Raw genomic sequence first — 72,089 nt, forward strand, 5'->3', positions numbered from 1 at the left:
AAGCCGAGGCGGGGATAAGAGAGAAAGCAAAAAGTACATTGTTTAGGAGGCCCACCGAAGTCAGAATTATTCCAGTAAAATGGCATGGGTGTTTGCTCCAGAATCTTTACTTCTCCTTAATTTGGGGTCCGTGTAGCTGGATAATTATGGGGTGTAAGGTGGAAATTGCCACCATGGGTGGGATATAAGAAAATAACCCCAAAATATAGACAACAACACTTTTTATTTGGACATACAGGTTAAGAAGCAGGTAAGCGATTGGGGTTGTAGAGCTGAGGAAAGGTAGCTACTGTATATCCCTAAATCTGTTTACTGCCAAGTGTCTCCATAAAGCCAGCTCTGCCACTGACCAATCCCCAGGCTACACAGATAACAAATGGGTGCATTTATATCCTGGTACTGCTGCTTTTATTTATTTGTACGGTGTTCCGGCTCCGATAATGAAAGCGTCGAATGTGACAATCTGGAGGCTACCCGCCCCACACACACATCATTTCTATTTTATGTAAGCTGAAAAAGACCCTTTCATATGATATCAAACCCACGCGCGCTGCAAATGTGTTAGAAAAATAGGGACAAATGAAAAGGGGAGTTATCTCTCTAATATATATATATAATATAATTTCCCGTAGGAAAAAAGTGGCAGCACTCTGTAGTAATCCAAAAATAGTATATTAAATATAAAAATAGTATATTAAATATAAAAAAATAGTATATTAAATATGCAGACCCAATGTTTCGGTCCTCAAAGAGGGACCTTCCTCAGGGGGTGCTTTGAGGACAGAAACATTGGGTCTGTATGTGTGCCCTTTATTTTTAATATACTATTTTTGGATTACTTCAGCGTGCTGCCTCTTTTTTCCTATGGGAAATATTTTTCTATTCTCTCTTTATGGGACAAGCACCTACACTTATTGAATTACCGGAGTGCCAACTGCTGCATCAATATATATTTATATTGTGTGTGTGTATGTATGTACTGTGTGTGTGTGTGTATATATGTATATATATATATACTGTATATATACTGTATATATATATATATATATATATATATATATTAGAGATATATATATTAGATATAGATATATATATATATATATATATATATATATACATACACCTACACTATATATCCTAGTGCCACATGTGTGCTGCTTGGGCCAATAGGAGCTCGCCACGATGTTAAATCCACTCGCCCGGGGCGAGCAAATGTATAGGTTTGTCGAACACTGTATATATATATATATATATATATCTCTGAAAGAACGGTGGACCTGTAAAGTGTTACTCAGTGAGTTTCACTCATTAGACCTCACTCTTACTCAATATTATTATACATGACTCTTCTAGGGTTAGTTATCCCAATATTGCATCCGCTAAGCCGCGGTGTGTGTGTGTGCAAGAGATATCTGCAACATATTGCTTCGCTGGCACTGAATATGTTCTAGTGTCATTTGGTCACAAATCTCATTCACTGGGCAGCTGTGATCCTGATGTGCTGCGTACAGTATGTGTCAATTCCATGGGACACCAGTGCCATGACGCCCTATAGCAGCGCTAAACCATTCCAAGAGAGGGACCCGGATTACCATGGGCTCATGTTTGAATTTAGGAACTTGATTGCCAAATTCTGCTTTGATTTCAAGGAGACTCCTGGTCTTCCCACAATTTCCTTATTATTTTTTCTGTTGTTGGAGAAAGGGGTCAGAGGCAGAAAGACAGCGACAAGGTGTGACGTGTAATATGGAAGCTGAAGTAACCCCTTGTGTCAGAGCTCCTACTTTCCCTCCGACCCCCTCTGGGACTGAAGGGGCAGCATGTTTTTCTGGGTGAAATGTTCTTGACATTCATACAAAGCTATTGTCAGATTGTCCTGCATCTCTTCACCCACTCTACATACCCCACCTCCTCTACATACCCCACCTCCTCTACATACCCCACTCTATATATCCCCTTAACACTCCTCCGCCTCTACATACCCCTCCACCCTCCTCTACATGCACCTCCCCCTCTACATACTCCTCCATCCCCCTCTACCCTCGTCGTGTGACCCCGAGGCGTCATTTGAGGATGCGTTGCCATGGCGACGCGTCGCCAGAAGCCGCTGGAGACAAGGTAGGGGAGCTTACAGAGGCCTTGCACATGCTCCCTGGCATTTAATTTAAATGCTTTGGGGAAGAGCGCGGGGCCTCCTCCGTAAGCGCTGCGCCCCCCCAGAAATCTCGCCATCCCCCCAGTTTGCGCCCCCCTGCAGCCTAGCGGGTACTCGGGGTCTTATAAAGTGAGCTCTATTGGGAGAGATACAAAGCAGATGTGCACAATAATGAAGCTAAAATAAATGTTTATGAGAAGATAATTGCCAGGGGAAACGGGAGAAAGTAAACATAGATACAATACAGAGTAGACACAGTATAGTCTTAATCTAACTACAGGAAATCATTTATCTTTAAATAAAGAAATATAGCAGAAAAAAGGTATTTCTCTCTCAGTGCCCCAGTCACTATCCAGCCCATTGTAATTATTTCATAACCATTATATGGAGATTCTTGTTAATCCTTAAGAACAAAAAAAAAAGCGTTGGGGCACAGTTACCCCAGAAACATAGTGAACCAAGTTATGCTGGGAACCTGTGAAGTCCAGCACTGCTAGCGAACGCAATGAGGTTCCCCTAACCTGAAGAGCTTACCATCTCATTGTCAGCTAAAGCACAGAGAGCTACTTCCCAACGTCACGAAGAGTTAACCCTTTCAAATGTTCCCGCAAACCAACATTCAGTTTTTTAAACTTGGCAACAGTAACATACATCTTCTATTTATTTAGCAAATTGGCATTTGAAGGGGGCTACCCACAATACGTTACATGCCCCCCCCCCCCACCCCCTACCCCCTTGTGTGTATAACCCACTGACATCTGAAAACAGTGACATGGTCTGTTGGTTGCTTTAAAGATGGCATCCACTACACTTGGAGTCATGTAGCAGATGGGGCAATTGTGACAAAATACCCTTATGCGTTATGCACTCTGTGTTATAGCAGCAATCCTCTAAATGGTCTGTTTCTAACTAACTGAACTGAGTGGTCTTCAAAAGTCAGACCCCTCTGATGAATCTGAAACTAGGGCTGCGCTTATAGTGCCGGCGACAGCGATGCGTGTCGAGTCAAAACAAATGCATTGTAGCCGTCGCGTGCGCTTATAGTAAACGCCACGGAGCGACGGCTTGGTCGCGATCGCAGGAAGTCATCTCAATTTGATTTTTTTCCAGTGACCGCAGCCTGACGTCGCCGGCACCATAAGCGCAGCCTAAGAAATAGTTCGATGTTAAAATGGCCGCTGGTGATACATAACGGCGACATTGTTATACTGGGGTGAAGGGCGAATGAGTGAGCCTTTTTTTTTTTTTTTTTGCATCACCATTTTCTCATGCGGGGGAAATAAAGTTACAAATCACCCTCTCCGCCCTCCTCCCTCCCTCCCTCTCACCCCCCTCCCCCCCCTCTCACCCCCCTCCCCCATAAAATACATGCACGAAAATGAAAAGAAAGAGTATGAGAGTGAAAGATAACACAGGAGGAGGGAATTTGCACCTGATATTCTCCCTATAACAAGATATGCAAAAGCAATGCAATAATATTCATTTAAAAAAAATACAAAAGCAAAATGTGCAGATGCATATAACAAAAAAAAAAGTATAAACCCGGAAACAAAAACAAAAAAACACCTGTTTGCTGTCGGAGAGGTCTGTAAAGCACTACATTTCCGACACCTTTGGCAGCAAAGGGGTTAAAAAAAAAAGGTGAGACCACTTCCTTTTCAGTTGTGTGCTATGAATACTGTCCCTGTCCTGTGTGTGGGTTTGTGCTTTTGGCGATGATGATTTTGTTGGAGAAAGCGTAATACTTGAAATCAGGTCAGTTTTTAGTATTTCTGGGGTGTGTTTTATTTTTTTTAACCCCCATTTTTAAATGAAATTGCAGCTGGGCCAAACATCTGCTCCGTGACGGCCGCGACGCTCGGGTTGTGTACAGATAAAACCGCATGTCACCGCTGTTTCGCATCCCTTGTGTGGCTGGCCGCGTCCTGACTGGCTTTCCAGCTGCCTGAATTTGGGGGGGGGGGGCTTTCTTTTCGTTAGCTTGGTTTGTGTCAGGTGGACGCCCTGTTCCATCTCTGTGGGGTGGGGGATTTCATACCTTTGCCCAGGCTAGTTCTTGGGGGTCAGTAACGTGACGTTTGAGAGGCTGGCGCCCGTTTGGGGTTACTAGGGAATCCTGATGACTATATATCACTATTTCGCTGCTGGTTATCCCTTTGAAGTTGCCAGTCTTGTTTTCAGGTTTGATACAAGGCGCCTTTGTCTTGATTTAATCACTCGGGGAGGTAGATATGTTATCGAGATGTAATTTGCTTCTTCACGCGATGCAGGAATTTTCCCTTCTGTCAGCTTGTCCAGGGGTCCGCCATATTGTTTTATAAAGAAAAACTTAAAAACATGGCAATTTAATATACAGTACAACCATCCCTCTAACATCTCTCCCCATAACCCCTCCTCTAACCTCTCCCCATAACCCCTCCTCTAACTGCTCCTATACCCTCTCCCTATAACCCCTCCTCTAACTGCTCCTTTACCCTCTCCCCATAACCCCTCCTCTAACTGCTCCTATACCCTCTCCCTATAACCCCTCCTCTAACTGCTCCTATACCCTCTCCCCATAACCCCCCCTCTAACTGCTCCTATACCCTCTCCCCATAACCCCTCTAACTGCTCCTATACACTTGCTATTGGTTTATTTTGATATGTTTGTCTGGTTTATTTTGTTCCAACCAAGTAGGATTGTCCAACTGATTGGCAAAAACCAGAACAAAATAAACCTAAACTCTCCCCATAACCCCACCTCTAACTGCTCCTATAATGTCCCTATAACCCCTCCTCTAACTGCTCCTCTAATGTCCCCATAACCATTCCTATAACCCCTCCTCTAACTGCTCCTATACCCTCTCCCCATAACCCTTCCTGTACCCTCGCCTCATAACCCCTTCTCTAACTGCTCCTATACCCTCTCCCCATAACCCCTCCTCTAACTGCTCCTATACCCTCTCCCCATAACCCCTCCTCTAACTGCTCCTATACCCTCTCCCCATAACCCCTCCTCTAACTGCTCCTATACCCTCTCCCTATAACCCCTCCTCTAACTGCTCCTATACCCTCTCCCCATAACCCCCCCTCTAACTGCTCCTATACCCTCTCCCCATAACCCCTCCTCTAACTGCTCCTATACACTTGCTATTGGTTTATTTTGATATGTTTGTCTGGTTTATTTTGTTCCAACCAAGTAGGATTGTCCAACTGATTGGCAAAAACCAGAACAAAATAAACCTAAACTCTCCCCATAACCCCACCTCTAACTGCTCCTATAATGTCCCTATAACCCCTCCTCTAACTGCTCCTCTAATGTCCCCATAACCATTCCTATAACCCCTCCTCTAACTGCTCCTATACCCTCTCCCCATAACCCTTCCTGTACCCTCGCCTCATAACCCCTTCTCTAACTGCTCCTATACTGTCCCTATAACCTCTCCCCATATCCCCTCCTATAACCTCTCCCCATAACCCCTACTATAACCTCTCCCCATAACCCCTCCTATAATTTCTCCCTAAAACTTCCGTCTCTAACTGCCCCCATAACTTCTCACCTAGCTGCTCCTTCAGCCACTCCCCAAAATGACTGGCACACGCTGACCAAATATGACCCAAATCACCCTGACAAATGGATGCAAACGCATGCAACATCAAATTGAGTCTTTTCATGTCAACTAAGCAGTGTCGGAGCCACTCGTGACTATTGATACATATTGATGCTACCTACCTCTGCCGAGGCCAAGCTGCAGCCTGACCACACTCCGTCTCTATAGGTTATCATGGGACCACAGAAGCTTGGCATTAAACCAGGACTGCAACATTAACCAATCAGAATGCTCCATTCAGCAAAGATCATAGACATTATTTTCCTACCACATATGCCTCATGCATGGAATGCTTCAGCATCACTCTGACTGTCGGCCTGTTGTCCAGTATGCTGTGAAGCGCCTTCCTTGCTCAGGAAGATTTCAGCTCCTTGCATTGGACGTTTCATTCAATGGAGCTCAAAAGTTCCCAAGCAACTGGAAGACGGTTCCCAACATTTTAAATAGGGTCCAATAAACCCGCCTTTCATCTGTGAAAACTGCTGTTAAAATGAGAAATGGGCGCTCTCTGGCTTTGTTCTCCCTTAACATTATTTGAGCTGTGTGTTCTCCAAATACCCAAACTTTGTCCCACATGGGATAGGGAAATGGCCGCTGACAGGCAGCTTACCAGTGATTCGAGCAGTACAGGAGGTACACTCGCATATTTGGCTTTTGATTGTTTTTAAAGTGAGGCTGGTGTCTATATCACTCACACGGTTAGTGGAACCTTCTCTGATGGGATAAGAGAAGGTGTCTTATATACAGGAGCACTCTGCATTCTTAGTACAGTAACTCGAGGTACCAACCAACCCTATTCATTTTTAGTAATTGTCTCCATGTCATGTGAGAGAGGTGGGTTTTTTTTCTACAATAAGTTTATATGGACCATTCACCAAGCAGAGAAACCCATAAAGCCAGTCCTGTTAAGGATCGTTAACTCCCATTCAGTGAGAGTTCACGGTTATTAGCTATATGTTCATGATATCACATCTCTGCAAATACACCTCACTGTTTTTAAAAACATATGGGAATTGTCTTTGCCTGTCCCTGCAGCCTCCCTGTATTAACTCCTCCATTACCAGAGGGGCCAGCTATTGGCTAACATACTGCAAAAGTAATACATTCACAACGGGGGATTGCTGCCTGATCCAAATATAAGCCAATGAGCTCTCAGGAGTATCTCATATACCAGATCCCTTCAAGGAATCAGGACGGGACTTTCTGATCTCCAGAACACCCCACGAAACTAATTCTATGAATAAATATGGGAAATGAGAGACAAACTATGCAGATAAATTAAAATAGGAGACAAACTCCTCCATGTATTTGGTGACGGACGGAACTTTCTAATGAGCTGTCCTTATCGGTAGCAGCTTCAGTGTATCAATGACAACTGTCTGAGCCAATGCGAGTGTTCCATGCCTGAGCGCTGTGTGCGAGGGGCTGTTCGTGCAGAATAAGGGCGAGCTCACGTTACGCGCGCACTTCAAGGACTCATTACCTGATTGTCTAAGGCCTCGTTCAGGGTGCCGGCTTCGGATGGAGGGAGAGCTTACGTGCGGGCGGCCGTCCGAAACAATGTATTGAAAGTGAATTGTGGTTGTCAGGGTAGCAGCTGCCCTGTCTCCGAAGTACGGAGTTGACGCTGGCTACAGTTTCAATAAACAACCCAAGTTGTTTTTTGAAGCTGCAGCAGCGTCACTGGGACCTCGGCAGCCAATGAAATCATTCTTGAGAATGATTTCAAGACAGCAACTCCGATCTCTAAGCTCCCGTCTGTAGCCCCGCCCCCTCCCCGCCTCCTCAACTCCTGAAAAAGTCTGCTGGGGATGATGTGCACACATCGCCCAGCAGACTGCCGCTCGCACCCGCAAACGCCCGCCCTCCAACTCCTGCCCCTGGCACCCTGAACGAGGCCTACGGTAGTTCCTCAAGTGTCCGCGGCGCTGCGCGCATCGACGCAGCAACATTTTGCTACCACAACAAAAATTAAATTTTTGCGCTTCAGGAGCGTGACGTCAGCGTCACGTGAGCTGGCTCAGCCAATGAGGGCGAACCAGCTCCGTGACGCGTTCGCCACACCCCCGATCGCCGCGACCCATCTAGCGCACACATCACTGGGGCTGCAGGAGTGCGCGCAGGGTCGCGCGCAGAAGCGCGTGCCCGGGCCGCCACCGTGAGCTCGGCCTAAGAAGATGCACGACGACGAGTAGAATGTAGCACTGTGATTGGTTAATGTCACAACACTTATCGTTTAATACTACTCTCAGTTAGTTAAGGTGTTTATAAGGGTCATTGGGGGTACGTACCCCCTCTGCTTTGTTACACTGTAGAGATCCATGTCCCAGCTATTACCCCAAAGCTCTGTTACCTTCCCGCCGGGCTCTCTCTAATCCAGGGCAGCTCGGAAATGATAGTCTCTCGGACGGTAAATCTGCCACCCCTCCCCCCCCCCCCCTCCTCTCGCACCCCTCCACCCCCCTGCACGCGGCATCCAGTCTCCGGCAGAATGGGCTCTGAAATAAAGACGTTTAAGGGTGACCTTTGTTTGGGACAAATGTATATTTATGTAAGATTGCATTTTTACCTAAGGAATGATGTTGTAAAAATGGCAAAGAAATAAAATTTATTTAAAAAATAAATGTAAAAAATGTCCAGGTTTTGTGCAGTGATTTGTTAGAAGTGTGCTGTTCATTATAGACTGGGATACTTCTCACACTGTGACAAGGAGTCAGGTGGGACACATACCTCTCACCCTCAATCCTCCCACAGACATCGGGGACATATACCTCTCATCCTCAATCCTCCCGCAGACATCGGGGACACATACCTCTCATCCTCAATCCTCCCGTAGACATCGGGGACACATACCTCTCACCCTCAATCCTCCCACAGACATCGGGGACACATACCTCTCACCCTCAATCCTCCCACAGACATCGGGGACATATACCTCTCATCCTCAATCCTCCCGCAGACATCGGGGACACATACCTCTCACCCTCAATCCTCCCACACAGACATCGGGGACACATACCTCTCACCCTCAATCCTCCCACACAGACATCGGGGACACATACCTCTCATCCTCAATCCTCCCGCAGACATCGGGGACACATACCTCTCACCCTCAATCCTCCCACACAGACATCGAGGACACATACCTCTCACCCTCAATCCTCCCACACAGACATCGGGGACACATACCTCTCACCCTCACTTGTCCCACACAGACATCGAGGACACATACCTCTCACCCTCAATCCTCCCGCAGACATCGGGGACACATACCTCTCACCCTCAATCCTCCCACACAGACATCGGGGACACATACCTCTCACCCTCAATCCTCCCACACAGACATCGGGGACACATACCTCTCATCCTCAATCCTCCCGCAGACATCGGGGACACATACCTCTCACCCTCAATCCTCCCACACAGACATCGGGGACACATACCTCTCATCCTCAATCCTCCCGCAGACATCGGGGACACATACCTCTCACCCTCAATCCTCCCACACAGACATCGGGGACACATACCTCTCACCCTCACTCGTCCCACACAGACATCGGGGACACATACCTCTCACCCTCACTTGTCTCACACAGACATCGAGGACACATACCTCTCACCCTCAATCCTCCCACACAGACATCGGGGACACATACCTCTCACCCTCAATCCTCCCACAGACATCGAGGACACATACCTCTCACCCTCAATCCTCCCACACAGACATCGGGGACACATACCTCTCATCCTCAATCCTCCCACAGACATCGGGGACACATACCTCTCACCCTCAATCCTCCCACACAGACATCGAGGACACATACCTCTCACACTCAATCCTCCCACAGACATCGGGGACACATACCTCTCACCCTCAATCCTCCCACACAGACATCGAGGACACATACCTCTCACCCTCAATCCTCCCACACAGACATCGGGGACACATACCTCTCACCCTCAATCCTCCCACACAGACATCGAGGACACATACCTCTCACCCTCAATCCTCCCACACAGACATCGGGGACACATACCTCTCACCCTCAATCCTCCCACACAGACATCGGGGACACATACCTCTCACCCTCAATCCTCCCACACAGACATCGGGGACACATACCTCTCACCCTCAATCCTCCCACACAGACCATCAGGGACACATACCTCTCACCCTCAATCCTCCCACACAGACCATCAGGGACACACACCTCTCACCCCCTCCTAATACACAGATATCAGGGACACATACCTCTCACCCCCTCCTAATACACAGATATCAGGGACACATACTTCTCACCCGCTTCTAATACAAAGACATCAGGGACTCGTACCTCTCATCTCCTAATACATAGACATCAGGGATACGTACCTCTCACCCCATCCTAATACACAAATATCAGGAGGACACACCTCTCATCTCCTAATTCATAGACATCAGGGACACATTCCTTCTGTAAAATGATAACGGCGTAAGAAAAAGCAGAGCACTACAAAAAAATGAGAGAGAAAAAATGCAGAGAAGTGCGTTCCCGTGTAAATAAGAAATTAATTTATTGGATCATATTAAAAAAATAACGGAGGCATGCAGCCCGCCACCTACGCGTTTCACAGAAACCATATATACTGGAGTGAATTTAAATGCTCAGTGCCCACCGCCGATCCGCTCTCATCCCGGGGGAACCTTCCGATGACGCGAGGCATATGATGTCAACGCGCCTGAGCATCAAGATTTGGATGCCAAAACTTTATTGAGCCACAATACACTACAGCTATACAAAACTGTGAGGATTGCTCCTATGGGATCAATCCCTATTGCTCCAATCCCCACAACAAACACATTTAAAAAGAACATATGATACTTGATAACATAAAATACATGTTTTGTATATGCCTCCCTGTGTGTTAGGTGAGGAAGTGACCTTCGCCAAACAAAGTAACATTTGAAATACACACTGCAGAGAAAAAAATCATAATAAATCAACCCAATAAGTAAAAAACGGGTATGTCTAATGATGTACAAAAGCCTCAATGCATATTGACTAAAATAGGTACAATATAACAATATGACAAATCCACAAAAGACCATACATATCCACTTGTGTATATATAAGGTCAAGGATGTCTGCAATTCTATACAATGACAATGATGGTATTGTATTGTATGTCTTTATTTGTATAGCGCCATTAATGTACATAGCGCTTCACAGTAGTAATACACGTGGTAATCATATAAATAACAGATAATATAAATAACAGGTCATGGGAATAAGTGCTTCAGACAAATGTAACATTTAGGAAGGAGTCCCTGCTCCGAGGAGCTTACAATCTAATTGATCATTGGTAATTAATATTACAAAATGGAAATGAATGTGGATAGTCATTACATTTATGTACTTTTTGACAGCATTATACATACCCGTTTTTTTACTTATTTGGTGCATTCTGATTTTTTTCTTCGCAGTGTGTATTTGAAGTGTTACTGAGTTTGTTGAAGGTCACTTCCTCACCTAACACCGTTTTTTTGTTAATATGATCCAATAAATTCATTTTTTATTTACATTGGGAACGCACTTCTCTGCGGTTTTTGTAGTGCGCTGCTTTTTCTTACGCCGTTACCTAGCTCGATTCCGAGCAGATTGCACACGCAGTACCCCAGGCCCTATGGGATTGACGTCAGGACGCTGCACTTCCACGTGAGTCCTCCTGTAATTACACAGTACAGGCAGTCCTCGGTTATCCAGCGAAATCCGTTCTGGAAGTAGCGTTGGATAGTGAAACCGTTGTAAATTGAGTCCCATGTTAATCAGTGGCGGTGAGCGTCGGATAACGCATTCCAGCGTCGGATAACGCATTCCGGCGTCGGATAACGCATTCAGGGTTTGGATAACGCATTCCGACATCGAAAAACGTCCCATAGGGATGCATTGTAAAGCGTCGGATATGCCATTCGTTGTAAAGTGAAACGTTGGATAGCGAGGACTCCCTGTACAACTCATTCTCTCAGATGGCTGAGGAAATGTATGGTTTATTCATTCAATACACTGTTATTTCTGGATCCTGGATGTGTTAACCTCTACTGCTGTGGATTGTGGCGTTTTCCAGACAAGCGTTTTTTTTTACCTACCTAGTCATGCATTATGTACGAAGGATACGTCAAGGGTACTTTATGTCGGAACCTTTTATGCGTCAATATTTGACATAAACAAATATTCACCCGGCACTCTAAATCAGCGGTGTGCTAACTGGGGGGCGCACCCAGGGTTGTCTGCGGGGGGCGCGGGGTTTACAGAGGCCACAGAGACACATCGCTACGGCAACGTGACGTCATGACGCCGGAGCCGAGGTAAGAGAGGGGGGGGGGGGCGCAGAGAGGGGAACAGCCGGCAGGGGTGCGCAGGGAAAAAAGATCGCGCTCCCCTGCTCTAAATGTTTAAAACATAACAATCAAGTGCTTCATGTGCATTAATAGATAAGACAAATATAATGATAAGTGCTTATATATAGTGGTCGACAAATCACCAAAAAATCTACCTGCCGAACAAAAAAATCTACTCGCCACCTAATACCAAACTTGTGCTGCTTGGGCCAATAAGAGCTCGCCACGATGTTAAATCCACTCGCCCGGGGCGTGCAAATGTATAGGTTTGTCGAACACTGCTTATAAATATAAGTGCAATAATGTGCAGTGCATAATGTAATATAATATATAAGACCCCTTTGTCTTCGCTTTACCCCCTTGAGACCCTTTTTCAGGGTCCTGGACAAATGGTAGAAAAATGTTGTGAGCGCTGGCAATTAGGGTAAATAGCAAAGAATAATCACACCCCTCCCATCTCAGTGTCAGGACCTCAACTTTCTGTGCCCCCTGCAACACTGCCCCCTGCCCCTTTACATACACTGCCCCTGCCCCTTTACATACACTGCCCCTGCCCCTTTACACACACTGCCCCCTGCCCCTTTACATACACTGCCCCTGCCCCTTTACACACACTGCCCCCTGCTCCTTTACACACACTGCCCCCTGCCCCTTTACATACACTGCCTCCTGCACATTTATATACACTGCCCCCTGCCCCTTTACACACACTGCCCCTGCTCCTTTACACACACTGCCCCTGCTCCTTTACATACACTGCCCCCTGCCCCTTTACACGCACTGTCCCCTGCCCCTTTACACACACTGCCCCCTGCTCCTTTACATACACTGCTCCTTTACACGCACTGCCCCCTGCCCCTTTACATGCACTGCCCCCTGCCCCTTTACACACACTGCCCCCTGCTCCTTTACATACACTGCCCCATGCTCCTTTACACACACTGCCCCCTGCTCCTTTACACGCACTGCCCCCTGCCCCTTTACACGCACTGCCCCCTGCCCCTTTACACGCACTGCCCCCTGCCCTTTACACACACTGCCCCTGCTCCTTTACACACACTGCCCCCTGCTCCTTTACACGCACTGCCCCCTGACCCTTTACACACACTGCCCCCTGCTCCTTTACACACACTGTCCCCTGCTCCTTTACACGCACTGCCCCCTGCCCTTTACACACACTGCCCCTGCCCCTTTACACACACTGCCCCTTTACACGCACTGCCCCCTGCCCCTTTACACACACTGCCCCCTGCTCCTTTACACACACTGCCCCCTGCCCCTTTACACGCACTGCCCCCTGCTTCTTTACACGCACTGCCCCCTGCTCCTTTACATGCACTGCCCCCTGCCCCTTTACACGCACTGCCCCCTGCCCCTTTACACGCACTGCCCCCGCCCCTTTACACACACTGCCCCCTGCCCCTTTACACACAGTGCCCCCTGCCCCTTTACACACACTGCCCCCTGCCCCTTTACACGCACTGCCCCCTGCTCCTTTACACGCACTGCCCCCTGCCCCTTTACACGCACTGCCCCCTGCTCCTTTACACACACTGCCCCTGCTCCTTTACATACACTGCCCCCTGCCCCTTTACACGCACTGTCCCCTGCCCCTTTACACACACTGCCCCCTGCTCCTTTACATACACTGCTCCTTTACACGCACTGCCCCCTGCCCCTTTACATGCACTGCCCCCTGCCCCTTTACACACACTGCCCCCTGCTCCTTTACATACACTGCCCCATGCTCCTTTACACACACTGCCCCCTGCTCCTTTACACGCACTGCCCCCTGCCCCTTTACACGCACTGCCCCCTGCCCCTTTACACGCACTGCCCCCTGCCCTTTACACACACTGCCCCTGCTCCTTTACACACACTGCCCCCTGCTCCTTTACACGCACTGCCCCCTGACCCTTTACACACACTGCCCCCTGCTCCTTTACACACACTGTCCCCTGCTCCTTTACACGCACTGCCCCCTGCCCTTTACACACACTGCCCCTGCCCCTTTACACACACTGCCCCTTTACACGCACTGCCCCCTGCCCCTTTACACACACTGCCCCCTGCTCCTTTACACACACTGCCCCCTGCCCCTTTACACGCACTGCCCCCTGCTTCTTTACACGCACTGCCCCCTGCTCCTTTACATGCACTGCCCCCTGCCCCTTTACACGCACTGCCCCCTGCCCCTTTACACGCACTGCCCCCTGCCCCTTTACACACACTGCCCCCTGCCCCTTTACACACAGTGCCCCCTGCCCCTTTACACACACTGCCCCCTGCCCCTTTACACGCACTGCCCCCTGCTCCTTTACACGCACTGCCCCCTGCCCCTTTACACGCACTGCCCCCTGCTCCTTTACACACACTGCCCCCTGCCCCTTTACACACACTGCCCCCTGCTCCTTTACACACACTGCCCCCTGCCCCTTTACACGCACTGCCCCCTGCTTCTTTACACGCACTGCCCCCTGCTCCTTTACATGCACTGCCCGCTGCCCCTTTACACGCACTGCCCCCTGCCCCTTTACACGCACTGCCCCCTGCTCCTTTACATGCACTGCCCCCTGCCCCTTTACACGCACTGCCCCCTGCCCCTTTACACGCACTGCCCCCTGCCCCTTTACACACACTGCCCCCTGCCCCTTTACACACAGTGCCCCCTGCTCCTTTACAGACACTGCCCCCTGCCCCTTTACACGCACTGCCCCCTGCCCCTTTACATGCACTGCCCCCTGCCCCTTTACACGCACTGCCCCCTGCCCCTTTACACGCACTGCCCCCTGCCCCTTTACACACACTGCCCCCTGCCCCTTTACACACACTGCCCCTGCCCCTTTACACACACTGCCCCCTGCCCCTTTACATACACTGCCCCCTGCTCCTTTACATACACTGCCCCCTGCCCCTTTACATACACTGCCCCCTGCTCCTTACATACACTGCCCCCTGCCCCTTTACATACACTGCCCCCCGCCCCTTTACATACACTGCCCCCCCGGCCCTTTACATACACTGCCCCCTGCTCCTTTACATACACTGCCCCTGCCCCTTTACACACACTGCCCCCTGCCCCTTACATACACTGTCCCCTGCCCCTTTACACACACTGCCCCCTGCCCCTTTACACACACTGCCCCCTGCCCCTTTACACACACTGCCCCTGCCCCTTTACACACACTGCCCCCTGCCCCTTTACACACACTGCCCCTGCCCCTTTACATACACTGCCCACTGCCCCTTTACACACACTGCCCCCTGCCCCTTTACATACACTGCCCCTGCCCCTTTACATACACTGCCCCCTGCCCCTTTACACACACTGCCCCCTGCCCCTTTACATACACTGCCCCCTGCCCCTTTACACACACTGCCCCCTGCCCCTTTACACACACTGCCCCCTGCCCCTTTACACACACTGCCCCTGCCCCTTTACACACACTGCCCCCTGCTCCTTTACATACACTGCCCACTGCCCCTTTACACACACTGCCCCCTGCCCCTTTACATACACTGCCCCCTGCCCCTTTACATACACTGCCCCCTGCCCCTTTACACATACTGCCCCCTGCCCCTTTACACACACTGCCCCCTGCCCCTTTACATACACTGCCCCCTGCCCCTTTACACACACTGCCCCCTGCCCCTTTACACACACTGCCCCCTGCCCCTTTACACACACTGCCCCTGCCCCTTTACACACACTGCCCCCTGCTCCTTTACATACACTGCCCACTGCCCCTTTACACACACTGCCCCCTGCCCCTTTACATACACTGCCCCCTGCCCCTTTACATACACTGCCCCCTGCCCCTTTACACATACTGCCCCCTGCCCCTTTACACACACTGCCCCCTGCCCCTTTACACACACTGCCTCCTGCCCCTTTACACACACTGCCCCCTGCCCCTTTATATACACTGCCCGTGGGTTTCCCTTTGCCAATCTCTCGCCTTATTTACGTACCGAGCATCGCATTACCACGCCCACGTTGGACATACTGGCTGCCTGATTGGTCAGCCACTTCCGTGTGCTTTGCATATTGTTCCTCCCTAAGTGAATGAGGAAGCGGGGCAGCACCTCCACTTCGCCCAACACCCGCAGGTGAAGTTCCGGGTGCGTTCCCACCACTGGAAGTCACAGGGTTTATTTGGTGGTCGGTGTACCTGCCCTGGGGGGGCTGGCACTGCCCATGTGGTGGTCTCGGCAGCATGGGTTGCCCCCTGCAGTGGCTCTGTGGGTGGGAGTCCTCACCTGTGTCACCCGGGGCCTCCGGGTCATCAGGTCGCCTGACTTCCAGTGCTCTCAGCCGGTGAGTGTGTGTGATTGAGACGTATGGCTGATACAATGTTTCCAGTCGGACACTTGGCAGTGAGATGGGGATCAGTGAGATGGGGATCATTGGGATCTTACAGTCTAAAGATCGGATGGGAGATGTTGGTTTAAGATGTAGGACATTGCACATATTTTTGACACAACACCACGCTTCTATTGTACAACGTACATTAAAACCCATACTGGGAAACTGTGTATAAGCTGAGGGTTTCCCACCACTGGCTAATACAGAGAGTCCTCGCTATCCAACGTTTCAATTAACAACGAATGGCATATCCGACGCTTTACAACGCAACCCTAAGGGCCATTTTCCGACGCCTGAATGCGTTATCCGACGCTCACCGCCACTGATTAACATGGGGACTCACTTTACAACGGTTTCACTATCCAACGCCGCTTCCAGAACGGATTCCATTGGATAACCGAGGACTGCCTGTATAAGCATACAAGTATTTTACAGTGCCACTCACATATACAATAACAAAATATCGCAGAGGGTTTGACAACACAGTGTGTGTTTGGGGTGAGGGGAAAAATATAGGCAAATTGTACGAGGAAACATTGTTTCTGAGACTTTGCAGTGGATCTGGGCCATTAGTATTGGCTGATAAACCGCTTCCAGGAACTGACTGTTCTGTTTTTATTCTTTGCAGGGGGTCCAGTGCTCCGCGAAGGACAGTAAGTTAACATTTGACTGTATTTGGTGTCCCCTGCCTGTGGACACTGCTCTCTCACTGAGCTTGGGGGGAAAAGAAATAATAATCCAGTATATATTTAAAAATATGCATAAAAACATCCACATGCTTCAGTTTGCAGCACGTGTGCCAGTAATGATCTTCTCCGAGGTCAAGTTTCCCAAACACACACACAATCTAACTTCTGAAAAGGAAAAAAAGGAAAACACTATAATTCAAATATAAAAAATAGGCTTATGCATACCTCATCCATTCCATATGGATGCTTACTACAGTACGGAGAAAGGGATGCCCAGGGGAATGTGATAACGTTCATTTTTATCTGTGCGCCATATCGTTCATCCCTAGCTCCTCCAAAAATAAGCTGACGCACACAGCGCAAAAACATTGTGCAACGTCCTTTTATATATTGGTGCAAAGTGGCGCAACACAAAAATGACGCTTTGCTCCAAAATTGCCACAACAGGCCTCTATAGTTTCCCCCCCCCCCCTCATAAGTCCACTGATGATTGGTCAGCACTCACTGCTTAGAAGGCACTCTATTGTCTTTGGGGAGTGCTTCCAATCTTTAACCCTTAGCGTGCCTCATGACGTAATCACTCTGTCCTGCTCAAAGGACTTGTTTTGTCCGGGTTAGATTGCGTCCTGCGTTCTCATCAGGGACGTAACTACACTACTGCAAAACCCTGCCATGCATGGGATGGGGGGGGGGGGGCCACTGGGAGTTGGGTATGTCCAGAGATCGGGCTCAACCTCCTGTGTGGGAGTGTGAGAGGAAGGGGGAATTGAGTTAGAGAGGAGGGGGGAGAGTGTGAGAAAGTTACAGAGGAGGGAGAGAGTTAGAAAGAAGGGGGAGTGTGAGAGTTAGGGGGGAGAGTTAGAGAAGAGGTTGGGGGGGGAGTGGCAGGGGGGGTGAGTCTTTAATTTTTTTTAGCAGGTGGCACAAAACTTGTAGTTACGCCACTGGTTCCCATGGAGCGCAGAATGCAATCTAACCAGTGAGGAGACTGAGGAGGATCCCTCCTCTTCTGTTTTCCTCCAAAATGGCCGCCGCAGTCACGTGATCGCATTGTGCCGCCCCACATCCTCTCCGGCACTCAAAGGGTTAATCTGTGACAGCACTATTTTTATCCCAGAATGTGCAGGTAACTTGTCATTGTTTCTCTTTTATACAATAAATATTATTCTAACATTAGCTCGAAGTGCAGAACAATTCGTATCCGGTGAACATGCCGGAATTGGATAAGCAAAAAAACCCCGCTCTTTAATGCACAGATAAGCACAGCATTCACTTTATGCCTGGCTACATCTTTCTATGATATGTTGTTGTAAAATGTTCTTATTTCTCTTTCTTCGATTACCCCAGCACCACAGTACTCTCTGATCACATCACATAAAAAGAAACGTTTATTTTGAAGATAAATACTCACATACAAAAATAGTACAAAATGGCGGTGACGTTCCAAATAAATCATAATATTCTTAAAGATGGTGGCATAGTTTTCTGTTTCTGAGTGGGATCCTTGTATTTGATCTTAATATCATGATAAAACGTTTCTACTTCATCTCCTTATGTTAACCCGTCTCTCTCACATCCTCCTGATGTAATCCTTCTGTGCTCGTCCTGATGTAATCCTTCTGTGCTCGTCCTGATGCAATCCTTCTGTGCTCGTCCTGGGGTAATCCTTCTGTGCTCCTCATGGTGTAATCCTTCTGTGCTCCTCCTGCTGTAATCCTTCTGTTCTCTTCCTGCTGTAATCCTTCTGTGCCCGTCCTGGTGTAATCCTTCTGTGCTCGTCCTGATGTAATCCTTCTGTGCTCCTCCTGGGATAATCCTTCTGTGCTCCTCCTGGGATAATCCTTCTGTGCTCCTCCTGGGGTAATCCTTCTGTGCTCGTCCTGGGGTAATCCTCCTGTGCTCCTCCTGGGGTAATCCTTCTGTGCTCTTCCTAGTGTAATCCTTCTGTGCTCCTCCTGGGGTAATCCTTCTGTGCACCTCCTGGGGTAATCCTTCTGTGCTCTTACTGCTGTAATCCTTCTGTTCTCTTTCTGTTGTAATCCTTCTGTGCTCCTCCTGGGGTAATCTTTCTGTGCTCGTCCTGGTGTAATCCTTCTGTGCTCCTCCTGGGGTAATCTTTCTGTGCTCCTCCTGCTGTAATCCTTCTGTGTGCCTGCTGTAATCCTTCTGTGCTCCTCCTGCTGTAATCCTTCTGTGCTCCTCCTGCTGTAATCCTTCTGTGCTCCTCCTGCTGTAATCCTTCTGTGCTCCTCCTGCTGTAATCCTTCTCTGCTCCTCCTGCTGTAATCCTTCTGTGCTCCTCCTGCTGTAATCCTTCTGTGCTCCTCCTGCTGTAATCCTTCTCTGCTCCTCCTGCTGTAATCCTTCTGTGCTCCTCCTGCTGTAATCCTTCTCTGCTCCTCCTGCTGTAATCCTTCTGTGCTCCTCCTGGTGTAATCCTTCTGTTCTCTTTCTGGTGTAATCCTTCTGTGCTCCTGCTGCTGTAATCCTTCTGTTCTGTTTCTGGTGTAATCCTTCTGTGCTCCTCCTGGTGTAATCCTTCTGTGCTTCCTTCAGCTACCCCCTTGCTAGATATTTATCCAGATAATATTCCTTAGCAAGAGCTGACTATCACTAATTCTATTACCAGATAAGGTCCTACAGCCAAAATGATGTCATCTGATAAGGAACTGCCCACGCCTCCATACAGAAAATAACCTAATATGGCATTTTTCTGGAAAGATCCAACCTAATGCCATAGTCTCTTCCAGTTGCATCAGCTCAAACCACAGTTGTCTATAGTCACTCAAATGTCACCCACACAGGGCTAATCTACAGAGAACTCGGCACATCTGCACCTGCACTCCCAATATAACTAAATATATAACTGAATCTATCAGAAAATACTAATTTCAATATGCGACATAATACGTATGTAAAGAAAGAACCATCAGACAATATAGTGTATACTTTGACATTTTGTCTTCATACCGGATTCACACACATTACAATACAATATCGCTGAACTGTTTTTTTACAGTAATTTAATTTTTGGTCATTTTAATTAGCAATCCTTGGCTCCCCGTCCTTCGTTCAGTTTGTATCTTCCGACAAGATTGAATTATTTTTGGTACTTGGAAAAACATAACTTCTATAATATAATCATATGAAATACAATAATGATTTCCATACAGTTCAAAGCCATCAGTCAGTATATAAATAAAACCACAAAAAAAAGTACAAATTTCTGCCCGAACTGGAATCAATATCATCTTCGATACGACACACTAAGGCCTGCGTATAGTGCCCATGACGGGGAACAGCGACGCGACGTCGCCCAAAAACAAATACATTGCTGCCGCGTGCGCTTATAGTAAGCGCGACGGTGACAATGCGATGGAGCGACGTCGCGTCGCCAAATTTGGAAGCTGGAAATATTTGATTTTTCAAGGGCTGCCGCCTCGTGACAGCCCCTAAACCAATCAAATGCCACAAAGCCCGTGACGCCACCGCAAAGTGAAAACTAACTTTCGGTAGCGGCGACAGGTGACGTCGCGTCACCCGTCGCGGGCACTATACACGCCGCCTAAGTGACCTTGTATCTTCCAGACTCCTAATCAAGCCGTTACCGTTTTGAAATGCACCTCCATTGTGGTTGATGGTTTTGTGACACTATGAATTATATGGGGCTACTGCAGGAGTGGGCAACTCCAGTCCTCAAGAGGCCACCAACAGGTCAGGTTGTCAGATTATCCCTGCTTCAGCATAAGTGGCTCAGTCTCTGCTTCAGCACAGGTGGCTCAGTCTTCAATTGAGCCACCTGTGCTGAAGCAGGGATATCCTGAAAACCTGACCTGTTGGTGGCCCCTTGAGGACTGGAGTTGCCCCACCCCATGTCTAATGTTTGAGTAGGTCATATTTATTATATATTGCCCCTCCTTAGCTTTTCACTTCAGCAACACCACCCGTGTGGCAATAGTGTAGAGACCGGTATATTTGATGTGTGACGGTGAAAGAACAGGCGCTAACACTATTAGTGACCACTTAAAATATAGTGATAATAAATAACTCAATAGTGATCAGTGAATAATAATAGTGCAAATACATGAATATATATATATATATATATATATATATATATATATAATATATATATATAATATATATATATACCATAATACTGAGTTAAGTTATGGTGAGTAAAAAAAGTGACGAAAACCCTCCACAGGAAAGCAAATATAACTGTATGCTCATCTGCATGTCTTAGGCAGGTCTGCAACCCCGCCTTTCCCCATTATCACCCAGCATACAGCACTTCCACTGCAGCAAGGGATTCTGGGAAATGACATGCAAATGAGCACACAGTGTCACTTTTTGCCTCAATAACCATTTTTAACATGGTTCCCTATATATATATATATATATATATATATATATATATATATATATATATATATATATATATATTATAACCCCCTGCTCAGAGCCATCTGGTAGGGACTGTTTCCTCTGGTCCCCAAATCGTGGAAATGTATTCGCAGTCCAGGGGGGGAGCATAAAGGGAAACAAGACAAAACAATCTAAGTGCAGACAATAAAATATAGTAAATTAACTCTGTAGAATTCTTGGCTCCTATGTGCAGCCTACACAGGATTTTAGTAAAGAAACGGGCAACAAGAGACAGCTTGGATAGCAGGAAAAGCTTCAGGCTTTGGAGTGATGTTATTCTCCAATCGCAGCGAGATGAGGATGCATGTAAAAAAGAAATATATCCATAGTGCAGACCAATAGTAAAACGTCATTTTATAATGGTACTAAAAATGCACACTTACAATAAAAAAACGTTAATAAAACGCATGAATCACCAATTGTGATGTAGGAGAGTTGATATGTGCCTGGCTCACCCCCCGCCGCCGTTTAGCGATCGATCAGATGGTAAGACGCCTCTGCGGTCTATATTTTATTGTCTGCACTTAGATTGTTTTGTCTTGTTTCCCTTTATGCTCCCCCTGGACTGCGAATACGAGACCGCTATATTTGACACTGTCTTTATGACATTAGTATCTAATGTTCCCACTGTTTGCTACATTGTAGCAAAGTGTGCGCGCGTGCGTGTGTACGTGCGTGCGTGTGTACGTGCGTGCGTGTGTGCGTGCGTGTGTGTCTACGTGCGTGCGTGTGTGCGTGCGTGTGTACGTGCACGCGCTCCCTGAAGTAAATCTGCCTGAGATTAGTACACGGTTATGTTCCTCTCTGCCAGGTTCCTGCATGGATGTCAGCTGGCTGCGCACTTATCACTGGACTCCGGCGGCCCCCTCTGCTATGGATGTCACCGTAGGGCTGGAGTGGAATGAGGAGGGGAAGAATGTGCCGGTGCTAGTAATCAAATGGACCGCGGAAGAAGACTGTGAGTAGCAAGTGTCTGTGTGTCATTCATATAAACACTTGTGTCATTCATATAAACACACGTGTGTCATTCATATAAACACACGTGTGTCGGAGATGCAACCTCCAAGGTTCTAGATTTTAAGATTACATTAAAGTTTTTATTGGCAAGGCTCTGGTGAGCTTAAAGGTGTGTGTGTGTGTGTGTGTGTGTGTGTGGTTGGTGAATAGGAAGTTATACGTATTGCACATAAAACACGTGCATGGCATATCTACCCAATGTGCGTAGGTATGTATGTCTATCTTTTTATTTCTATAGCACCATTTATGTACATTGCACTTCACAGCAATAATACACGTGACAATCATATAAATAACAAATAACACAATGGGAAGAAGTGCTTCAGACGACATAAACGTAACATTTGGGAAAAGGAGTCCCTGCTCCGAAGAGCTTACAATCTAATTGGTAGGTAGTAAGGACTAACAGAGACAGTAGGAAGGTGTTCTGGTAAGTGCGTCTGCAAGGGGCCAAAGTCAATGTATGAGGTATCAAGTATGAGCCACAGAGCTACTCATATGCTTCGTTAAGGAGGTGGGTTTTAAGATGGGTCTTAAAGGTGGAGAGAGAGTGGGTGCTAGTCGGATATTGAGGGGAAGGGCATTCCAGAGGTGTGGGGGAGTCAGTGAAAAAGATTTGAGGAAGGTAAAGGGCTTTGGACACAAAAGGGGCTGAGAGAAGACATCCTAGAGCAGAACGCAAGAGTCGGGATGGTGTATAGCGAGAAATTAGGGCTGAGATGTAAGGAGGGGCAGAAGATTGTAAAGCCTTAAAAGTGAGGAGGAGAATTGAGTGTGTGATATAGGCTTTGATAGGAAGCCAAGAGAGTGATTTCAGCAGGGGAGACGCTGAGACAGATTTAGGAAAGAGTAGAGCGATTCTGGCAGCAGCATTTAGGATAGATTGTAGGGGAGACAGGTGAGTGGCAGGAAGGCCGGACAGCAGGAGGTTACAGTAGTCGAGACAGGAGAGAATGTGGGCCTGTGTCAGAGTTTTAGCAGTCGAGCAACAGAGGAAATGGCGTATCTTTGTAATACTGCAGAGGAAAAAACAACAGGTTTTAGCTACATTTTTAATGTGACAGGAGTTGTGTGACCCCTAGGCAGTGTGCATGTGATACTGGGTGTATGATAGTGCTGTCAACAGCAATGTAGAAGGAGGTAGAACGGCCAGGTTTTGGAGGAAATATGAAGAGCTCCATTTTTAACATGTTAAGTTTAAGTCGGCGGAGGGCCATCCAGGATGATATAACAGAGAGACATTCCGAAACTTTGGTCTGTACAGCAGGTGGTAGGTCAGGGGTCGAAAAGTAAATGTGTGTCATCAGCATAGAGGTGATATTTGAACCCAAGAGATGCGATAAGGTCACCTAGAGAGAGTGTGAAAAGGGAAGAGGTCACAGGACAGAGTCCTGGGGTACCCCCAACAGAGAGATCGATAGAGGATGAGGTGTTGGCAAAAGAGACACTGAAAGTACGATGGGAGAGGTAAGAGGAGATCCAGGATAGAGCTTTGTTACGGATACCAAGAGTTTGGAGAATGTGAAGGAGAAGAGGGTGGTCCATGGTGTCAAGTGCTGCAGAGAGGTGGAGTAATATGAGCAGAGTGTAATGACCTCTGTCTTTGGCAGCATGAAGGTCATTCGTTATTTTAGCGAGATAGAAGACCTGGAGAACAGGAACATGGAAAGCACTGCTCCAATAGCAAAAACCGGGGATCCAGACAGGAAAAGTTGATGACGGGTAATTTATTCACAAACTGCAACCACTAGCAACATTGAGTTGCACAAAGGTAGTCCTCTGACATGTTTCAAGCACAGGGCGTTTTTTCAAAGAGTTATTTTAATGAGGGCTGTTTCAGTGGAGTGAGCAGCGCGGTTTTAGAGGGTCTAGAAGAGAATAGGTTGTGAGAGAATACAAAGCGTTCAAGGAGTTTAGGGGCAAAAGGCAGGACGGAGACAGGGCGAGTTAGAAAGACAGGTAGGGTTGAGCTTGGTGTTTTTGAGTAATGGTATAACTGTTGCATGTTTGATGGAGGAGGGAAAGGTACCAGAGTAGAAGGAGCAGTTAATAATGTATGCGAGTGAAGGGATTCTAGAAGGAGCAAGAGGTTTTAGGAGATGAGAGGGAATGGGGTCAAGAGGGCAAGTGTTAGAGGCAGACAAGGAGATCAGCAGTGACACATCCTCCTCTGTGACAGCGGAACAAGAGTTGTGGAAGGCAGGAGGAGAGTTACAAAGAGGTGTAGGATGGGAGGAGGATACAGAGGGGATGTCCTGACGTATGGATTCCACCTTTTTCTTGAAATACTCAGCAAAGTCCTCAGGTGAAATGAGAAGAAAGGAAGAAAAATAGGCAGCAGAGGACGGTCTGAGCACAGAGTCAAAGACAGAGAAGACATGGGTTAGGCTTGTGCGTGTTGATTTGTGAAGGAAGTCTACGAGAGTGTCAGATTTTCTCCAGTGGCGTTCAGTGGAACGAGTGCAGGAACGCAGCATGCACGTGTGGCAATTTAGCCAGGGTCTGGGGTTAGAAAAGCAAGAACGGCAGAGAGAAAGCGGGGCATGTAGATCAAGAGCGGAGGATAGGGCAGAGTTGTAGTTCCTGACCAGGTTGTCGGGGTCTGGAGCAGAGCTGAGAGAGGAGAGGGAGGACTGCAAAGTGGCATAAAAAGCTGGTAGGTTAATAGAGTGCAGGTCTCTGCAGAAATGAGGGGCAGATGAAGGTGGAGAAGTGAGAAAGATATGAGATGAGGTGATGGTCAGAGAGAGGAAAGTGGGAAATGGAGAAATCAGAGAGAGTTTTTTTGTGAAAAACAGTTTAGGCAGCGTCCATCCTTGTGGGTATTGCCTGCTGTCCACTGGTGAAGGCCAAAATAAGAGGTTATAGAGAGAAAGCGGGGAAACCCAAGGGAGGGGTCATCAATGTGGCAGTTGGTCTCCAAGGAGAAGAACAAAGGAGTCTGAGGAGAGGAAGAAAGAGAGCCAGGATTCAAAGAGAGAGAGAGAGAAAGACAGAAGGGGGTGAGTAGAGGTAGGACTATAGAGGTATGGACGATAGATGACTGCCACATGGACAGGGAGAGGAGTAAAAAGCTGGACTGTGTGAGCCTCAAAGGTGGGAAAAGAAAGAGAGGGAGGAATAGGAAGGGTTCGGTAACGGCAGATAGAGGAGAGCAGGAGCCCCACGCCTCCACCCCTGCCATCAGGATGCGGAGTGTGGGAGAAAGAGAGGGCAGCTTCCAGAGCAGAGTAAGACTGAGTGAGCCAGGTCTCAGTTATAGAAAAGAGGAGCAGAGCGTGAGAGAGAAAAATAAGTCATACACAGATAGGAACTTGGAAAAGGAATCAGGGGAGCGTCAGTGCCTAAGGAAAAAATGTGATACTCGCATAGTGCAATATGTTAACAATACACATACACAGGCAGAGCTCTCATAAGAGCACAGTGAGGCTAGATATTAATGATCACTAAGTATCAGAAATATTAGCTGTGTATGGGCATCTCTAATGACCCATACACACAGGAACATAAATAGGAGGTAGGAATCCAAAAGAGAGACACCAATCCAATACTTAAAAAATGTAGATATTTATCCAGCATTGATAAAAATTGGAGGCTTACAGGATTCCGGAAAGGTAACAGCAAGTTTGTACACATGAAGGTTCACTCGAGTCGCGTTCTCGGGATCTCTGCACGATGCTGCTTCCTCATCCAGTCTCCGACCTGCGCTGCTTCAGGGGGCCGATACGTCACTTCCGGGTTCTTCAACTCGTATTGCGGACGCCACCGGAACTCCACAGCAGGCTCTCTCCCTCTGGACGTAACCCCTCGTGTGAGATCCAGAGGGAGAGAGCCTGCTGTGGAGTTCCGGTGGCGTCCGCAATACGAGTTGAAGAACCCGGAAGTGACGTATCGGCCCCCTGAAGCAGCGCAGGTCGGAGACTGGATGAGGAAGCAGCATCGTGCAGAGATCCCGAGAACGCGACTCGAGTGAACCTTCATGTGTACAAACTTGCTGTTATCTTTCCGGAATCCTGTAAGCCTCCAATTTTTATCAATGCTGGATAAATATCTACATTTTTTAAGTATTGGATTGGTGTCTCTCTTTTGGATTCCTACCTCCTATTTATGTTCCTGTGTGTATGGGTCATTAGAGATGCCCATACACAGCTAATATTTCTGATACTTAGTGATCATTAATATCTAGCCTCACTGTGCTCTTATGAGAGCTCTGCCTGTGTATGTGTATTGTTAACATATTGCACTATGCGAGTATCACATTTTTTCCTTAGGCACTGACGCTCCCCTGATTCCTTTTCCTGTTACTTTGCGGACCGTGAAACAGTCCTTAAGGGTTTGAGTGTCTATTTATCACTTCATGCACTTTATTTTTGATTTATTTTTGATATCACTAGTCACTATATATCACTGCATGGTTTAAGTTGTGTGTTTTTTAGAGTGTATGAGCGCCATCTAGTGTTTTTTTTTTGTACAGATAGGAACTTGTTGGAAAGGGAGCGACCATTCCAAAGGGGAGAGAGGAGGGAGGGTAACAGGGGATGGGTATGAGTTAGAGGGGTTGACACCAGAAGGAGTAGAAGTTGCATGTGGGAGGCGAGGACGAGAGCATGTAGAAATAAGACAGGGACCAGGATTGGGAGAGATATCCCCAGAAGCCAGGAGGAGAAGCATGGAAAGAAAGAGAATGTGTGAGCACGATTTGCAGGGGTGTGATTTAGTGCAGGGTGTATAGCTGTGTGGTGTCAGAGGGGGCAAGTAAGAAAGGAGTTCATGTGAACTGAGACGTGGAGAAGGAAGGAGAGATGGAGATATATGAATAGAGTTAGAGACATAATGAGGCTGGTAGAAAGAAATGCGAATTTTGAAAAGAAATGCTTTCCGAGCAAATATAAATAGTAGAGTTGGCGTGGCAGTGATAGTTTAGTGTTCATGTGAGTGAAGTCTGGGATAGAAAATGTCCTTTCCAGCATAGTTCGGATTCAGGGCCAGTCAGTGTTCTGTTGTCCACTTGTTCCACTCCGGTTGAACTCCCTGTTAAACTCCACACTGCCTGCCACTTAAAAAAGGGCCACTTTAAAGTTGGGCTTAACATTTAGGCGGCTGCACCAGCAGAATAACGTATAAGCAAACTTGCTGAAAACAGGGGGGATCGGTGATAATGATAGGTCACCTTCACAAGTTCCAACTGACCGCAGATAAATAGCGAGTGTTTTCAGACAGCAGCAGCCTTATCCACCGACTGTCTGCTTTTACTCAGCCAGGAGAACGCTGCTTTATTTTGCTTCTGAGTTTCTTGCAATGTCCTTTTGTTTTCAGTATTTTGTGTCTGCCTGTCAGTAGAACGTTAAGAGCTCTGTTGTATCAAATGCTACTATGGGTTGAAGCTTGCAGCATCCAGCTTATTAGCCCAGCAGTTTGATTATTATACATCAAAGATAATACTTACGACGTGAATGCTAAAGGCGAGGGGGCGGGGTCAGATTTCCCACCCGGACAATGTGCTTTGATGTTGGGGTGTCCTGTGTGAACCCTGCTTTCTTGTCTCCCTCACAGCCAGCATCCAAGATCTGCAGGGGGCAGAGGTGTCTGTGCTGCAGGCCAGCATCAACCAGCAGGTTTGCGTCCAGTTCCAGTATGGAAACAAGTTCCCCAGCCAGCGCAACTCAGAAAACCAGAAGGTGAGAGGGGAGCTGTGCCGGGGGGGATGGAGGGGGGAGCCGTGCCGGGAGAGGGGAAGCCGTGCCGGGAGAGGGGGAGCCGTGCCGGGGGGCGGGGGGAGAGGGGAAGCTGTGCCCGGGGGGAGGAAGGAGAGGGGAAGCCGTGCCGGGAGAGGGGGAGCTGTGCCGGGGGGGGGGGGGGGAAAGAGGGGAAGCTGTGCCCGGGGGGAGGGAGGAGCTGTACTGATGTAAGGGGCAGAGCCAGGGAATCAGGCGAGGCCAGGTGCACAAGTGCTAGGGCTGAAGAGAGGAACAGTGCCAGTGATGAGGGCGATGCCAGACGCATGTTAAAATGTGTAGGGAAGAATGCCAAATGCCAGAGGAAAGTGACATAAAAATCAGGCCCATAGGTTGAGAGACAGGCAATGGAGGCAGTAATATACTGTCAGGAATAGGAAGCAAGAGAGACACTGCCTTGAGCTGGGGGTTTACTAGGGTTCTGGCCCTTCAGAGCATAGGGGGCCAGGGGAGGGCAGGGTTGGCCTGTGGACGAGGAGGGCAGGGGTGGCCTGGAGACGAGGAGGGCAGGGGTGGCCTGGAGACGAGGAGGGCAGTGCTGCCAAGGCTGAGCGTGACCATGCCAGGAGGAAGACGGGACAGGCGGGGGGGAGGGGGAACTGCAGGAGGGTGTACTTAGCCAGCAAAATGAACTTCTCCTCTTCAACGCCAGTGGTCCTTCTTCTACAATAATTTCGAGGTGGAACCCGGCCAACTGTACCATGTGACTGTCCAGCATCTGCCCAGACAGACTGAGTCTCGAAACAGAAAGGAAATGTCTTTCACCGTGCCAGGTACACCCCACCCTGACCTGCGACCCCACACTCCCAGTCCTGTCCCCTATAATATGCCCGCCCCCTCCCGTGCTGCGTGTCGCTCCTCTGGGACTGCGCTGCATAACTCGCGAGTGACACTCTACTTGCATTATAATATTCAGTTTTTTTGGAGGGCGGTGAGCAGCTCTTGGGAGGTCCCCAATAGTCGTACATAGAGACCAAACAGCAACACCGCCTCATCTGACTTGTATCATGATTCTGTTCTCCGTGTCCCTCTGTCCCCAGGGTGCAATGATCGGGACATGGGACAGACAGCCCCCTGTTGCCACCAAGGTACGTCCTTCTGCTCCCAATCTTTCTCTGGTTTTATTCCTCACTAAAGGTGCAGGAACACAGTGACCTAATATAACGGGGTCGTGTTTAACGGGCGATTGACGCCTCCCTTTTAACTATTTTATTATATTAAAGTTTTTATATTATCTCTATCTCTCTTATAATAAAAAAAAATGTTAAACTGACTCAGAAATGTTTGTGAATATTGCGCATTGCGTTGTTTCCTTCCTGTATCTCCTGCTTCCTTGTTGTTTCCTTCCCGTATCTCCTGCTTCCTTGTTGTTTCCTTCCCGTATCTCCTGCTTCCTTGTTGTTTCCTTCCCGTATCTCCAGCTTCCTTGTTGTTTCCTTCCTGTATCTCCTGCTTCCTTGTTGTTTCCTTCCCGTATCTCCTGCTTCCTTGTTGTTTCCTTCCTGTATCTCCTGCTTCCTTGTTACGGCATGCTGGGTATGCTTCTTCCATTTTCCTAAATGGCCATCAGACAGGAAGGGATAATAATATAATACTATATACTAGTAATAATACATACATCCACTTTATTATTGGGGTGGAAAAAACAATATCACAAAATAATCCCTCCCGCCTTTCCCACAAAGCCCCCATTATAGCTAAAACTTTCACAACTATTTCAAGTACTGTGCTTGCCTAGATTTAACCAGTAGGCGTGTGATGGTATTGAGGGGTACAGGGTATAGGTACACCTTTAACTAATATTTGTATTTTTGTTCTTAAGAACGAACCCCACCCAAGTCTGCTGCCCATGTTTCACTATTTAATAAAGGATCCATTAAACAGGTCACTGCCATTGTACACTTTGGTCCTAGGAGGTAAGGCAAGAACACGCAGTGATGCCCATTGATACTCAATGGGCAGAGACCTTGACCCAGCATTTGCCAGCCTGTGCTTTATTTCAGCTGCCCGGCCCCTGATCTGTCCCACTCTCCCTCCTACTAGGCTTTTGCTGGAATCCTTCCATCGTTATGGAGAAGTTTGGGGATGACCTGGTGGTGACGTTTGACAGCCGAAATGACTCCTGGCGCTACCTGGTTCTAGTAGAGAGCACAATGCGTATGCCACCCTACAACACGAAGCAGAATGTCAATCTCCAGCCGGTAACTAGAGCTAATTAACCTGTCCCTTACTAGTTCCCGTCTAGCTTACTTTCACTTACCAGCCAATGTAGTGAGCCGACCGCAGGACTCCCCAACGTTCATTATTACCGCCGTGTTAGGGGCTTTAACTGTGTTTAATACTCCGATGTCTAACATGGCATTATTGGAAGTGTAGAGATATTTCCACTCCGTATAATTAGGGTGCCCATCTCACAACTCCTCAATGTCGGGGGCCCCCCCCTTTTCTCGATTTTAGATTGTTCTATACAAGTCGAGGCTAGTTAACGTCTCCTCGGGGTGACGCAGGACTGCGCTGTTACCGCTCTTACCTTCGTGGGTCTTATAACAGGCATGGGACCTCCTGTTGCAAGTGGCTTTGTTCAATATCAGATTGGAGTTCTGATGTCCCATTCGGAGACGTGGCCCTTGGCAATGTCAGTGTTTTCTCCGTCGGACGACACCAAGAAAGGGTTGTGAGAAGACCTTTTTCATTTCATGAGAGACAGGAGGGAGTCTTAAGTTGTGGATTGGAGGCAAAAAAAATAATTCTGCATTTCCCATCTTTTATCGGTTTGTGGTAGTTTTTTAAAGTTGTAGTTCAGGAGTTGCCAACTCCCGTCCTCAAGTGCTACCAACAGGACAGGTTTTCAGGATATCCCTGCTTCAGCACAGGTGATTGAGCCACCTGTGCTGTAGCAGGGACTAATTGAGCCACCTGTGCTGAAGCAGGGATATCCTTAAAACCGGACCTGTTGGTGGCACTTGAGGACTGCAGTTGGCCAGCCCTGTTCTTGTAGCTTTATCAGCCCTGGAGAAAGGCAGATTCATTGTAGGTAGCGACACCTTTTTAGGTGACTGACATTGCAGGGCTTTCCGAACCTCACGGGTGTCTTCTATTATTCCATATCATTTCATCGATGGAAATACTCTGTTCTGCTAAAAGGTATCACAACCTGCAGTGGCTCGTGTGTGTGGGAGATGGCAAGTGCTGCCTTTAAAATAGTCATTTTGCTTTTTCTCATTTGCCTGAACTGAGGGGGTCCCCTGAGCAGTGACCACTCAAGTGCACCTTTAGCTCAGGTGTTTGCACTCGGGGGTTTAGGGCAGAGAAAGGTGCACGTGAGTAAATAACGGGAAGTGTATATGCAGAGCTGGACTTTCACCTGCTGGGGCCTCTTAACCTTGACAATAGCTTAGGGCCTCAAAAATTAGAAATAGATTTATTATTCTGACTGACCTCTGAAAATACAAACATGAAAGTGAAATGAATGAGAGCCTTATACTAGCGGTGTTATATACAAAGATGACGCTGTCACGCTAAACTGAACAGCGCACATCACATTCATTTTAATGTTAAAACATTTCCTTTCGGGATTTTTGGCGAGCAAAGTCATGGACGATGTCTTCAAATGATAAGCCACGAATTTTGTCACTTTCGATGCACATGATGCTCAGGGTCAGATGTGAACAAAAATGTCCATATTTATGGGGAATCTTCTTCTTTTATTTATCATCCCATTTTCCAACTTGAAATTCCATTCATTCTTTTTTCTATATTTGAGGCTCCCCATATTGTGCGCCCCTAAACTGCAGCTTGGTAATCTTCTACGTACGTCCGGCACTGTGTATATGATATCGGGAAGCAATGTTTTCCTCTTGGAAATGCCAGGAGAGATTTCCCTGGGACCCAGGACTGGCTAAATTAGAGGGTTTTGTGTAACATCTGCCGTTTCTGATGCTATTCCCAGAATCCGTGATCTCTTCTCCTCCTCCCTCCTCCCTCCTTTCTTCTTCCTTCTTCTTCCTCCCTCCCTTCTTCCTCCCTCCCTTCTTCCTTCTTCCTTCCTCCCTCCCTTCTTCCTTCCTCCCTCCCTTCTTCCTTCCTCCCTTCCTTCTTCCTCCCTCCCTTCCTTCTTCCTCCCTCCCTTCTTCCTCCCTCCCTCCCTTCTTCCTCCCTCCCTCCCTCCCTTCTTCCTCCCTCCCTTCTTCCTCCCTCCCTTCCCCCCTCCCTTCTTCCTTCCTCCCTTCCCCCCTCCCTTCCTCCCTTCTTCCTCCCTCCCTCCCTTCTTGATCCCTTCTTCCTCCCTCCCTTCTTCCTCCCTCCCTTCTTCCTCCCTCCCTTCTTCCTTCCTGCCTTCTCCCTCCCTCCCTTCTCCCTCCCTCCCTTCTTCCTCCCTCCCTCCCTTCTTCCTCCCTCCCTCCCTTCTTCCTCCCTCCCTTCTTCCTCCCTCCCTTCTTCCTCCCTCCCTTCTTCCTCCCTCCCTTCTTCCTTCCCTCCCTTCTTCCTCCCTCCCTCCCTTCTTCCTCCCTCCCTCCATTCTTCCTCCCTCCCTTCTTCCTTCCCTCCCATCTTCCTCCCTCCCTTCTTCCTCCCTCCCTTCTTCCTCCCTCCCTCCCTTCTTCCTCCCTCCTCCTCCTCACAGGGAGAGCGCGGTCGGCCTGTCAACGTCTCATACCCCGGCCTGGCGAAAAATCCGCTCTGCTGGTATAAAGTGCAGGTGAAGTATTTCTCATCGGTAAAACCTGATTGGCCCTGTCTGTGCCGGTGAATACAGTCACTGCGTGCGACTTCTCTCTGTGTTCCTTCCGTTATAGCAGCGGGAGGAAGGGGTTTCACTGCACCTGTTTACTTGCAGAGGATGCTGGTCCCACTGCTGTGAGCCTGGTTTTCAGTATCATTGAAGCGTATCCCATTCCTGAAATGCTAAGGGGAAAAGCTCCTGATATATTTACATGTGTTGCCCCAATCGGAGGTTCCAGACAAATGCTATCGTTTGTGGGATTTGCATGAATTAATCAAATGCAGGAGGGGCCAGCAACATATTCTTTGTGCTCTTCCTGCACTGACAGTGTTACAATAACATGGTGCTCCTTGTTTAAATAATAACATATTTATATTGCAGGGAAAAAACAAACAAACAGTGCAGCTAAAATATCCTAAGCATTGTTTTTAAGGTCTTCTGGCCCTGAAGAGGTTAATAGCTGTGTTCCCAGGCCGGGGCGGTTCTCCAGGGGTTCGGGGCTGGGTTCCCAGGCCGGGGCTGTGCTCCGGGGGTACGGGGCTGTGTTCCGGGGTTGTGCTCTGGGTTCGTCTCGCTGACACTGTATCCTGATTTTCTCACCTTGCTCTGTGATTGCAGATTCAGCCGTTCATCACAGCCTGTGGGAACGATTGCCGCCGCTATTCCTACACTGAGCCTTGTCCCACAGACCCTGCCCTGCCCACCTCTCCCCCCGGTGAGTTATTGAATGAGAGGGGAGAAGAAAAAAACAAAGCAACATGGGATGGTGGCGGCAGCATTACACAGCGCTACAATGCTGTGTGCACATGGAACTGCAGGCACAATCCAACCCTGGTCTGTAGAGCTTACACTCTAATTTTGCTAGATGGCGCACACTGAGATATAAACACCACGAAGACACCCCAGCGGCACTCCGTGTTACCATGTCATTGCAGATATCAAAAAAGCACATACACAAGTTAAAAACCTGCGTACGCGTGATGGGTTAATTGTTCATTAACTCCAGAACCAGATTCTGTAATCTACATGCGACAATCAATGTAAATAAACCTTCCATCTATGAAGAAAGTGAATGAAGTTTGTTCTCAGTGATGCTTGTATCAAACGTTTAACATCACCAAACCGGGTTTGCTAAGCCTGAGGGTCCCAGCCGGTCTCTCTTACCAACGTACGTGGTATATCCCAAGGGGACACACAAGTAACATAATCCCTCATTTTCCTTTCAATTTTACATTTCATTTACTATTCACCTGCACCGCCCAACACATACGGGGCTCTAAGGTAGGGGTGCTCAACTCCACTCTCTCCATATTCTGTGTGTCTGTCGCTCTCTCCATTCTGTGTCTGTCTCTCCATTCCGTGTCTGTCTCTCAACATTCTGTGTGTCTGTCTCTCTCCCCATTCTCTGTGTGTCTCTCCCAATTCTCTGTGTGTCTCTCCCCATTCTCTGTGTGTCTCTCCCCATTCTCTGTGTGTCTCTCCCCATTCTCTGTGTCTCTCCCCATTCTCTGTGTGTCTCTCCCCATTCTCTGTGTGTCTCTCCCCATTCTCTGTGTGTCTCTCCCCATTCTGTCTCTCTCCCCCATCATTCTGTGTGTCTGTCTCTCTTCCCATTCTCTGTGTGTCTGTCTCTCTTCCCATTCTCTGTGTGTCTCTCTCTCCATTCTGTGTGTCTGTCTCTCTCCCCATTCTCTGTGTGTCTCTCTCGCCATTCTGTGTGTCTGGGTCTCTCTCCCCATTCTCTGTCTGTCACTCTCTCTCCTCATTCTGGACCCTACCTGTCACCTATCAGGGCACCGGGACAGATCTTAAAACAAACAGAACTGTCCCGGCTAAACCGGGACATCTGGTCATGAGAGGACTGACCGCTGCCTCTGGTTGTGTTTTTTTTCACCTGCAGAGCCACACAAGCGGCTGCATCTCTGTTCTATCTCAGCCTGTGTCACCCTCCTGGTCATGGGCATGTTCATCATCTGCACCATCCTAAAATGTAACAAGGAAGGTAAGTGATCTGGCCTCGCGTCTGTGGGGCTGTCGTTATAATTAATAATAATAATAGCATGTTCTTGTATAGCGCTGCTAGTTTTACGCAGCGCTTTACAGAGACATTTTGCAGGCACAGGTCCCTGCCCCATAGAGCTTACAATCTATGTTTTTGGTGCCTGAGGTACAGGGAGATAAAGTGACTTGCCCAAGGTCACAAGGAGCCGACACCGGGAATTGAACAGGTTCCCCCGCTCCAAACTCACTGAGCCGCTCCTTCTCCCTACAGCTTTTTATATCTAGCACTGGACAGCAGATCTCATGAGAGACACTGTGCAAAGTGGATTTATTACCCCGCGATGCCTCACCGCGTCGCTGTGGTTATATACATCCATTCCTAGGGAATTCACAACCGTGTTCTAATAGAAGTAATCTTCCCGCGAAACGCGCCTCAGCCACATGTGCGTGTGTAGAACGTGTCTGGATTGATCTCCTGCTTGGGAGCAGTAATCCTAGAAACAGGAAGATGAGGTTACTGGCCTCTTGGGACTGAAGGCGTGAAGGCCGCAAAATCACTCAGTCTGCAGCTCTGGTTTCATCTGCCAAGTAAGGAGCAACAATTGGGACTGCTGCAGGGGCGGCCACTTGGGGCTTTTACTGGGTGTCCTGGGACATTCCTTCGCTTCAGACAGCAGCTGGAGGCTCATCGCTGCCCCTGTTCTAGCTGCAGGACAGGGCCACCTTATTTTTTTATGGGACAATAGGGCACTTGGATGTTGGCCAGTGTGGGGGAATTGTGACTGACTGGGAAATGTTCATTTGACTAATTCCCCTTTTTTCTTTTCTTACCTTTTTCTTTAGAAGAAGACGCAACACGGAAACCAGGTCAGTTAATGATTGCGTTGTAGTTACAACCAGATAGACTTAAGTCTTAGATGGAGACGCCATGGTTCCCAAGATATACACGTTAACTTAGCATTGGTGCTTCGCCCCTAGTGAAAACAAAATGGCGGCTTAAACCTCCCACGGCAGGCGGGCCAATAGGAAGCTGCAACGTTATCAGTTGTGGCTTCCTATTGGCCTGTGGGATTGCAGGGGATTTAAACTAGCAAGTACTGGCGCTCCCGTCCCCAGTATGGATCACGGGAACCAGGAGGTTCTCTGAGCTGAACCGGACGAGGTTCAGGAGACTTCCTGTTTCCCAGCTATGTTTAAAAAACAAATCTTGAACTTGCACCTTTTTAACCCTTGGAGGGGCCGTGGGGTCAGTGTGCCAGGATCACTATCCGAAGCGGTTACGTGATCTCTCCATCACTGATAACAGAAGGTGAGGAATCGCTGCCCTCCAGTCCGCCATCTTGCAGATCGAGTCCTGCGCTTCGTGTCCCCTAAGAAGACGAGCATTTGTATTTATTTTTTCTTGACGTAGCTACGTACACCATGGGGCACTCAGAGTTAAAGCACCAATAAATGTTAAAATCCTCCTTTGGTGGGCGGGGGTTGGTGAGTGGAGGGAAGGCAGTGGTTGGTGAGTAGAGGGAGGGTGGGGGGTTTGGTGAGTGGAGGGAGGGTGGGGGGAGTTGGTGAGTGGAGGGAGGATGGGGGGAGTTGGTGAGTGGAGGGAGGGTGGGGGGAGTTGGTGAGTGGAGGGAGGGTGGGGGGAGTTGGTGAGTGGAGGGAGGGTGGGGGGGTTGGTGAGTTGAGGGTTGGTGAGTGGATTTGGTGGGTGGAGGGAGGGCAGGGGGGTTGGTGAGTGGAGGAAGGGAGGGGGGATTGGTGAGTGGAGGGAGTGGGGGTTGGTGAGTGGAGGGAGGGCGGTGGTTGGTGAGTGGAGGGAGGGCTGGGAGTTGGTGGGGGGGGGGTTGGTGAGGGGAGGGTGGGGGGTTTGGTGAGGGGAGGGAGGGTGTGGAGGGCAGGGAGGGCAGGGGGGTTGGTGAATGAAGGAAGGGTGGGGGGGTGGTGAATGGAGGGAGGGTGGGGGGGTTGGTGAGTGGAGGGAGGGCGAGGGTGCTGTTGAGTGGGGACGGTGAGGAGTTGGTGAGTGGGGGGACGGCAGCGGGGGTGGTGAAGCTGAAGAGCGACAACGGAAAGGGAATGTTTTTTTTAAGAGCAGTGTCAGCTGGGAAACCAAAACTTTATACAGCAATATCACTTCCAGCTGCATTAGTAACCTGTCATGATAGTGGTCTAGGACGTTTGGTCACTGCCATTTTGCCGCGACAACCGGAGTTTAGCCGCATGTGACCGCGCTGCAAGGACATTCAGCCGCTGGCTGCTTCGCTGCCAAGATATCTCCCTAAACCTTACCCTAAGACCCCCTTATACTAACGCTACCCATTACCGTAAGACCCCCTATACTAACTGTTAAACTCCCTAAAGTTAACACCCTAAAACTTACCTTCTCGTAGAAGTGGGCAGTGGTGGAGAGTCCCTCGGCGGCTAACCGCTGTCGGGGACTTAGTCGCGGCAGGATCGCCGTGACCACATGTCCCATTCCCCCTGGTAGTGCCAGCGGACATCACCCGTTTTCTCCTGTGCTTTCTTCCCCCCCCGCCCCCCCCCCCCCCCCGGTCTCTTCACCGGTTGCTGAACTCAACGCCACGGGCGGTCACCATGGCAATCGGTGCTTTTGATGAATGTGTGTGAATGTCGGCAGCCATTTAGTGTCCCCCAGTCTGAAAAACGTGTGTTACATTGTAACCTCACTAAAGACAACAGAGGCAATGTATAAACGGTGCAGGTCCAGTTGGCACACTGCCCTACTGGACCACATCAGAACATGTTTCTTCATCTTCTCATGTGAAGTCCATTGTGGCAGATACATGAAGTGCTGATGTGGGGTACTGAACCCGGTCCGTTTATACTCCCCATCGGCGCTGGGTGAATCCCAGAGTTTGAGGTGTTCTAGCCTAGTGAGAGGGGCTTGGCAAGTTTATTCATTTGGGTTTTTGGTGTTATTATTCTTTAGGAATGTAATCTTCTTCCTCCCGGCCAAGGGTCCTCACTAGGTGTAGGTAGTGGTACCAGACAAACAGTGATGCAGGTGAAAAATGTTAGTGTGTTAAAAAAAAAAATTGTGTGTGTGTATATAAATATATACATATACTGTACACTCAGATACAACTCTTCCTCAGCAGCATTGCTTTTTATATTAAAAAGGGTAGCTTTAATTCATATCATGGATAAGGGGGGGGGGGAGGTGGGAAGGGGGGGAGGAGGGGGGAAGGGGGGGGGTGGTGGGAAGGGGGGAAGGGGGGGGGGGAGGTGGTGGGAAGGGGGGGGGAGGTGGTGGGAAGGTGGGAAGGGGGGGGAGGTGGTGTGAAGGTGGGGGGAGGTGGTGAGGAGGGGGGAGGTTGTAAGGGGGGGGTGAAAGGGGGGGGGGTGGAGGAGAGGTGAAGGGGGGGGTGGAGGAGAGGTGAAGGGGGGGTGGAGGAGAGGTGAAGGGGGGGGGTGGAGGAGAGGTGAAGGGGGGGGTGGAGGAGAGGTGAAGGGGGGGGTGGAGGAGAGGTGAAGGGGGGGGTGGAGGAGAGGTGAAGGGGGGGGTGGAGGAGAGGGGGAGGGTGGAGGGGAGGTGAAGGGGGGAAGGGGGATAGGGGGGGTGGAGGGGAGGTGAAGGGTGGGTGGAGGGGAGGTGAAGGGGGGTGGGTGGAGGGGAGGTGAAGGGGGGTGGGTGGAGGGGAGGTGAAGGGGGGTGGGTGGAGGGGAGGTGAAGGGGGGTGGGTGGAGGGGAGGTGAAGGGGGGTGGGTGGAGAGGTGAAGGGGGGTGGGTGGAGGGGGGGTGGAGGGGGGGTGAAGGGGAGGTGGAGGGGGGGTGAAGGGGAGGTGGAGGGGAGGTGGAGGGGGGGTGAAGGGGAGGTGAAGGGGAGGTGGAGGGGGGGGTGAAGGGGAGGTGGAGGGGGGGGTGGAGGGGGGGGTGAAGGGGAGGTGAAGGGGGGGTGGAGGGAGGTGGAAGGGAGGGGAAGTGGAGTGAGGGTGGGTGAGGGGAGGTGAAGGGGGGTGAGAGGAGGTGAAGGCCGCTCAGTCACCCGTCCGGCCGCTCACTCACCCGTCCGGCAGCTCCCACGTGGATCTGAGGCGGGAGGCAGCTTGTTGTGGCCGCTCCCCTGCTGTGTCCCGGGCGCTCGCGCCCCCGCTGACTGTAGCGGCGCCGGGGGGGGGAGGTGAAGGGGGGTGAGGGGTGGGTGAAGGGGGGTGAGGGGTGGGTGAAGGGAGGTGAAGGGGGGGTGAGGGTTGGGTGAAGGGGGGTGAGGGGTGGGTGAAGGGGGGTGAGGGGTGGGTGAAGGGGGGTGAGGGGTGGGTGAAGGGAGGTGAAGGGGGGGTGAGGGTTGGGTGAAGGGGGGTGAGGGGAGGTGAAGGCCGCTCACTCACTCGTCCGGCCGCTCCCACGTGGATCGGTAGCGGCGCACGTGAGGGGGAGAGCAGGAGGCCCGGGCCGCGCTTCCCCTCTCCGGTAGCGGCGCATGTGAGGGGGAGAGCAGGAGGCCCGGGCCGCGCCGCGAGAGAGGAGGGGCTGGAGTTTGCTGCTCTCCGCGGCGCACGGTGAGGGTGATGGTGCGGCTGGGGATGTTGCGGAGCGTGGGGATTTGGGTGAGGTGGGGAGGGGGGAGAGAGTGAGGGGCACTGGGAGAGGAGGGGGGGGGTGTGTGTGGAGAAGGTGAGCTGCGGTCCAACTGACGGGGGGTGTGTGTGTGTGTGTGTGTGTGTGTGTTTTATTTTTTTTTGTTTGGCCCGTCACTCTGCCTCAGGCCAATGAGAGGTGCGGGGGCGGGCAGGCCAAGGGACCAATGACATTGCCGCTAGGGACGCAGACATACAGTGAACTCAGAAATATATAGTAGATTACCCTATCCCCTGGATCCGGATTCCACTTACTCCATAGTGGATCAAGAGTACGTCATTTCATTTATTTTTTAGTGCCCCTTATTTTATTTCATGTTGCTAATAAAAATTATTTTAATATTGTCACATATCATCCAGTGGGGTGACAGAGTACTATCAATTGGGTTTCTTTTTCTCTCCTAGTTTGCTTATTATCAATTACCCAATTAGCACCACCAACCCCTCTCTATCGCCTATTTAGCAGATGCTGGGGTCCCTATCTGATATATTTAAAGAACACTTCCCTGCTCTTGAAAACCATAAAGAGGACACCTACTCCAACTTAACTATTTACCGTTGAGATCCTTCCTGGGTCTCTCCTCCCAGGATCTGACCGTTGGAATCCTTCTGCTCTCCTATTTATCACCTTCCCCTCACTCCCTGTCTCTAGGCAGAAAAGGGGTGGAGCTAAGCCTCTGCCTGGTCATTGGTGAACACCTTACCTAGAGGGGCAGGTTTTTAGTATATAGTAACCCCAACGTGGGGGGGTTATACTTGGGTGCCTCCATCCTTTTTCCGCAGTATGATCAGTGTTAGGAGAGGGCTTCAGTGGGGGAGGGGAGCGGTGATCACGTAGTTGCGGTGCTAAAAAAAATGTGTATCATCCAAATATTTAAACAGATTTTGTGACATTTTACATAAGCATATTGTTTAATCTGTCCCATGACCTTGGAATGTAAGGTTAATGCCTCTTAATAGGACGCTTTGTGTTGGTAGAAAAATAATAATAATTATATCCATCGCTGTCATTGGGAACAATGTAACCCTCCGTTATCCGTCCCTTCCCTTTCTCCAGCTGGGTGGGTGTAAAGGACGGTATCCTAAGACTCTAAGCTGCACAAATGATGCAAAACACAGCACCACGCACAGCAAGAGCAACGCCTTGGAAGGGGATCTTGCACTTATCTTTTTAAGAGGAGGGTTTCTTTCCCCCACCCATTCTTTATCCTGGAGGCGTTGCTAAATGACCCACGTGTCTTTTATTTCCTGTGTTCTCAGCAGGTCCTGATCCGCCGCCCCTCCCCACCGTGCAGAAGGTTTGGCTGGTGTACTCTGCCGATCACAAGCGCTACGTGGACGTGGTGATAAAGCTGGCATACTTCCTGCAGACCGCGTGGGGCGTGGATGTGGTGCTGGACCGGCTGCACGTTGAAGACATTGCAGTGTTGGGCAAGATGAACTGGCTGAGCCGCCAGAAGTCCCTGATGGAACGACTGAACGGAAAAATCCTGCTCCTCTGTTCCCGAGGGACCCAGGCCAAGTGGAAGGCCATGCAGGCTACACAACGGGCATGGGTGACGCTGAGGGAGGACAATCACGAGCTGGGCGACCTCTTCACACCGGCGTTTTCCCTCCTCCTCCCCGACTTACTGAAGCCTCTGACCTGCGAGCGTTACATGGTAGCTTATTTTGAGGAGCTCAGCAGCGAAGACGATGTCCCCTCCCCCTTCCAGTGGTGCCCCCTGTACAGTCTGACACGGAACCTGCAGGCCTTGTTCTTCCGTATCCAGGGACAGGAGCAGCACCAGCCGGGAGTGACTTTCAACGTCCCGCAGGACGAAGTCACGTGTTACCAAAGCTTGAAGCAGGCGGTGCAGAGGTGCCGGGCCTGGCAGGAGAAGAACTTGGATTGGTTTGAGAGAGAACGCTTGCCAGAGGCAGGAGAAGAATCTGCGAGCGAGGGGGAAGAGGGTTTTATGAATCAAAATGATATAGCACATAGGCAGACGCCTATTGTACATTTCCCTAAAGATGCGCTTGTTCAAGTGAGACCCCTCATTAACGACGCTGAATCGGTGACTGTGATGGACCCTGTGCTTGTGGGGTATGGACCACCGAGTCTCCACGTGAAACCTCTCCTATCTGGTGGAGATTTCACTGTGCAAGTGATGCACCCCCAAATACTCCCAGAACGCTCAGGGGGGGTCTGTAGGCAGGAGCCTGACTTTGTGGAGAAAGGGGTCTCGCTAATCAACCAACCAGTCTTCAATTTGGTCCAGGGTAAATATGTCCCCGAAAAAGAGTCGTGCCCTCAGTCGGACCAGGGCTACCAGTCCGAGTCGGACAGTCCCGGGGAGGTTCTGCGAGCAGAACTGCTGAAGATTTTCCAGCAGAGCGGCCCGTGGATGGTCCCAGAGCTAGAGTGAGGGGAGCAGTGTGGATCCCTCTTTGCTGGCAAAAAAACTGCCGTTGTGGGCGCGACACGTTGTTATGTGGTCAGGGGAACTGACGTGGCACAAAGGGGCTGATTATCAAAGACCCCCAGCTGCAGAGAACACCACCAAAAGTAGGATAGGGAGTCACTTCTCTAAAAAAAATCTGGTGGTTTTGCAGCAACTTGCATCTTTTAGACTTTTTTGATAACCAACCCTCTGTAGCATCAAAAATGCTGTGATCATTTAACCCTTTCACTGTCAACGTTAATCCTTTTGATGATAAGGTTGACATTGTCACTGAGAGTAGTGTATTTGCCGGGCAATGTAATCTGACACTACCTAGCCTGACAGCTCGGTATAAAGCCCCCTTCTATTCTCTGGTTCATTCCTGCGGCTGGTACAGTTCCTGTCCTGCATTCTATTCCATCCACACGTTGTGCTTCTGTCCACCTACAGTACTCACTCCTACTGTGTGCAGTGTCACCAGCAACTGCACCTTCTCTCGCTGTACCTCCAGTAGCAAGAATTAGTACGGAAGCCTTGCAGAGCAGTGTCTTTGTACTTTAAAATAAATACATTTTACAAAAACTATATTGAGACTCCCAGTATGGTGACAGAGGGTGAAGTCACAGCCCCCTGAGCTCCTGCAGCCCCACTGCTCCTACACAGATCAGCAGCTTAAACAACCAGGACAAATGATTTAAGGCAGTAGATAAAAACTCACTGAATGATCCTGTGAGCAGAAAGCAGGCAGTCTTTGCATGCTCCTGTGAGGGGGAGATACATGGTGCAGGCAGTCTCTGCAGAGACATCAGGCTGAATATAACCCCCACAGTTTCAATCCAGCTGAACAGAGGGGGGAAAGAAACAGGACAGGCTCTACAGCTGGATAGTAACTTGAAAAGTAAGGAGAAGCATTTATATGGAGAAATTTCTCTCCAGGCAGAAACAGATGCCGCTGCCGTTTCTGGATTCTAATGAAAAATCAACACTATTAAGAGCCTGTAAGGATTCGGGGGGCCTTACGTATGAGGGAAAGAAGATCCTAATCTTTCAGGACTATTCCGCTGCAGTATGAAATAAAAGACGGGAGTTCAGTAAAGTTTGCAGTATGCTATATAAGCAAAATAAAAACATTTCCCTGGGATATATAAATAAAAAGTTAAGAAAACCTGTTTTGAAAAAAAATAAATTAGAGTGGTGGTGTAAAGGAGGAGGAGGCAAAAATGTTATTTCTGGAAAAAATGAATGTCATTAATCTATACTGTATGTGTTTTATGGTTTATTTTTTTTATACTCTGAGTTATGTATGTATTATTTGAAATGTTTTCCACTGGTCGGATATATTGTGACAGAGAAAAAGGAAACGACAGAAAATCACAGTGAAGTAAGGTTCTTTCAGTCGTTGTATACATTATGTAAAGGCGTGCTAGACAATATCAGTTTAACAACTAACCAATGACGAGACTGGTTTCATGGACTGTTAAGGGTATTAACGCCCCAAAATATTAAAGCACCTGAAGCGCTTAAAAGCAGATGTAGCACTTATTCAGGAAACACATCTAAACAGGGAGTGAGAAACTCCAGACTAACTGGGTGGGTGAATGCGTATTCTCCCCAGCAGTGGGAAAGAAAGAGGGGGTAGTGATTCTGATAAGCAAAACACTAGCATATGCGCTTATATTAACTTGGAGTGACACAGAGGGACGGGTGGTACAGTGATATCAAGATCAACCATGGATATATGTAATGTATAATATTTATGGCCCGAATGAGCAGATCCAACCTTTCTTCCAGAGTGTAACTGATAAATTGGTGAAAGAAAGTGGAGGCAACCAAATAGTGGGGGGTGATTTTAACGCTGTCGGTGATCATGTTTAGATGAGATTTATCTTAATCAGAGTAAAGAAAAATCAAGACCTGCACAGAAGCATAGGGCTGTTACAAGAAACATTGGGTTTGTTAAGACTGCTGGAGGCTATTTAACCCCACTGAGAGAGAATAAACCCTTTTCTTGAACCCGCATAACTCCATCTGAGAATAGACTATATTCTAACAAGCGACCATATGATGGACAAGGTGTCCGCAGTGGCGATAGAAGATATAATCATAGCAGACCACGCACAAGTATGGTTAGAGATAGATTTAGGATTTGGGGAACACAAAAATAGAATCTGGAGATTTCTATTTTATCTTCATAATAATGAGGAGTTTAAAGCTTTCCTCCTCAATAGCTGGTACTATTTCCAGGAAACAAACGCTATACACCAAAATGTGGGGAAATTGCATTGGGAAACCGCTAAAGCGGTAATGCGAGGCAAGATTCTAGTCTACATCAACAAAAACAGGGAAGAAACAGAAGCAGAATACATTAAATCTAAAAATACACAACATACAGAACCCCAATAAGCTCATATAATATATATAATTATATGAGCTTATTGGGGTTCTGTATGTTTTGCAATTCTGTTCAGCTGGTCCTGGCTGATTTGGAGGGTGGCTCCTCCTTTCCAGGTTTGAGGCTCACTCCCTCCCACTTTTAAATGGTTAAAGCTCACTCCATTTCACCTCCACACTCATGGGAACCTGCATACAGTTTGATTGTGACAAATCTAATACAGAGTGCTTTTCCTGGTAATGTACAGGTTAATAAGAGCTTCAATCAGACTTAGAACTATGCAACTAATTTTGACAGATTTATTATAAATCATTCTTCCCGGTAATGTACAGGTTATTAAGAATTTATTTTAGTGTTAGGACCCTTGAGATGTGGTCTGCTTTGGAGGGGCTCAAGGGCTTACACTAAAAGACCATTTTATTCAAAAGATATCTTTATATATATATATACAGCTTAACCCCGTTATAGCGCTGTCCTTGGGGGCCACCCGCGACCACTGCCTTATAAACGCGTTTTTTTTTAAAGTTTTTTTTTTTTTGTGGTGGTACCGTGTCCGCCGGAGGGGGAACGCTGAGAACTCTCCCAACATTCCCAGACCCGGTGGGGCAGCGGCAACAGCACACAGCACTTACCCGGCATCTGGCAGCTCTTCTCCCTGTCTCTGCTTTCTGCTTCCGTCTTGCGAGAGCAAGCTCCCTTAAAGAGACAGTGTGTTTGTGTGTATTTGACTGTGGGAGACTGTGTGTGTGTCAGTGTGTCAGTGTGTGCAGTGTGCTGTGAGTGTGTGCTGTGAGTGTGAGCAGTGTGCTGTGAATGTATGCAGTGTGCAGTGTGCTGTGTGTGTGTATGCAGTGTGCAGTGAGTGTGTGCAGTGTGTGCAGTGTGTGCGGATCGCGCTATAACGGGGTTGAGCTGTATATATATATATATATATATATATAGGCACTGTACCGTGTATCTGTGTTAATGGATGTAGCACTGAGCTCTGCCTGTGTTTCATGTTCTGTCTCTGGTTTTAAGTACATTAAATCTAGCAAGGAACTGAACAGGGCGTTCTGTCACTTCAAACAAAATCCCACCCCACAAAACAGGGACAAATACATGCGAAATACGGCTACATAGAAAGGAACAAAAAAAGCTCCAATTTAGAGACCTTAACCTTTTATAAGTACGGAAACAAGGCAGGTACATTATTAGGAAATCTAGTTAGACTAGCTATATAGCCAAAACCCCTACAGTAGGATGCGTAAACCTTCGGGTGAACTCACATCACCTCCTGAAGGAATACGTACAGTGTTCACGGATTTTTATCAAAATCTGTATACTACCAGTGAGCAGGATGAGGTGGCTGAAGACAAGTTTTTACAGGGACAAAGTTCCCCAAAATAACGAATGAAGATCGACAAGAACTTAACGCTCTGATTTACTAAGAAAAATATAGAGGCTGTGATAAAGAAACTTAAAAATAGGAAGGAACCAGGGGCCTGACCAATAAGGGACAAAAAAACGGAGAATTTTTTTTTACAAAATGGGAGCCCTTTATTGACTCCCTACCACAGAGTGAAAAACCAAATATATCAGGCTTTTGTGCACACATCCTGGAGTCTCTTGCGGCAAATTGTACAAGGTCACAGGTGAGGTAAACAGAGGGAGAAAAGAAATGGGCTAAAGGGGTATGAAGATAGGAAAACAGTATATCCGAACCCAAAGTCTGTAATATGTATCTGACTAAAGTTATATTTTGTACATTCTGTGAGTTAATTATTTAATTTAAAAATTGTGTATTTTTGAGTTAAGTTTGAGCATCAGATTTATAACTTTTTCAAAAAAAAAATGTTGTTTGTTTTTTTTACGTATAATTTAAAGATGGAAAATTGTAAAGATGTGTTGAAATCTGTCGTGTTTACCAGCAATGTTAGTGAATCAATAAAAAGAACGATGAGAAAAAAAGAAAAACCATATCGGGCGGCCAACTCCGGTCCTCAAGGGCCGCCAACAGGTCCGGTTTTACGGATATCCCTGCTTCAGCACAGGTGGCTCAGGCGACGACTGAAGCAGGGATATCCTTAAAACTTGACCTGTTGGTGGCCCTTGAGGACTGGAGTTGGCCACCCCCTGTTCTATATAAATCTATGTTCTAATCCACTCATCATATACCATCGTGACATCCGTTCCCACCTCCCAGCTGTTGTTCCTCTCTCCTGCCTGTTCCCGGCCCACTCTAGGCCATTCTAAATGCTACCTGAAGACTCTCGCTCTTTTCTCACATGCAACTTCTCCCCATGCCTCCTCTCTCAGTCCCTACTATCGATGAGCGGAATATCCACATATATTAAGCTCTTCACAGTAGGGCCCCTATCAGAACTTTACAAATACTTACAATCCCCCCCCCACTCTGCTCATGATCTCCTCTTCCCTCATAATCTTCTCTGAGTGCCACCAACAAGACTTCTCCCAGACTCCACCACAGCTCTCTTGCGTGCAACATCATACTGTTCTTCCCACCATTAACACAGTGAAAGGTGCCCTGAAAAGTCCCTTGTCGAAGGAAGCCTGTGCTTCATCGGCCCCGATATTTTCAAATCATTTTCCTTCTACCTATTCCACATCAGAAATAAAACAGCTGTTACCAAGAAATGAGCTTCCCAGCTGCCATATTAACAGCAACATTGCCTTTGCTCACACAAACGTTTCTCCCACCATTCCTGGTGTTTCCACACTCCCTTCTAGATTGTAAGCTCCTTGGAACAGGGCTTTCCTTACTGTGCCAGTGTATGTTAATGCTATTGTCTCCACACTATGTTGGCACTTTATAAATAAATGATAATGTATTATCAATGCACTGTCGGAACTACTGTACATAAGAAGGAGCTGTGTGGGTCATGTTGTTATATGAAAGCTACGGCTTTGTGTATATAATGTATCTACAGCAACACATTGTAAAATGACCAGGGTGTATTTTCTCGGACGCCTCGTGTTCTTGTTCCATTTGTTCACCCTGTTGTGTCCCAGGAGCTTTTTGGGGTGAGGGACGAGGCTTGGCCCATAGGGACACTGGGACAGAGGGAGTAATGGCCAAAGAAGTCTCTCCCCAGCTTCCAATCCTAGAGTGACGCAGACAAGAAGAATGGGACCGTTCAGCCGCCAATGACAATCAGCCGCTGGTTGTTTCGCCCCTAAGGTACGGGATTAGTGGGAACACTAAGGGATATCTTTTAGGGTTTTAAAGTAAGGGGTTAAGATTTTTAGGGTAAAGATTGGCATTAGGGGTTTTAGGGTACGGGGTTAACAGGTTAGTGTAAGGCATTAAGGTTAGGGGGTTTTAGGGTAAGGTTAGTGGTTATGGTAATCATTACCTTGGGGGGAAACGGCCGGCGGCGACGAAAAGTCTAAGACGCAAGAACGTATGTCCCATGGAGTCCTCTTTTCCCACCTCACTGCAGAGTGGGCCAGACAGAAGAAACCTACAACCAATGCAGTCTGCCACATGCACAAGCAAGACTGTCCTTCTCACTGCAGGTTAACAAACCAAAGGGACCAACATAGGGGGGTACAATGACATGGGCAACATCTATGGCCCATGCAGTCTGCCCCTATTAATGTAGGATGACAGACAGAAGAGACTTGCATCCCTCCCGCAGAGTGTTCAGAAGATGAGACATGCACGGGGTACCTGTCATAAAATGCCAGATTCACTAAAGCAGAAAGGAGCATTCTGATTGGTTAATGTACATTTAAATAATTAGCATTGTAATTCACATTTGTAACAATTCCACTGAGCATCATGTACTGGAATTACAATAGTAAAAGCACTCTGCCATATAACACGTTTTACTTTTTATATATATATATATTTATTATATTTCACAATTTCCTGTGTGATCTAGTTAAAGAGGAGTTCAAGGAAATGTGTGCAAAAAATGAAACACATTGCACCGTTAGCCTTAAATTCTCTGCTGCAGCTTCTTTCTCAGCGGGTTTGTCCTATTCCTCTTAATTACACAAGAGACAGAGCAAATAAATAAACAGAACATTTTAATCACGGACAGCAAATTACAATCACCGGGCATGGAGGGTTCTGTGTACAGTACATAGGACGAGGTAAAGTCACTGTGAGCGTGTTACAGGTGTCTTGTTATAGCACCAGACGTGTGTACAGAGTTTTACAGTTAAAAAAAAACACAACACAATTCGCAGAGGTCAATGTCCAGGACATATACATGAGCGGCTCATCCAAACCCCCTAGGGGAGACGCCCAGTACTGCTCCAGGTAAGGGTAACAAACTGGTTCTGGGGCAGTTTTCTGCCCCAGGCGCCTGTCTCTTCTGGCAGTGAAGGAGTTTATAGTCACTTAATAAAAGTCCTGCAGTGTGGGAGATAATCTGCACATCGGGACGTCATTTGGCTTTTCGTTTTTTTTTGTTTTTTTTTTAAATTAAACGAAAATGGCAAATACTGGAAACTGCTGGGGCTTTTCAGCCAAAGTTTTCTGCGCCCATATATAACACACACACACGGGCAGTACATTTTCCCCAAAACATCACATACACGCATGCACTGTAAATAAACCCTAACACAACTATGTAGAAAATGAGCATGTCATCGTTTCGTGGGGCAAAAAGAAAGGAAAGAGCCACTACCTGTGGGCAATCATGAAAAAAGGTGAAATAATGAAAAGTCCAAGGGTTGGACCTGAAACCAACTGGTTTCACCAATAAACTTCATGGTTTGTAAGTAGAGCGCTATGGAGTTTAGTTTTTTAACTTAGGAAGTCTTTGCAACTATCTACACAAGGGGTCTTTAACTTCCATGATCACCCTAACACAACTGAGGCCCAAAGGCACGTCTCCTGTCTGCCGTAGAACATTGCAGAGGTTGGGTTATCATGACAGGCCTTATTGCTTATCAGAACCCCTTTTGCTGACAGTGGGGCTGGGTAGGGATTACATTAAGATAAGGATGCGATGATCATTGAAGAGCAGCCCTTGGGTGGTGTCACCTGGTTGAACCCTAACTCCTGAGTGCCATTGACAATCAGATCTACAGATGGGGGATTGTCAGGTGGACAGCCCTTTAAAGTGAGATGTTATTTCTGTTCGTAAGATAAGCCCCAATGGGCAAAAGTCTGAAATGCCCCATAATAAAAAGATCAGCATAGTAGTCCTCGCATCTATGGGTCAGCTGGTTAACCCTTGATGACAAAGGGATCTGCAATACATTGCAAAGGCCCCATTGGCTGTAAAAAGGGTAATCAAGTGCGTTAAAGGGGCATTATGGGCCATGAAACACAGGTTTGGTCAGGCAGTGTTGTTTACAAATTAGGTCTCGGGATTTTAATAACTGATCCGACCAAAGGAATCCCTTTAAACAGAAGTCTCCCGTCCCAATGGAAAGAGTCAAAGCAGATTACTTAACCCCTTAGATGCCTCGGGCAGCACAGTTGTTCATCTGGGGTCAGGTGACCTGTAACTTCCGCACAAGGGGAGAGCACCACAGTGAGTAAACTAAATGTATGAAGAACCTAAATATATGTGTATATAGGTATGTGTAGGGTTACTGGCTATGTATCTTAACTCAGGTTGTGCTGAAGGCTGTCTAATGCAGCGAGCATAAGCTTATAGGGGTCCATGTCAAAAATGGATTTGAAGTAAAAGGTGACACTGTGTACTCATTGGCATGTCATTTCCCAGAATCCCTTGCTGCAGTGGAAGCACTGTATGCTAGGCGATAATGGTGAAAAGAAGGGTTGCAGACCTGTCTAAGACATGTGAATGTACTCACAAGTTATATTTTCATTTGCTGTATGTGTGTATGTATGTGTGTATGTATGTATATGATTTTAGGTGCGCAAAAATACCAAAATAAGTAATTATCTAAAGACCATTAAATGCTGCCTCAAAATTCCTAACCTCACACCAAGGTTAACATATATTAAACCAAACAATATGAATTAAGGGGGCAAATCAGTGGATCAATGAATAAAAAATATCAATATACAATATGTCATCGGATGGTGTCCAAGGTGGTAACAAAGTCCCAATTTCTTTGATCCTAAAGAGAATGAAAGAAGGGCCGCAATAGTGAAGTACTAATAGGCAACTTTATAAGCGGGTAGAAAATTGGCTACTTACAATGTAGCTGAAAATAGCCGGCAGTGTGGGTGTGAGTGCCACCACACAGACAATCTGCATACAGACCAGCGACTCCCTCTCTGTTTGGAATCCTCCATCTTGGAAGCTGATCTTCCTGCACCGTGGTGTCACGTCTCTCTCCACCGGCTCTTTAATGTGCTCTCACACCAGTCACCAGCGTTGCTGCTACGGCAGTGTAATCCAAGAGATCAATGTCAACACCAGGAACAGTCCATCGTGAAACTCCAAAGAGCAAACAGTCCCAAGATATTTAAGCCAGATGGGTAACGGATTATCAGAGAGTGGATGTCGCTGTATAAAAGCATTTACAATAAATGCACAAGAATCAAACCTTACGCGTTTCGTTCCAAGCGTGGGAACTTCTTCAGGGCATTTTCATTCTCTTTAGGATCAAAGAAATTGGGACTTGGTTACGCCCTTGGACACCTTCTGATGAAATATTGTATGTTGATATTTTTTATTCATTGATCCACTGATATGCGCCCTTTATTCATATTGTTTGGTGTTGATATATATATATATATATATATATATATATATATATATATATATATATATATATATATACACTTACACAGTGATGAGTGAGGGCGCATTCCCAATTACAGCTGCCTCGTTGGGAAAACCGTCTTCAAGAGGTGTCTGTAAGTGACCAGATTGGAATTTGTACCCATTCCAGAGGGTTTGCTTATCATCAGAGAGCTGGAAGTCCTGTTTCCAAGCCTTCAGCAAACCTACGCGTTTTGCATGCCAGTGCTTCATCAGGGATTAGTCCCAGAGACGCATTCATCCATATACTCTACCCACTCCCACATTATCATTGGGTTACAATACCCTTTATAATTGTTAGAAGTGTACAGAAAGTCACATTTTTTAATATATTTTTGTTGTATAGTGGAGCCCACAAGGGCATTTCAGTATATAATAATTATTAATGGGATGAACCATAATCTGAAGAACGACAATTTAACAGGAGGTTTCTTCTAATGATTCCAATGATACAAATAACCCCTTTTCCAATGTTTGAATTTTTTTTTACAAGATCTAACAACTTTGTATATAAAATAAAAATAATGTTTACAAAGCCCTGCATATTTTAAAGATGGATATTTTGCCCATTGCTTACTGAAATAATTGTATTAATTGTAGCACCAAATCTGTAATGTATGTGATCTTATTGCCCCAGTGGGCAACTAGAATTTCTAAACAGATCTTTAATATCAAAAACATCTCCAAATGTATTTCACAAAACAAACCTTTATGTTTTTTATTTGTTTACATTTCTCCGAGTTTCATAATGGAGAAACAGATGTTTCATTTTTAGAGATTGAACATACATTTCTAAATAGACTCAGGAGTGGCCAACTCCAGTCCTGAAGAGCTACCAACAGCTCAGGTTTTAAGGATATCCCTGCTTCAGCACAGGTGGCTCAGTCAACGGCTGAGCCACTGATTGAGTACCTGTGCTGAAGCAGGGATAGCCTTAAAACCTGACCTGTTGGCCACCCCTGATTAGACCAGAAGATGGTGATTCATCCTTGATTATAAGGGGATAATGTTGAACCTATACTGTACATTGAAAACTTACTTTTCCTTAGATTTCAATGACAAGATAGAAATCCTGCCTTTCCTAAAAAAATATGTTTTAATTAACAATATATAAAATATTTCATATATTGTATACATTTAAGTTGAAAGAGATTATTTCTGTATTTATAGTAGTATATTTTTCACATACATTTACATTTTTTATATTTATACGTATTTTTATATTAGATTTAAATCCTATATTGTTACATATATTACTTTTTATATACATTAATATACATCACGTTATAAAAACGTATATGAATTATACACGAATTAATTATATATACAACCTTTTCCATATTTAATTCACAAATGAATTTAATGTATTATTGTTTAAATAATGAATCAAATATATTTTATTTTTTAAGAAAACTAGTTCTGGTTGAAATATGGTTTTGAATTGGTTAATGCACCACACAGAAACAACCTTTTGTCTAATGACAATGCTTTTTTTGTTAAGTGTATTGTTGCCCAATGATAATACAGTATAAATATGTATGAATGCATCTCTGGAACAACCCCTGATGAAGCATTGCTGTGCGAAACGCATAGGGATACGGTGAAGGCTTAGTGACGCTTTGGATCACAAGCAAGTCAACTGGAAAAGGTGTGGACACGAACGTGGCTACTTAAACACCTCTTGTAGCCAGTATTCCTGTGAGGCAGCTGTGACGGGAAATACGCTCATACCTGCAGCATTGTAAGTGTAGATATGTTTATTTATGGTCTTCATACATTGTATTTATTCACCTTGGTGCTCTGCCTCCTGCCTTCTTTCTTCCTTTGTCTGTGCTGAAGTTGCGGTTTGGCGACGGGATCGCCCATCAAGGGAACGGCAGGAGCAAGAGCGCCAACTACCCTGAGTGAGTGGAGGATTCTTTGTATGGAACGTTCAGGGGGGCCTGTGTTCTAAAACTAACACTTAGTGTTCTGCATGCTGAGCTATACTAAGATCATGGAACTATTACCTGGGGAGCTTGGAGAGAAAAAAAAACCTTAACCCCTTGACTGCTGAAAGACAGAAAAGGCTAAAAAGCACCTTTAGCTCCTCATACTGTAAGAGAAAAATATATATATTCACACACAAAAACAGCCTCCTTTTCTTACAACACTGTATGTATACATGAACCTGCCACTCAAGTTTCAGCACAGGTGGCTCAGTTGAAGATTGTACCACCTGTGCTATGACAGGGATATCCTGAAAACCTGGCCTGTTGGTGGCCCTTGAGGACTGGAGTTGCCCACCCCTGGTGTACAGAGCTTTCCAAACCAATAGTCTGTTCTCCATGTGCTGTGATATATTCTATGTTGACCATTGTGATTGGTCACAATAAAAAGGTATCAAAACCCACCACAAATTTCAATGCAACGGGAAAGAATTTTTAAAAAAAACGACATTTTGAATAAATTTTAGATCTGTGATGTTTTTTTTATTGTCCGTTGATCCCTTTGCGTTGTGGTTTTCGGCGAGGGACTGCAACTTCAACACGGGATAAAAATGCGGTGTAACTCGTGTTACAAAATATCCCGAAAGTCCAGGATCAAAGCTAGAAGATAGCACCGAGAACACGGAGATCGCCCTATAAAAACCGTCCAGCTGAATCCACACAGACGGGCATAAACAGGGGACGGCGGAGGGGTGTATGCACATCCCCTCCCACACACACACACATTACTGAAGACCCCGCTGTTCTAGGCCAGTGGTAGATGACAGAGATGTGAAAATCTGCCCGGGTCTTACAGAACCTGTGCCAGCGTTTGTGGGCATGAACTCTTTTTGTGCCAGGCATGGCTGAGAAGCATGTTCCTGCTCCCTCTCTCACGGGAGGGGTCAGCGGTGGAATTCCCGCACAGGACCACAGTAAAGCATTTCAGGGTAAAACTCACTGACTGCTGCCTGTAAGACTAGAAAATCTGACTTTTATAAATCATTGTGAGTCTGAAAATGTTCCTTTGATCTCGTTTCTAGCTGATACTCTGAAAGGAAAATGAAAGAGGGAAAAGACCTGTTATTTTTTTCTTCAATAAGTGAACACAAACATTTAACATGTTACTGACCATCCACTTTTTGGTCCTAAATAGGGCTACAAGTTTAACCTTTCCACTGCCTTAATACAAACTTTGTCTTAAAGCTGCAGTTCAGTCTTTTTTTTTTTTTTTACATTTATTTTTTTACTTCAATAGTTTTATGTGTGCAATCTCTAATTACCTAAAGAACTGTATAGCTGCCAGTCAATTCGTTCTCCATGTATTGATAGGTCGAAATTTGGTGACATATTAAAAGCTGGGATTTGTTTATATTCTGCTTGTCAGTCAGTGGAAGCTCATGAATATTCATGAGCACTCCTGCACTGACATGTGCTAGAGGGAGGGCAGGGCTGACAAAGGGGCGTGCCAGAGCTTGTGACAGGACATGAAGGGGCAGTGCCTTAGCAAATGCTTGTTAAAATAGAATTCAAGAAAACTGGTCTTTCAAAGTTGTTTTTTTTAAAACAGAAAATGCTAAAAGTATTTTTTCTTACTATAGAACTGATTTATTAAAAAAAACACACATGCAGGATATTGACTGAACTGCAGCTTTAAAAAGCAGAGTGACCAGTGGTTCAGAAGAGGCTGAGAAACTAGTCCTGCTTTGATGGCTTAACAAGGATCTGGAGGCTTTTTGCTTCTTGTGAAAGTGACCTCAAATTTCTGGCGCTTCTCAGGCAACAGTTGGGATTGTGAGTTTCTCGAGCAGGTTGGTTGGTTAAAGCAGGGGTGTTCAACTTCAGTCCTCAAGCCCTCCCAAACAGGTCAGGTTTTCAGGATATCCCAGCTTCAGCACAGGTTAATCAATCAGTCCCTGCTTCAGCAGCTCAATCCGAGGCTCAGTCGAAGACAGCCTCTGATTGAGCCATCTGTGCTGAAGCAGGAATATCCTGAAAACCTGAACTGTTGGGGGGGGGGGGGGGGGTGAGGCTTGAGGACTGGGTTTGAGCCCCCCTGGATTAAGCCAGTACTGGTCTAAGTGTTGGTGTAAAAGTTGTCCTGGAAATAGGGCTAGTTAGCAGTGTAGTTATAGGTCGTGTTAGCACTGCACTGAGTTGGCACAGACTGGTAGCTGAGATACTGATGCCCGAGTTAGGTTGGGGAATGTCCAGAGCTGGGCACGGCATTGTGACTGCATATAGTCTCTTTGGCACAAGGGCATTATACACCAATAAGCATGCAATGTGTATGTATATGGCTTGTGTTATATATATATATATATATATATATATATATATATATATATATATATATATATGTATATGTGTGTGTGTGTGTGTGTGTAGAGGTATCTGTACCATGTTAGCGGAATTTAATAATCAAAAACAAATAGACGATACCATTTTGTGGCTAACGAAATGCTTCACACACACTAAACATGCAACCATCTACAGTCAAGCCTTACGAAACAACCGGATATGCTCCGACACAGCAGACAAAGGCCAGTGGATTACAGCCTTGAGATTGGATTTCATAAACCGTGGATATAACCACTGAATTGTAGACCAGCAAATCCACAAAGCCACCAGAATACCAAGAAGTGATCTCCTTGAATACAGACAGAAAGAGACAAGTGACAGGGTACCTTTGGTGGTCACATATAACCCACACCTAGAAGCCCTACGCAAGATCGCCAGGGAACTACAACCCATCCTCCAGGAAGATACAAAACTGCAACAGGTCTTCCCTGAAGCACCCTTATTATCATACAGACAACCCCATAATCTCAAGAATATTATGGTGAGGAGTAAAGTATTCAGCAGTACAACTGAATGCGGGACTAAACCATGCCAGGACGCAAGATGCAAAACCTGCGCAATGCTCCACACAGCGGGCACAATACAAATACCACACAGGAATCGGGAATACAAAATCAGAGGAAGGTTCACCTGTTCCTCCAGCAAAGTCATGTACCTCATCATGTGCATGAAATGCCCAGGGGGCTGCTCCTACATAGGAGAGACGGGACAGGGGCTAAACAAGAGAATGAACCTGCATCGCCACAGCATCACACGCGGAACAAGAAACGGTCCTGTCAGCGAACATTTCTCTGACTCTGAACATCAGATGAACGATCTGAAGGTGGCCATACTCAAAGGTAATCTTAAAACACCAAAAGAAAGATGGTTGCATGAATACAAATTTATGCAACTGTTCGGGACAATTAGTGGTGGCCTAAACCGAGACCGCAGCTTCATGAGTCACTACCCTGACACAAGAGAACCCTCTTCCCATGCGTGCTAAAGGCAATGTCTATACATACTGTGCTATATGAATGCGCACACAGCTGTCTCTTACATATACAAATGTACAATGTAATTCTATCCCTATATATCAACAGGGACCACAAAGTATCTACACACATTAATAGTAATGCAACACCTTCTTACATTTCTACACCTACCCACACCATTGGTATACACTCCCACTCCACACACACCTTTTGTAAAGCGCTGTATACACTGTTGGCGCTTTATAAATTTATATTTACACACATACACACACTTACATCACTAACACCTTAAATCATAAATCGTATACTGCACTGGGGGGAGGGATAGGCTTCAGTCACAGATACATTCCAGGATGCGCTGTTTTTAAGTAAAAACCTTTCTTGCTTTATCCATTGTAACACCGCCGGAAGAAGAGATCAGTGTATCTCGAAAGCTCGCCCAAATAAAAGCATTTTGTTAGCCGCATAGCCACAGAACTGTATCGTCTATTCATTTTTAATTTTAAATATATATATATATTTACACTGACATGACGAACACAGCTATTGCACTGGCACAAACACAGGTGGGGGAACAGCTTCCCCCAATTTTGGAAGCTCTTTATCCCCTTACTCATACAGTGAAAAGATTAAAGATGACAACACAGCTGCAGCTCTTGGCTGCCGAACAGGGCAGGAAGAAGTTAATAAGACGTTTTGTGCAGAGGAGCCGCTATAAACTGCAATTGCAGATAAATCTTTAGTTGCAGCCCTGATATTGGCCGGAAAAGAGAAAGACTTTGTACCTGTTATTCTGCCAGACATGCAGGAAGGTTTAAGCCGTTCACTGTTTGAGAGGTGGCTGCAGATTATTGCTGAGCAGAGCAATGTTCTGCAGATTTCACAATCAAGTGAAGGAGGAAACACAACACTTCCCCCACTATTAATAGTGAATCTACACAACACTCTCAAACTCACTCGCTCACACCCACTCACTCTCACACACACACACACACACACTCCCTCTCATGCCCAGAGGTGCACAAGTGGGAGCTTCCCAGAGGCTCGTACTCAACCACAAAATAACGTGCTTATATACAGTACAGCTAGGCTTATTAATATAGCTGTGATTAAACGGCAGCTCAGCCGCAGACCTCACACCAACATGTCCTGCACAGGTCTCCGCTCTCAGCAGGACCATAGAAATCAGTTACCTGCCCAGGTAAACACATGCAATGACAAGCACTTCTCCAAGGCCACAGCTGGCTTATCACCTGTGACTCTGAGAGGCCATTGCCTAATGCTGACCAGCGTGGCCCATGCCACCAAAATTTAGGGATTGCTCTTGGTGGCCACAACTTTAACGCATCCCTGATGGTAACCCAACCCATGAGTGCCCAAATCCATTAACTGAGTAGCCCTAAAATCCACCCCAGTCAACTCCTAAGCAGCTTTTCACACAACAATTCTAAGACTTGGCACTAACGTAACCTAATGTGCATATAACAAAACAAAACAAATCAGCGGCTTTGCTTAACCCTTGCACTGCCAGACTTGCCTGCAGTTGGTGGCTGTGCAATGTGTTGCAAACCCCCATGGTAGAGAAAGGGTTAAGCTTTTCCCTGCTTCGAGTTCACAAAACCTGTTTTATATCAGCCTTTTTCTCCCCTATTTAGAATTTCCATCCGAATATTCAATACATTTTGTAATTCTTTTCCGCACCATCTCCGCTCAAAGGCTGTACTTTGCAACCACCACTCTTTTAGCAAAGGACTGGCTCACCGTTCCACTGAACCTTCCTGTATTGATGCATGAGCCCTTGATCTAACTCTTCCCCCTTTTTTTTTTACTGCCTTCAGGTATTTGAAATCCTTTGCCATATCTCCCACCCTAGCACAACGCTTATCTACCGCAGCACCCATGGAGTGTGTGTTACTAAGAGTGGCATTCCCCCCCCCCCCCCCCCCCCCAGTGTCTCTTAGCTTCATTGCATTGAGGTACTTTGCCTTACTCTGCTCAGAGTGCGCCAGTTTGCAGTTTGGGGAGTAATTCCCTGATGCACAGATTATAACGAGGTGTATCGAACTCAATAAATATTATTTTGCTCCCGGCAAAATGGGGTAACCCTCCGCAGCACCCCAATGGTGGAACTTGAATAAAGATGCAATCTGTGCTGCTTTTCTTTTTTAATGTGTGTGTGTGTGTGTATTTTTTTAACCTATTTCAAACCAAGAGTCCCCCGGAGATGAATCACAGCGCTACGAGCCACTGAGACACCCTCGGTTCCTGAGATATTTCATTTTTTAGATTCCCTTTTACAGTTATTCTTATTGGGGGAAAACAATATGGCCACTGGGGTTAGCCTCATTCTGAGAGCCAATAGAAACCTGTGACATCATCCTGAGAGAATATCTCAGCTTCCGATCCTGCAGATAGATTGGTTGTGTGCAGGTGGGGGGGGGGGGGGGGGGGGTTGTAGGTAATGGCAAAAGTAAAACATTTTATATCTCAGCAATCAGGGGGGAGGGGGTTTGGAGCTTTGAGTGCTGCGGTCAGCTACATAAGGCCCCCATGCTTCATGTAGGGCAGTATTTTCAAATAGGGTTCTGAGGTACGCTTGGGTTCCCCGGGCATCCCTACAGGGTTCCATGCACTTTTCAGGTAATTTCAAAATTGTACCAAATACAGAAAAATTTACAATGCATCTGATCTCAGACGCGCTATTAGAGAGGATTGGGGTTCCTTACAATGCATCTGATCTCAGAAACACTATTAGAGAGGGTTGAGGTTCCTTACAATGCATCTGATCTCAGACACGCTATTAGAGAGGGTTGGAGTTCCGCAGAATTTCACACAGGGTTCTCTAACCAAAAAAAGTTGGAAACCACTGGATAAGGTATTGTGGGGGAGGGTTGCTGCTTTAAGGAGCTTGTTACAATGGGTGCAGGTAAACATGGTGCAGTGTCCATACAAACTGTGTGTTGATGCACAGACCCCCGATGTGTCCAGAAGAGAGAGAAAGTGGTGGTGGGGGGAGGCTCAGTTCTGCGAGGTCGCAGCCAGTGTGTTGACGTATCCGTGTGGCCCCATATCATTCTCGGACACGCAGTGGCTGGAGTGCCCGGGGGGCCGGTCTGCATGTTGGGGGCCGGGTGACCTCAGGAGGCAGCAGAGATCCAGCACCTCCAGCCAGCGGCAGCACAGGAAGAAGACGTTCTTCAGCATAAAGACGGACACAGGCTGACCGGCCGGACCCAGCACCAGGAAGCAGCGCATGGCCAGGAGAGGAGCATCCACAAGGGAGCCAGATAGGAGCCGCAGGAAGAGGCGGCAGCAGCCGGCAGGGGCCCCGGAGTCCAGCTCAGACAACCACAGCACGGGGGAAGCCAGGGCCACAAAGTATACCGCCAGGAGAGGGTAACGGATGAGCGGGGCAAGGGGAAGCCTTCCCTCCAGCATGAGCTCCAAGAGTGCGTAACTGTCGAGAAGATCCAGGCAAGAGGCCAGGAAGCAGCCGGTGGCCCTCTGGTAAATCCAACCCCGGGGATCGGCGCTGAGCGAGCGGACCAGCGCCCAGAGGAGGGGGACGGAGAGAGACACCGTGAGCCTGAACCCCGTGCTGCCCAGGGGCACCCCGGCTTCAATTTGGTCCACTATAGGGGTGCACAGGATCAGAGCCACTTTGGGGGTGAAGGCAATGGAGTAGATGAGCCAGGCCAGGTGGCTGTAAGCAAACTGGCCCTTCTTGTGGCGTGGCCCCTGGCCATAGCCTGCGGGGTTCAGGGACCCTTGGTTACTTTTCTGGCCCCTGCTGTTCTTGGAGTAGAAGATGGCCCAGCCGGCTACCACCACCAGGTCCGTGGCTATCCAGGAGCACCAGTACAGGTCAGTCCCGGCTATCAGGTACAAGTCCAGCAGGGCGCCCTGTGCCAGCAGCAGCACCACGGACAGCGCCTTGTAGCAGCCCCGGAGTGCACAGCCTGGCCTCCCCCTCTGCATCCTCCCCAGGCCCCCGTGAGGGAACTCCCCAGCCGTCATCCCCAGGGAGGAAGAGGAGGAGGATTCAGGGGACGGGGGGCAGGAGGGGGCCACGGGGAGGGGGGATAGCGGGGGGAGCAGGGTGCCGAGGGAGGGGGCACAAAGCCTAAGGAGGAGGCGGGCTGAGTCTGGGGCCAGAGAGGTTGCACAAGACTGAGAGGGGGTAACACGGTCTGGGGGGGGGGGGAGGGGAGGAGGGTAACACGGTCTGGGGGGGGGGGTAGGTTGGTAACAATGACTGGGAGGGGGGGTAACAAGGACTGAGATGTGATTAGTGCAGCAGATTAGTGCATACTTATCACCGGAGGATGCCAGGGAGGGTGGGAAAGAGGGGGGGGGGGGGTGTGCACTGTCCCGGGAGGGGAGAAGATGAGACAGGGGGGGGTGCACTGTCCCGGGAGGGGAGAAGATGAGACGGGGGGGGGGGGTGCACTGTCCCGGGAGGGGAGAAGATGAGACAGAGGCCGGGAAGTTGTATGACACCCCGTGGTGCAGAATGTGGGGGTCTCTGGGATGCGTTGATGTCCCGGGGGTGGGGGGCGGGGTCCCGGGAATGCGGTGCGGGGGGAGGGGTCCCCGGTTGAGGTGTGAGGGGTCCCCGGGATGCAGTGTGGGAGGCGGGTCCCCGGTTAAGGTGTCGGGGGTCCCCGGTAGGGGTGTGGGGGGTCCAGGTAGTGGTGTGAGGGGTCCCCTTTTGAGGTGTGGGGTGTCCCCGGCAGGTGTGTGGGAGGTCCAGGTAGAGGTGTGAGGGGTCCCCGGTTTAGGTGTGGGTAGTCCCGGATAGAGGTGTGAGGGGTCCCCGGCAGAGGTGCTGGGATCCCCGGTAGAAGTGAGGACTGTCCCCGGTAGAGGAGTGAGGGGTCCCCGGTTGAGGTGTCGGGGGTCCCCGGTAGAGGAGTGAGGGGTCCCCGGTTGAGGTGTCGGGGGTCCCCGGTAGTGGTGTGAGGGGTCCCCGGTAGAGGTGAGGGGTCCCCGGTAGAGGTGTGGGGTCCCCGGTAGGGACGTGACGGGTCCCCGGTAGAGGTGTGGGGGTCCCCGGTAGAGGTGTGGGGTCCCCGGTAGGGACGTGACGGGTCCCCGGTAGAGGTGTGGGGGTCCCCAGTAGATGAGGAGCTCGAGACTGAAAGCCTCTCTGCGGCTGAGTGAGATCCGAGCACCGACTCCTCCCGGGGGGAGAGAGGAGGGGGGATAATGGAGAGGAGGGGGAGAAGGAGACTGAGAGAAGGCGAGAGATGAGGGAGAAATAAGAGGAAGGTGGAAAAGAGAATGAGAAAGAGAAAGATAAAATGGAGAATGCAAAGAAGAAGAAGAAATCCTTCTAGTGAGTCTGGAAAATACACACAGACACATGCAGCCTACTCCTATATACAGTATATATATATATATATATATATATACAGTGCTATAAATAGATATACACAGACACATGCAACCTACTTATGTATATATATATATATATATATATATATATATATATATATATATATATATATATATATACATATATACATATATACATATATACATACATATATATATATATATATATACATATATACATACATACAGTACTATAGATAGATATACACACAGACATGCAACCTACTTGTGTGTGTGTATGTATGTATGTATATATATATACACACATACACAGTACGTATAGATAGATATACACACAGACACATGCAGCCTACTCATGTATGTATATGTGTATATATATATATATATATATATATATATATATATATATATATATATATACACACACACACATATATATATACACAGTACGTATAAATAGATATACACACAGATACATGCAACCTACTCGTGTGTGTGTGTATATATATATATGTAGAGGTATCAGTACCGTGTTAGCCGAGCTTCAATAATCAAAAAATAAATAGATGATACCGTTCTGTGGCTAACGAAATGCTTTTATTTGTATCTCGAAAGCTCGCACAAATAAAAGCATTTCGTTAGCCACAGAACGGTATCATCTATTTATTTTTTGATTATATATATATATACATATATATATACACATACACACACATACAGTACAGATAGAAATATCACAGACACATGCAGCTTACACCCCCCCCCCTTCACAGCTCCGTCACCCCCCCTGTTCACAGCTCTGTTCCCCCCCCCAGTTCACATCTCCGATGGGTGAGTGGGTGGGTGACTGAGTGGGTGGGTTGGTGACTGGGTGGATGGGATCGTGACTGGGTCGGTGAGTGAGTGGGTGACTGGGTGGGTGACTTTGACTGAGTGAGTGGGTGGGTGGGTTGGTGAGTGACTGAGTGGGTGACTTTGACTGAGTGGGTGACTGACTGGGTGGGTGGGAGACTTACCTTGACCGGGTGGGTGGTGGTTCCTGGTGGCAGACGGTTCCCCTCCTGGCCCTGATATCTCCGTGGCTTGCGGGGGGGCAAGAGTGGCAGGCTGTGGCAGGAGGGCCGCGCTGCGCTTCCCCTCCGTTCCTCGTTGGGAGCGAGGGGGAGGAGCCTGGAGTTGGCGGCTGGGGCAGGAGGGCCGCGCTGAGGGTGAGGGCCGCGCTTCCCCTCCGTCCGGGAGCCGGTGTAGGGCAGCGAGGGTGAGAGTGAGGGCTGCGCCGCGCTTCCCTTCCGTCCGGGAGCCGGTGCAGGGCGGCGAGGGTGAGGGCCGCGCCGCGCTTCCCCTGCGTCCGGGAGCCAGTGCAGGGAGGTGAGGGAGGGGGGGGGTGGGGGGGGGTGTGGTGTGTGTGTGTTTGTCTGTGTGTGTGTGTAGCTGCGGGTGAGGAGAAGAGAGTGTCAGTTGGGTGACATCCTAGAGGCACCAATCTGAGTGGCCAGAGGCTGAGGACCAATCAGATTCGCCGCATCTAGCACCAGACTCACAAGATTCAGTTTTATTATATATAGATATATATATCTATATATAAAAGGATAAATATTACCAGATGATGGTCCAGTAAGGAGAGACAGCACACACGGGTTGAAATTTCAAAAGGGTGTATTGAAACACAAAAACCAACGTTTCGGTTCCTGCAAACGGAGCCTTCCTCAGGGTTGTAACTAGTTACGCGACCCCCAGTTACACTTCAGGGTTTGGTTCTCTGCCCTTCAACACAGTAGTTAATTCATTTCACCTAGCTGCATCTGGCACATCCAGCTTCATTTCAGTTTTTGGCTTTCATTTGCTAGCTATTAGCTGTTGGACCTGTGTGTTCTTTATTTGCTGGATGTGTTTATATTCATGTTTGCAGCTTTGTGTATTTTAGTTATCAGCATTCAGATTTAACCAGCTTGGTGTACACTGCAGATCTTTTTTATTTTTGCTTTATGTGTTTAATAAATTTTGATACTTTTGTATGCTAGAGTGCTATTTTGGGTTTCTTTCTTTTCTTTGTTCTTGTATATATATATATATATATATATATATATATATATATATATATATATATATATATATATATATATATTCACACACACACACACACACACACACACACACACACACACACACACACACACACACACACACACACACACACACACACTATATACAGTTAGGTCAGGAAATAATTGGACACTGACACAATTTTCATAATTTTGGCTCTGTACGCCACCACAATGGATTTGAAATGAAACAACCAAGATACAATAGAAGTGCAGACTTTCAGCTTTAATTCAAGGGGTTGAACAAAAATATTGTATGAAACGTTTAGGAATTGCAACCATTTTCATACACATTCCCCTTATTTCAGGGGCTCAAATGTAATTGGACAAATTAACACAATCATAAATAAAATGTTAATTTTTAATACTTTGTCGAGAATCCTTTGCAGGCAATAACTGCTTGAAGTCTGGAACGCATGGACATCACCAAACGCTGGGTTTCTTCCTTTGTGATGCTTTGCCAGGCCTTTACTGCAGCTCTCTTCAGTTGTTGTTTGTTCGTGGGTCTTTCTGCCTTAAGTTTTGTCTTCAGCAAGTGAAATGCAAGCTCGAGATGAGATCAGGTGATTGACTCGGCCACTGCAGAATATTCCACTTCTTTGCCTTAAAAAACTCCTGGGTTGCTTTCGCAGTATGTTTTGGGTCATTGTCCCTCTGTAAAGTGAAGCGCCGTCCAATCAACTGCGCTGAATTTGGCTGAATCTGAGCAGACAATATATCCCTATACACTTCAGAATTCATCCGGCTGCTTCTGTCTTCTGTCACAGCATCAATAAACACTAGTGACCCAGTGCCATTGTAAGCCATGCATGCCCATGCCATCACACTGCTTCCACCGTGTTTTACAGATGATGTGGTATGCTTCGGATCATAAGCCGTTCCAAGCCTTCTCCATACTTTTTTCTTCCCATCATTCTGGTACAGGTTGAGCTTAGTTTCATCTGTCCAGAGAATGCTGTTCCAGAACTGGGCTGGCTTTTTTAGATATTGTTTGGCAAAGTCTAATCTGGCCTTTCTATTCTTGAGGCTTATGAATGGTTTGCACCTTGTGGTGAACCCTCTGTATTTGCTCTCGTGAAGTCTTCTCATTATGGTAGACTTGGATAATGATATGACTACCTCCTGGAGAGTGTTCTTCACTTGGCTGGATGTTGTGAAGGGGTTTTTCTTTACTATGGAAAGGATCCTACGATCATCCACCACTGTTGTCTTCCGTGGACGTCCAGGCCTTTTTGTGTTGCAGAGCTCACCAGTGCGTTCTTTTTTTCTCAGAATGTACCAAACTGTTGATTTGGCCACTCCTAATGCACCTGCTATCTCTCTGATGGATTTTCTTTTTTTTTGCAGCCTATGGATGCCCTGTTTCACTTGCATTGAGAGCTCCTTTGACCGCATGTTGTGGGTTCACAGCAACAGCTTCCAAATGCGAATGCCACACATGGAATCAACTCCAGACCTTTTACCTGCTTAATTGATGATGAAATAACGAAGGAATAGCCCACACCTGTCCATAAAACAGCTTTTGAGTCAATAGTCCAATTACTGTTGGTCCCTTGAAAAAGAGGGGGCTACATATTAAAGAGATGTAATTCCTAAACCCTTCCTCCAATTTGGATGTGAATACCATCAAATTAAAGCTGATAGACTGCACTTTAAGCCCATATTCATTATTTAACTGTAACTTGAATTTATCTGGGTACACAGCCGAAATAACAAAACTTGTATCAGTGTCCAATTATTTCCGGACCTAACTGTATATTGTGTGCAAAGCTATGTTTTGATAATTTTAAATTTGATAAATTAGACTGACCAATCAAAACATAGCTTTGCCTATTTAGAACCATGATGCAGATGAGACCACATATCCCTTGACATACTCTTCGTGACGAAACACGTAGAGTTAAAATAGTCTTGTCATCTATCTTATTTTGCCTACTTAAACTGCATGCCTTATTAAAAGCAATTGGGACTGCTATTTGCCTTCCTCTGGCTGTTTTCAAGCAAAGGAGAAACTCCCATTCGAGAACGACATCAGCCATACGTCATCGTCGAATTATCGCGAGACTTGGCAAGTGAGGAGAAGATGCACAGCACAAGCGTCGGATAGCAGACGGTGTCATCCACGATTGTGCGAACAGATCTTGCGACGAATTGTTCCAGTATTGCAGCTAAAGACAGGATTTTTTATCCTGAAATGCCCGTTTTTATCTGATACATTATCATACCCAGTTCCAGATTCTTTTACGATTGGACTTTTTTCATAGCATCATATCCAATTAGTGTTTATTATTATAAACATTGTGTGCGGTGGTTTGCGCCTTTTGTTTCTATTTTATATATATATATATATATATATATATATATATATATATATATATATATATATATATATATATATATATTGTAATATATATTACATTATATTATATTGTTATATATATTTGTAAAATCAGAAACAGGGAACGCACAAAACAGAATAAAAAATAAAGGTAAAGGGAGGCTGCATATGGTCCAAAAAGATTTTAGCTGCAGTAACTCTGTTTCCATGTGAGGGCTGATCCAGTCAGCTCAATCCGTTGTCCAGCATAGATTACTTAAATCTCAAAAGTAGTGATTATAGTGCAGCCGCACGCGTGACAGAGCGCAAGGAGTCGCGAGCGCTTGTTGCCCAAGCTATCCGTGAACTTTGATGGGGAGGCATGGCCGTGACGTCACCAGGCTGGCTCGTGACGCGGCCATCGTGCAAAAAAAGAAAATAATTTGTCTCTTGAAAAAGCGGTCGCTCTTCCTCGCGCGCGCAGTTGCGTGCACTATGGCCGGCCTGATAGAGGTGCTGTATGTTGTACGCGCTGTCGCGTGCACTATAAACGCAGCCCAATTGGGAGATGTGAGGCTCAGCCAGTGGAGTCTAAACGTCCATGTCCCGGCTGACGGTTCCCCAGGAAAAGCCACTGGTGCACGTGACCACTGGGCCAGTTCTGCTCCGCTGTGCTGCCTCCTTGTGTCCGTTCTGTCAAATAAAGTGTTCCTGATTGTGCTAAACTTTGTGTGCCTTCTGTCTGTTATGTGACCGTCGCTATGGAAGGAAGACAATCAGGGGGAAAACGCAATAAAAAAACGGGAGTCTGCACTCAAGGTTTGGTATATAAAAAATAATATATTTAAATATTGCACAAGTCCAGAAAGGTAGAAAAATCACAATATAACAGTAATTTATAAAGTGCAAAAATACAAAAAAGGGCCAACGCACACCTAAGAAATCAGCGAGGTTTCGGGACACAACCCTTTGTCGATAGGAAATCTAGACAGACCTCAATCTGCCCTTTAAATAGTCATCATGGCTGCCTGGCATCTACCCACACTCTCCCTGGGGGCGGCCACCTCCATGTCACAAGTACGCGCCGGCGTTTCCGTGACATAACGTAAGCGTCGATAGCATCAGCACCGTGTCATAGCGACACAGCGAGACTTACGAGGCAAAACCATTCTCACCATTTGACTCAAACCCCACTAACTACATCTACACCACGTATCAATATCACAGAGAACCCTACCTCTTACAGTGCTCTCAATACCAACGTGATCATAAATGTATCATCTCCTGCTTATACATTCTATCTATATATTTCCCCAAACCTATATAAATACAAATGTGCTATATCTATTATATATTCTTTATTTCTTTGCTCTTACCTCTCCCAGTTTCTCACTCTTCCTTTCTCTTACTCACTCTCTCACTATCCATTATTCTGCCCTTTAAATTCTATTAGTAGCGCATGCACAGTGTGCTCACTTCTCCATTGCCTTTGGGAGCATGACTAGTCCCCCCCAGCCACCCCATGTGTTCCTAAGGGAAAATAATATATTTTGGGGGATGACAACCCCCTCCCCTGTTAATGGTACATGTCCTTATGTATTACTATGAAATTAGGCAGGACATTACCTTAAAATACGTATATACATCCATTTACAACATAAAACCGTATCAAATGAATGATCATACCCGTCAGCATATCCCAAAGGATGAAAGCTTGTTTCTCTGGGACCTTTGCAGATCATTTATTTCAGAACAATTTTTCTCTTCTATAAAAGCACCAATAACAGGTTTGGATAACCCAAATCCCATAGGCCATAAATGCAAGGTATAACCCCCCCCCCCCCACCCCCGTTTCTGTTGTTTCTCTTCCTCTGACTATTACATACCCTTAAAGGTCAGAGGAGGGTTTCTTCATCGCCGCCAAGGGTCTAACCTCACATTTTTCATCTCTTTTGCTTTGACAATTGTTTTTCCTTAATAACACTCCCCAAGTTTGCAGAGATCTGTCCTTGGCTCAGAGAGTGTAGGAAACCTCTTTCTCCTGATGCATTTTCTCATTTTGAAGTTGCACTATTTTTGCCGTCGCGTAAATTCTGTTCTGATGTTCTTAAACCCACTCCGGCTGCACTTTGTTATCAAATGGCACAACTGGAACTCCTAGAACAGTCGTTTCCAACCTTTTTTTTGGTTAAGGAACCCAATGTAAAATTCTGAGGAACCTGAACTTTCTCTAATAGCGTCTGAGATCAGATGCATTGTAAGGAACCCCAACCCTCTCTAATAGCGCGCCTGAGATCAGATGCATTGTAAGGAACCCCAACCCTCTCTAATAGCGTGTCTGAGATCAGATGCATTGTAAGGAACCCCAACCCTCTCTAACAGCGCGTCTGAGATCAGATGCATTGTAAGGAACCCCAACCCTCTCTAATAGCGCATCAGAGATCAGATGCATTGTAAGGAACCCCAACCCTCTCTAATAGCGTGTCTGAGATCAAATGCATTGTAAATTCTTCAATTGCAGGGAACTCTTTATGTGACTTGGGAACCCAAGGGTACCTAGGAAGCCTGGTTGAAAAACATTGACCCAGAGCAACATCCATGGGCAATGGTTCTGTTCTTCCAAACATTACATAATATGGTGTGAAACCATGGGATCTATGTAGAGTATCACTGTACAGTCATGTGAAAAAGAAAGTACACCCTCTTTGAATTCTATGGTTTTACATATCAGGACATAATAACAATCATCTGTTCCTTAGCAGGTCTAAAAATTAGGTAAATACAACCTCAGATGAACAACAACACATGACATATTACACTTTGTCATGATTTATTTAACAAAAATAAAGCCAAAATGGAGAAGCTATGTGTGAAAAACTAAGTACACCCTTACTGCTTCCATAGGAATTAAGTGCTAAGTAGCAGACAAGTGATGCTAATCAAATGCCCTTGATTAACTGATCATCGGCAAGTGTGACCACCTCTATAAAAGCCGACGTTTTAGCAGTTTGCTGGTCTGGAGCATTCAGGTGTGTTAACACAATGCCAAGGAGGAAAGTCATCAGCAATGATCTTAGAGAAGCAATTGTTGCTGCCCATCAATCTGGGAAGGGTTATAAGGCCATTTCCAAACAATTTAAAGTCCATCATTCTACAGTGAGAAAGATTATTCAAAAGTGGAAAACATTCAAGACAGTTGCCAATCTTCCCAGGAGTGGACATCCCAGCAAATTCACCCCAAGGTCAGACCATGCAATGCTCAGAGAAATTGCAAAAAAACAAGAGTTACATCTCAGACTCTACAGGCCTCAGTTAGCATGTTAAATGTTAAAGTTCATGACAGTACAATTAGAAAAAGACTGAACAAGTATGGTTTGTTTGGAAGGGTTGCCAGGAGAAAGCCTCTTCTCTCTAAAAAGAACATGGCAGCACGGCTTAGGTTTGCAAAGTTGCATCTGAACAAACCACAAGACTTCTGGAACAATGTCCTTTGGACAGACGAGACCAAAGTGGAGATGTTTGGCCATAATGCACAGCGCCACGTTTTGCGAAAACCAAACACAACATATCAGCACAAACACCTCAGACCAATTGTCAAGCACGGTGGTGGAGGGGTGATGATTTGGGCTTGTTTTTGCAGCCACAGGACCTGGGAACCTTGCAGTCAGTGAGTCGACCATGAATTCCTCTGTATACCAAAGTATTCTAGAGTCAAATGTGAGGCCATCTATCCGACAGCTAAAGCTTGGCCGAAATTGGGTCATGCAACAGGACAATGATCCCAAGCACACCAGCAAATCTACAACAGAATGGCTGAAAAAGAAAAGAATCAAGGTGTTGCAATGGCCCAGTCAAAGTCCAGACCTCAACCAGATTGAAATGCTGTTGCTGGACCTTAAGAGAGCTGTGTGTGTCCTCAGACGGGGAGCAGCTTCACCCGGACCGATCCTATAACAGGGCTGCCATGTGCCACAAATGCCCACAAATCTCAATGAACTGAAGCAACGTTGTAAAGAAGAGTGGGCCAAAATTCCTTCACAACGATGTGAGAGACTGATAAAGTCATACAGAAAACGATTACGTCAAGTTATTGCTACTAAAGGTGGTTCTACAAGCTATTGAATCATAAGGTGTACTTAGTTTTTCACACATGGTTACTCCATTTTGGCTTTATTTTTGTTAAATAAATCATGACACGGTGTAATATGTCATGTGTTGTTGTTCATCTGAGGTTGTATTTGCCTAATTTTAAGACCTGCTAAGGAACAGATGATTGTTATTATGTCCTGATATGTAAAACCATAGAATTCAAAGAGGGTGTACTTTCTTTTTCACATGACTATATATGAATGGGAACACTGTAGGAAAGTCAACCATTTCCCCCGTTCGTTATTCTGATATTGTCCTAATAATTTGCAACAGGGTGCGATTCAATCTGTTACACGCACCATTCATTTGACGGCGATAGTGGTAGTTCACATTTTGTTTTTACTTCATTCATACTGACCCAACTCCTCGACGACGTGAGATTCAAACTCCATCCCCTGATCCATCATCATGTTACCAGGGAACCCATAAAGTTGGAGGAAAGATTTCCAGATGGTTTCAGCTGTTGTCTTATCAGATAGGTCTCTTACTGGGGATGCTACCATCCGCGTCATATAGTAATCTATCATTATGAAAGCATAGGTATAGGCCTGATGACTAGTTTGCAGCTTCAGGTCGAGGCATACAACCTCTACTGTCCTTTGGCTATGGACTATATATCAGGGGTGCTCAACTCCAGGCCTCAAGCTCCCCAACAGGGCAGGTTATCAGGATATCCCTGCTTAAGCACAGGTGGCTCAATCAGTCCCGGCTTCAGCACAGAAAGACTGAGCCTCTAATTGAGCCACCTGCTAAAGCTGGGATATCCTGAAAATCTGACCTGTTGGAGGGTCTTGAAGACTGTAGTTGAGCACCTCTGCAATCAGAACTTGGTGCTCTCCTTTCAAACAACATGTAAGGCATTCTATATCTGTTGTCATGTCTACCCAACAAAAGGGATTTCTCAGATGATTTTCCATGAAACGTTTCTAAGACATTAAAGGCACTTTCTCTTGCAAGTGCTGTTTCTTCTCGAGTTTATCGCTTTCGTTCCTAGCAATTGGTGCTGAATGAATAGTTGGTCTCTTTGCCATAGTCATTTTAGCAGTTCAGGAATACTTGATGCTTTGTTTTGGTCAATGTCTGTTCTTCTTAACTCTTCCAGAGATACAATTTATCTGACTCTGCTTACATCTTTTCAGTAGGTTTGGACAGCTCTTGGGAACACGTTTGTTCACACATACGTGTCTATTTAACAGAGGTTTGTTGTTGAAAAGGTGACATTTCCAGATCCTCATCAGGGACCTTCTCTTCCATTTCTCTAAAATGTAACAGAATCCAGGACAAGGCATCTGCATGTGTTTATTATCCCAGTTCGGTGTTTCAAAAGAAAATTAAAATTGCTCAGCGTGACATCCATCTTTGTTCAATTACACCCGTTTAGCAGTGTACATGTTACATAGTAGATGAGGTTGAAAGAAGACACATGTCCATCAAGTTCAACCAATGTTAAATTTGGAGGATATTTAGATACTTATCCTATTTTTGTATTTACAGTATATTGATCCAGAGGAAGGCAAAACAAATAATGGGACAGTGGAGTATTATCAATGTAAACCACAAACTAGTTGCACATCAGATAATATTTATATCTTTCAGGCACAGCCTTAGCAAGTTACCAAGGCTAAAAATTCCACTATAATTTAACTGTATTGTTCATTATTAT

General features: G+C 47.0%; 3 protein-coding genes across 17 annotated transcripts in view; 2 read left to right on the forward strand and 1 right to left on the reverse strand.

Moving 5' to 3' along the window:
• CACNA1C (calcium voltage-gated channel subunit alpha1 C) overlaps window positions 1-998 on the forward strand; it is a 470,141-nt gene extending 469,143 nt beyond the window's left edge. For all 11 annotated transcript variants that reach the window (XM_075602406.1, XM_075602396.1, XM_075602400.1 and 8 more), the window contains one exon: window positions 1-998. This exon is cut by the window's left edge and continues 1,434 nt beyond it. The gene's annotated coding sequence lies outside the window, so the exon portion shown is untranslated.
• A 15,170-nt stretch (window positions 999-16,168) lies between these two features.
• IL17RA (interleukin 17 receptor A) lies at window positions 16,169-47,335 on the forward strand. Of its 4 annotated transcripts, none has more exons than XM_075602411.1 (12): window positions 16,169-16,442; window positions 17,119-17,143; window positions 22,419-22,565; window positions 28,178-28,302; window positions 29,012-29,132; window positions 29,400-29,447; window positions 30,403-30,560; window positions 32,984-33,058; window positions 33,701-33,797; window positions 34,983-35,084; window positions 35,927-35,950; window positions 40,943-47,335. In XM_075602411.1, exons 1-12 carry the CDS (start codon window positions 16,323-16,325, stop codon window positions 42,088-42,090), a joined length of 2,190 nt encoding a protein of 729 aa, XP_075458526.1. In that variant the 5' UTR covers window positions 16,169-16,322; the 3' UTR covers window positions 42,091-47,335. The 4 variants fall into 4 exon arrangements, with proteins under 4 accessions (XP_075458526.1, XP_075458527.1, XP_075458528.1 ...); XM_075602412.1 differs by having other exon boundaries at window positions 40,946-47,335; XM_075602413.1 differs by lacking the exon at window positions 32,984-33,058.
• A 3,895-nt stretch (window positions 47,336-51,230) lies between these two features.
• TMEM121B (transmembrane protein 121B) lies at window positions 51,231-60,606 on the reverse strand. Of its 2 annotated transcripts, none has more exons than XM_075602416.1 (2): window positions 59,451-60,606; window positions 51,231-54,216 (listed from the first exon to the last, which is right to left on the reverse strand). In XM_075602416.1, exon 1 carries the CDS (start codon window positions 60,515-60,517, stop codon window positions 59,519-59,521), a length of 999 nt encoding a protein of 332 aa, XP_075458531.1. In that variant the 5' UTR covers window positions 60,518-60,606; the 3' UTR covers window positions 51,231-54,216; window positions 59,451-59,518. The 2 variants fall into 2 exon arrangements, with proteins under 2 accessions (XP_075458531.1, XP_075458530.1); XM_075602415.1 differs by having other exon boundaries at window positions 59,276-60,606.
• Between the last annotated feature and the right edge of the window lie 11,483 nt (window positions 60,607-72,089).

The sequence above is a fragment of the Ascaphus truei genome, chromosome 5, assembly GCF_040206685.1.
Source record: "Ascaphus truei isolate aAscTru1 chromosome 5, aAscTru1.hap1, whole genome shotgun sequence".
In the NCBI taxonomy this organism is placed as follows: domain Eukaryota; kingdom Metazoa; phylum Chordata; class Amphibia; order Anura; family Ascaphidae; genus Ascaphus; species Ascaphus truei.

Coding starts and splice junctions, on each gene's coding strand:
- IL17RA (XM_075602411.1), top strand. CDS start 16,323: ATGTGGTGGTCTCGGCAGCATGGGTTGCCCCCTGCAGTGGCTCTGTGG. Junction 29,448..30,402: donor AGCCCCCTGTTGCCACCAAG/GTACGTCCTTCT, acceptor CCCTCCTACTAG/GCTTTTGCTGGAATCCTTCC. Junction 35,951..40,942: donor AGACGCAACACGGAAACCAG/GTCAGTTAATGA, acceptor CTGTGTTCTCAG/CAGGTCCTGATCCGCCGCCC.
- TMEM121B (XM_075602416.1), bottom strand. CDS start 60,517: ATGACGGCTGGGGAGTTCCCTCACGGGGGCCTGGGGAGGATGCAGAGG.